General features: G+C 41.2%; 2 protein-coding genes across 3 annotated transcripts in view; one reads left to right on the forward strand and one right to left on the reverse strand.

Annotated features, from left to right (window-relative positions):
* Positions 1–566: 566 nt before the first annotated feature.
* rbpms2a (RNA binding protein, mRNA processing factor 2a) lies at positions 567–11,599 on the reverse strand. 2 transcript variants are annotated; one of them, XM_072672396.1, is made up of 8 exons: positions 11,102–11,599; positions 8,049–8,126; positions 7,859–7,897; positions 7,649–7,711; positions 6,650–6,800; positions 6,114–6,262; positions 1,945–2,017; positions 567–1,836 (listed from the first exon to the last, which is right to left on the reverse strand). In XM_072672396.1, the coding sequence occupies exons 1-7, from the start codon at positions 11,153–11,155 to the stop codon at positions 1,952–1,954; spliced, it is 600 nt and encodes a 199-aa protein (XP_072528497.1). In that variant the 5' UTR covers positions 11,156–11,599; the 3' UTR covers positions 567–1,836; positions 1,945–1,951. The 2 variants fall into 2 exon arrangements, with proteins under 2 accessions (XP_072528497.1, XP_072528496.1); XM_072672395.1 differs by having other exon boundaries at positions 6,099–6,262.
* Positions 11,600–71,535: 59,936 nt separating this feature from the next.
* oaz2a (ornithine decarboxylase antizyme 2a) overlaps positions 71,536–72,089 on the forward strand; it is a 10,234-nt gene continuing 9,680 nt past the window's right edge. The window contains 1 exon segment of the mRNA XM_072672412.1: positions 71,536–71,729. Coding sequence (XP_072528513.1) covers positions 71,620–71,729 — 110 coding nt within the window. The 5' untranslated portion in view covers positions 71,536–71,619.

Consider the following 72,089-nt stretch of genomic DNA (forward strand, 5'->3'; position numbering starts at 1 on the left):
GAGCACTAGAACGATCAGCCCAGCTGGTTTGAGGTAAAGGGATTTCCCCTCTCAGCTCCAATCGCGATGCTATCAATCCTCGAACATTCCTGCACACGACACTTTCCAGCGAAGGCTGCTAAACCCAGGCTGCAAATATCAAACCCACAGCTAGAGGAGAGTCATTAAAAACAAACCAAGCACAAGCGGTTGAGTAGTCAAGCTCATCGGTACGCGTTTAAATCAGGACCATCAAGTCCACTCACTCACACTGCTTGGAAACACATTCACAGACAGATAACGGTTCTTGAAAAGATAAGGTTTATAAACCTCAACCTGAGCTAGACCAAGAATGACTCCTAAAAAGGATGGCTAGGAAAAGCCCTGGAGCAGGGACATATTGATGTCTTACATAAAGACCTCTCAAATTAACCACAATTGCTCACCAGGGAGCAGACAGGGACCATAAATGGAGAGCAAGTTATAAAGATGATTACACCATGTGTTTGTGCGGACTTGCTGAAGCGCAGCGTTTGACCTTAAAGGGCTACAATAACAACCTGCTTCTTAAAGAAATTCAGCCAGACTTCTCAGATTAATCTGTTTATTGTCCAGTTTCACATTCTGGAAAAAACAAAAACAAAAAAAAACATTTTCCACCATTTTATTTTTTTACTTTTATTATTACTTTTTTTTTTTTTTACAGCAATCTCATATTAGCAGTCCATTTACACTAGCAGTTCTGCCACAGTCTGTAGTTCAGTATTCAACACCAAGCCAAAAAACAAACAAAAAAAACTATTAAAAAATAATAATAAAAAACTAAAAAAAAAAAAAACTAAATTGCACTTCTCTACTTTAAAACAGGATAGAGAGAATCAACATCCATCAAAATAATACCAAAATAACACAAGGGAAGACTTAACATCTTATACAGATATACTTATTTAATTGCACAAAAATGCATAAATATCCATTATTACACAAATGTACAAAAATACTTGTACTTTTTTTGTTGTTGTTCAAATATACTCTAAACAAAAACACAGATACCGGTATTTTGGCAGATCGGGTTGGTTGAAGGCGATACGTTCGAGGTCTGGAGGGGAAGGGTCTCAGAAAGACTCGCCCACCTTTGACGAGTTTACAGTCAAGATCAAAAAAGACAAAAGAAGGGAAAACTAAAGAAAACCCAGTGCATGTGGAAATTCACTCTGAACACACAAACAAAACAAGACTCCATAGTAACAAGGATGTAGGTCTCTACCTTGCAAGTAACACCATACATGTAAAAAGCAAGTCAAGCGCAAAGGATCTTCACAGAAGCTAGACTAGTGGATTAGAAACACAAAAAACTAAATAAACAAAAACAGGGGGTTCGAGCAGGTTCTCACAATGGGAACAAAAAAAAAAAACCCAAAAAACTAAAACAAAAAAATAGACACAGAACATTGCATTCTAAATTTCATGCCATATATAATATACTACATGCATAATTATTACCCCCCCCTCCGAACACGCGCATACACACACACAGACACACACATACCCAATAAGAGAGCAGCTAGAATGTTTAAACTTGCACATGATCGGCTCGTCACATGTTTGGCTTTGAAACTGCAGAGACTGTACCGTTAGCCTGTGAGGCCCCAGCTGTAGATAACCGTCCTGTCTTGTCCTGTTTAGAGTCCTTTTAGAGAAGAGTTTTCTCCAGAAAAGTATAAGTCCTTTTTATGCTTCTTGCATCTGTTAAATAAACCTGATTAAATTAAACGCTGAGCCCAGTACGCCTTGCTCCACACGGAGAGAGAGAGGGTGGGAAAACGAAAGAAAAACCCTTCTGGTACTGGTGGGCATCTGAGGAGAGAAAGCAGATTTAAGACTGGAGTGAATCCACAGGTACACAAACACGCGCACACACACACACACACACACAGACAGGCAGCAGATTTAAATGATACTCACTAAATACTTAACAGAACTGGCGGGATTTCCATCCTGGCTGTGAGGTGTCGGATGGCGAGGGGTACCAGCGCATCTACGGAGCAGGAAAGCAGGTTAATAGCACTGAATAGTAGGGCTGGGAAACACTGCAAAAGTTGTGCAAAAGTTTGTGAACACCCCTTCTAATAGCATTCAGCTACTTTACATTGCACCCATTGCTGACACAGGTGTGCAAATGCACACAAACACACAACTTGTCTAGTCTCCGTAGAGACGTAGTATAGAATAGAACACCAATAGAATAGGACACTCTGAACCCATTGGCACCATGCCTAATGCCAGGCTAGAGGGGTATGAAGCCCCCCCCACCCAGCATTGAGCTGTGGAGCAGTGGAACGGTGTTCTGTGGAATAAAGGATGGTGCTGCATCCAATACTTTTGGGAGCAGTTGGGGATGAGGCTGGGTAATCATCCAACATCTTGACCTCACTAACACTTTCCCTGCACAGTAAAAACAGTTCCTCTAACAAAAGCTATACATCTATAGAGGTTTTATTATTTTTATTATTATATTTATTAATTTATTTTTGAATACCCTTGATTTTGTAAGAATCCATGAATGAGCAGATGTCCCGATACTTTTGTCCATGCAGTATAAGCACACAGTAAACAGTAACTGTGCATGGAATTAAAACATGCAGAATAGTGATCTCCAATGAAACAACAAAACATTATCTGATCAGAGGTGTGCAAACCTTTACCCACCACTGAATGGCCTCAATAATTTGTACACTGATCAACTGCTTGATTCATTATAAAAAGAGCAGACTAAGAGCTGGCAGATTTAGTGCAGGATTTTGCGTTTCTACTCAGTTTTAAGACCATAAACACAAATTTAAAAATATTTGATGACATTATGCATCATACATGTGCATGTATTCAAGACTTGTTAAACATATGCACATGAATATTCAGTGTGTTTGAAAAGGATAGTCATTACTAGTTACAATTAGTTAAATATAAGCAATGGTTTCCCCTACAAAATCTTTACACATTGTTGTGGAATTGAATAGCAATAGTAACAGTTGTAGGGGGTTACAGTGGTTTAGAGGCAAGAGAGAAAGTCAGCAACTCAACCCATTATGAAAGAAATTAGCAGGCCACAAAGTAGTACAAACGAGCTTCACCTCATGTGCAGCTTTCTTTATTTAGTTATTTGTATTTACTTATTTACAAAAGGGAGACATTTATTTTCTTTATACTCTCATTAATACATTTGTTTAATTATAATAAATATGTTGTTCAAGCAAGAAAAAAAAAGATGCCTTTATGGGTCAAGGATAAAGACCATGTAGAACAAAGAAGGAAAGAAGGAAAGCTGGGAATTACCAAACTCTGCAACAGCATAATATTTTCTGCAACGTTTATCATACAATTGCAAAGTACATTTTAAATCTTTATTATATATTTTATAGCTTTTACTTTGACTCTCAGATCCATGGGTACTCAATGGGAACAAAATAGATCTTCAGTACCAGGACAAGGAACCTGTGACGTACACTAAGCCATGTGATTGTAGCTCTTACATTTGGAGGATTACACCAAAAATAATCATTACTTTAAAGGAGGATGAAGTAAAATAAATAAATACATTTACGGCATTTAGCAGACGCTCTTATCCAGAGTGACTTACAAAGTGCTTTGCTATTTACCCAAGAAAAGCCTTAGCTAGTTAGAATAGACTAATAATTCAAAAGATACCTCTAAGCTTTAGACATTGCTAAACACAATACAATAAATAAATAAAAACACACCATCATCCCTGATGCTACTTTAAATAGAAAAAATAGATCTTGCGCTTGTCTCTAAGCTAAGCTGCCAGACAGGAAAAGCTGCACCAGTCCGTCTGCAGAAATCTTTCACCAGGTCACCATTAGCGCTCTACTGATACGGCCCTTTCTGAGGGCGAGCGCAATGCTCTGGCCAAGGGCAAGAGAACTCTTAACAATGGGCTTGGCACACTCCTAGTGCTCCTCTGCTGAGGCCCATTCCAGATCAACGGTTGCCACCAAATGGCCCAAACCCCCCACACCACCTCCACTTTTGAAAACAAACCAACAATTAACTGTTTATACAGTGCAGTCAGTGGCCATGGCCATCCAGCACAGTTCATTTAACTGCTATGAGGTGCAGGGTTAAATGCAGGGTTACATAATTATATTTCCACGCTGAATTTCTACTCCAATCCATACACCATTGTACTGCAATCAACAAAGTAGAAAATAAAAATGTATAAATAAATAAAATCAATCTAGCGATTAGCTGCAATTAAAAAAAAAAAAAAAAAAAAAAAAAAACTTTTTGGCACTAAACCTTGCAATGAGGTTTTTGGACCTTGACCACCATAACTGTGCAGTTCTTCAGGTTTTGTTTATAACATGTTTGAGTGCACAGCAGTCAGGTTACTGCAGTCATGTGCACATGCGACCTTGGCCAGGGACTGTCTGTCTTAAATGGATGTGCCGCCATCGCACTAAAGTGTGTCCCCCTGCACCCGGAGGACAAGGCCTTTCACAGGTGTTAACCTGCAGAGACCACAGCACCACACTCTCACTCAAAAAGCCACTTGCCACATTAAAACCATCCCTAGTAGAACGGAAATACTGGGACACACAGTGGGAGCAGCAGAGTGTGTGGATTTATAGACCAGCCAGGCAAGGAGTTCCTTGAAGGTGCGAGCTGCGTGTGATGCTCAGGAGATTTTCAGGTAAACAGCTTAGTGGACCCTTTCATCTGTGACCTTTAACTTGCATTGGGTCGCAGCCATAACAACGGAAGGCACAGTTCAGTTGCTCAATCAATAAACTCACCCTGTCAAGACGGGGTCCTCTCGAACAGTCACATTCGATTAAAAGTGGAAGTGAACGGCATTAAATATTAAAAAGGCCCTAACTGGCATTACCGACAATGGCTTAGACCTGTCTCAAAGTAAAGCCCTTGACTGATTCATACACTTTTAGCAAGACTGGCTAAGAGTAAGAATAAAAAATTTAAAAAACGATTTTGACAATGTATGGAATTACATTTTATTACAGCATTAATATTATATTTACGTGAAAAATTCCAGCGTTCTCACAGCAGTCCACAGTCAATGGCAGAATGTTATGTAGTAATAGATGCAAATAAAAGGGTTAAATGTACGCAAGGAACAAAAGTTGTTATACCCCTCACCTGCACAATTTTATCAGCTTGTAAAAATCCAAACGTAAGCATTTTGGCTAAAGTTTAACTGGCCTTTGCCGGCTACAGATTCACTCAACAACCAATGCATAATCCAAGCAGAGACGCAATTAAAAACAGATTTTCTCTGTTGTGATCTCTTAGCAACGCTGGCAAATAGAGGAATGTTGTTTCGTGAAATGTTGAGGAAGCAGGTTGGTCATTCACTATTGACAGACAACTATTCAAGACAGTTTTGCTGGACGTGCAATAAGAATGTTGTCATTGTTCGACAAAAAAAAACAAAAAACAAAAAAAAGTGTATTTCCCAAAGGCCAGAAGACCACTCTAACTTTCAATGGAAGACAGTTAAAGTAAAGAAAATTAATTACATTTAAAAAAAAAAAAAAAAAAAAGAAAGTCCAAAACAGATCCCTACACCCTCATTAGTATTTGGTATACCAAGTAGTGCTAAACACGCTTTAGTCAAAAGTTGATCAAAGTATTAACTTTATAATCTTTCACTGTTGCTTAGAAACATCAGCCTCCAATTAACAAACTACTTTGGAAAATATCTGAAATTTACAATGTTCAAAGGCTCATAACCATCACTTGCTTATGAGCAAACGTCATTGGCTCTGTTGCTTAGTAACTCAATTCATTTTGGTCCACACGAAGCGGATGTAGTGAGCAAACAGTGCATTGTGTGGCCCCCAAAACCACGTTTTTACAGGTCAGCGACAACATGTAAAGTCATTGACGGATCAGTCTACATGGTAGGATGTCCAGAGCAATGACAACATGCCAAACGCATGAAGAGGAAAATCTCATCTTCACATCTGCTGATGATTATATTCAGTAACAGTGACATTCTGCTAATCTCTCTACTGTACAGCATGAGCAAATGTGTGTGTATAGAGAGTGTGCAGTGTGAAAGGTAAGGAGAGGGAACACACCGGTTGGTCCCTCACCTGGGCGTGCAGGGCAGCGGCAGCTGCAGCGGCTGCAGGGTAGGTGAAGGCTGCGTGAGGCAGGCCAGGGGTCAGCTCAGTGGTGTAGAGAGGATATGGGGCCCATGCCTCTGGGGACGCTGGAATTAGCGCTGCTCCAGTCAGGTCATCTAAATACACATGATGAGAGAGGAAAAAAAAAAAAGTTAATAAATAATAAAAATAAAAAAAAACATTTTACAAACATACAGCATATTAGGAACAGACCTACTTGGATGCAGGGACAAAAACACCGGTCCACCCATTTTATGAGACATACCATGCACCTTAATATATATGAAAACTAAACACCAACCTGATCCTCATTTCCACTATGTGAATATTTACCTTGGGAGGAAGTGATTTTTTCAAAAATGTTTCCTCAAATACTAAACTTTCCCATTAAGCTTTGTTCTAAACAAACATTTTATATGCCATCATAAAAAAATGCATCTGCTAACCAAATGCAGAGAGGCGATGGTCATAATCGGTGTTTCAAGACAGAGCGTTGCACTCACATGGGTCCCGGGCAATGAAGTGAGCCCCGAGAGCCGGGTGCAGGCTTGAGGGGTTCGGTGTAGCCATCAGCTTACTCTTCGCCATCTTGGTGTTGGCCTTAGCAAACTCCAGACGCAGCGTCTGAGGATTCTCCGGGTCAAAGCGAATTCCCTTATGACAGACAGGACCATATGAGAGACTGGCAAGGGGTAATAGTGTCACTTAATAGCATAAGAAAAGGTTAATTATCCTTTCTAAGCAAATCATCATGGTGGAAAATGAGAATGGGTCCGGAGCAGATCCTAGATAAGAACTGGGCAGATACCAGCAGAGGTCCCGTATCTTTCCATTAGTGCTTGGACGTCACAGAAGTAGAACATTAACACCACCAGCATATAGAGTGCAAACTCAGAAAATGCTATAGGAGCATTGTTCTATTGTTTCTAAAGCTGTTAAACTCCAGTCATCTTCAAGCTTAACCCTTAGCCCTAAACCTAATGCTGTTGATTATCAACAGTCTTTCACCGGATAGTTTGTTGTTAATCATTTCAGCACTCTCTCATTGGCTGTAGACAGACATTGTAATTCAGCTGAAGCAGAGCTATATTAAATGTAAGAATCTTTACATCACAGCGGAACAATGCCTCATATTACATATATAAAAGGGTTGTTATCCTAAAAGATACAATTTATGTTAATCCAAAGTCCATTTCATTTGACATTTTCCAATATACTGGATTCATGGTCCATGCATCCATTTTGAAGCGGGCCAACTTTAGCAGGTCCAGCTAACGCCTTTCGTCAGGATGGGGAGCTTCACAGAACTGAGGCAACAGGCCATGACATCATGGAACTTTCCACTCTTAGGGCCTGAGAGCGAGTCAAACTTATTTAGACCCAAGAGCCTGAGATGAAGTCAAACTCTTAGACATGAGCGCTGTGGCGCATAGGGTGGAGACCTTATCAATAATTCAGAGGTGGGCGAACGTTTACTTACAGACGGGCTGAGGTTTACTTACATTTAGCGCATTTTTCGCTGCTTCAGCTCCAGACCTGCTGTCAAAAGTGACAAAGCCTACAGGCTGAAGAGATAGAGAGACAGAGATTTTAGAGACTTCACACAGTGTAGCTTCCTGCCACTTATAATGAAGGGAGAATAAATGCACGTGTGTTGGCCATACTGTGGGACAAGCCTGAAAACAACTGAGGAATCCACATACACACATTACCTGCTTTGAGGTTAGTTTTATGAGTGACCCTTCATATCCCTGCAGCACAATAGAAACAAATGAACAAAATGAGTGTTCAATTTTATGAATTTACCTTTATTAGAATGTAAGATAAGATGTACATCAACTAAAAATGGGGGGTGGGGGTGTTAAAATCTATATATTTCTGGAGTGCTGTTGGTCAGCATACCTTGAATGGCCTGAACAGCAGGTACAGCTCCCGCGGCTTGATGTCTACAGGCAGGCCACTGACAAAAAGTGTTCGTACCTAGAAAACGAAAAGGCCTCAGTAACTAAAGAACAGGGGCTGAAGTGACCCTTGTAACAGTTGCACTATAATATATGTAATGTGAGTAAATCTGATGAGCTAGAGAGTGTAAAATGGTCCCATTTGAATTTTTATTTTTTATTTTTTTAACAGTGGATATGTTTAGTGGAACAGTAATGTGTACCTGGGCTAAAAAGAAGATACTGTGTATATGAATCAAGTTTCAAACTACCTTTAGTGCTGCCAGCGTGCAACTTTTCCCTTCCTATTGTCTCAGAAACTGTGTCCATTGTCTGCAGCTTTTGCTCAGTACTTAAGATTGACTGTACACAAAAATCATGAGAAACTGGTGTTAGTTTAGTGAAGACATTAAGTGTGTGCACGACTACCAGGTGTGAGTGAGCGGACTGAGCGTGGAAAGTGTTTGTGGATGCAAGAATCTCTCTACGGGGAATGAAAAGGATTTCTACTCTGATGCAGTGAGAGGCAGAAACTCTAATCCAACTACACAAATTAATCAGACGAAGCAAATGATACAGAGTGGTGGTAGATAGAGAAACAGTGGTTGGAAAGGCCAAAAAGGTTCATTAAAAAAAATTATGAGGATAAGAAGAGAAATCTGGATTTTACGAGCATTTGAAGCGATGGAAAATTTTCAAATCGTCAAGAAATTTACAGGCCCTGAAAATGACTTTCCTAACCATCTCTCATCATCAAACGCTTACAAGTCCAGTTGTCCAGACGACTGCAGCAACACAATGAGCAAAAAGAACATAGGAAATAGTAACTCTACAGGACTTATAGGAAAGCAGAAAAAAATAACAAAAAATAAATAAATAAATAAATAAATAAAAAGGAACCATGATCGCAAACCAGACACCGTCCTGTCCACATGACTGCGGCAAAGAAAATGAACATTGCCGTCCTACCCCCCCCCCCCCCCCACACACACACACACACTTGGACTAAAATGTCCAACACCACCCAATTCAAGCAGAGTTTCATATTTCTCCAAGCGTCATTTCCACCAATACAGGGTCCGCTGGAAATTAGTCATTGTTTCCTTCATTTCAGGGAGTGTGTGGTTGTGCTGCTGGGGGCTGAACTAAGCCAAGGATACATCTTTTCACAATGTTAACAAGTGCCTTCCACAGCAGGTTAGGAGTGACCCTACCAGCACCTGCCACAAACCTTAAAAGCCTCTGCTTTGAAACTCAACCATTAAAAGCAGAAAACCAGTGGTTAAAGGACACCTTTCCCGGAGATCCCTGAGAATGCATTTAGGAAAGTAGGACTAAAAGGAGGTGAAAAAAAAAAAAAAAAAAAAAGCTTGAAGACAATCACACCACCACCACTACTACTACCACCACATTTCCCAGTCACATTCCCAAGGCAGTTCATGAGGCAATCAAGAAAGCCTCATTTAAATAACCTACAAGCCAAATATGATCAAATTTTCTAGCAACAACTAGATTCAGAAAGTGAACTCTGGCACGTCGCCGAGAGCGCAGTTCCTGGCCTGTTTTCACTGGCGGTTTAGGCCCAAACACAATGGGTCGTCTGAACATGGTGAACCACATGCACTGACCTAGCACTGCAACCCTCCACCAACACAATGGCACCAACAACATGCCACACAAGAAACACCCCATCCTTCTTAACCACCCCCCCCATACACACACACACACACACACACACACACACACACACACACACACACACACACACACACACACACACAAAAAGAAATACACTAAGAATCACTTCCACTCACACAGACATGCCAATGAGGCCAAAACTATTCATCCAGAATCCAACAAGCGATATCGATCATAGCTGCTTACAATTAAGATAACAGGAGCATTACGAATCCAGCAGAGCAAAAACCTTCTCCTGTTTTCAAAAACGTTTTTAATAACACCCCCCGACACAACAAGTGCTGCAGGCTTCGGTCCATATGTTACAATAAGTGGACAGGAGCCCTGGAGAGAGACCAGCGGGTTCAGGTCCTCTACAAGTTAATTGAAAAGCTAAACAGAGCAGACATGCAGCAGGAAATCCCTCCACATCGCAGTCTGGAACAAGTCCAGGGGCCAGAGGTGACCAGCGGACAGGACAACACTCCTCCTGCTAAGACAGGAGGGATTTTTTACTTCACAATTTTAAAAGTTCAACATGACTTTTTTTTCCTTTTTTTTTTTAAACATACAGCAACAACTTGTACAGAAATTGAGACATCAGCGGAATCGCCCCTAAACCAAGCCTGCATAGGCTTCATTACCAGCCTCAAAGCAAAGGAAGACCACCTTTATTCAGCTTTACCAAGACATAGACTGATCAGTAGACACAACAAGAGGCAGTCAGTCAGTCAAGGTCACAGACCGATCTCACATAAATAAATTTAAAAAATAAATCATACACAATATTAAACTCCAAGCTTCAGTTACCTTCTCTGAGACATTGCACGCAGCTTCTGCTCAAAGTTGAAGAGCAGTTCAGTAAACTTAAGGACTGCACAGATCAAATATACTGATGAAGCCACCAGGTGTGTGTGGTAGTTCTGGAGCTTAATCATCAGCCAGACTACATGGTGAACAATAAACTCCTGTTCAGATCACATTCCTCAAACTGTTGCAGAAAGCGAGCAGAGGAAAAAAAAAAAAAAAGAGGACACACACACACACACACACACACACACACACACACACAGTCACTTAAAAGACCCTCAAAAGCCTAAAAGCCAGGATAAGGGGGGGGGAAAGCGAGGTGAACTGAGAGGTGTCCTCCGAGCACAGCACCGAGAGAAGGCGGGTTACAGGTTTAACAGCGGCTCTTCACGAAAAGCTACGAGCGAAGAGGAGAGAAAGGAAGGAAAAGTTCACACACAAAAAGAAAAAGAAAAAAAAATCCCCGCCGTCCGGAGAGACAAAACAAACGTTAACTTCACTAAGTAAAGAGTAGCAGTGTCCCCTTACCTCCTCCTCTAATGATACATTGTTGTTCGGCTCAGAATCTGATTTGAGACTCATTGTGTAACTTTAACGCTTCTTTGTGCGAAAGAAAAAAAAAACGTTTGGTTTGCTTTGGTTTTCCCTGCCGGTGGATTTTCCCTGATGTGCGTTAAAGTTGCAGAAGAAATCTTGGTGCCGTTTTTGGTGAGACTTCAGAAAAGATGTGCCCAGGTGAAGCCGTGCTTTAAGCCAAGTATCCAAGGAGGTACCATTAAAATAAAAATGGAAAAAAAAAAGCAACAAAAAAAGAACAAAAACACAAAACAAAACTAAAGGTGATGTAGTGGAGAGGTGCACTGTGAGGGTGAGAGAAGGGAAAAAAGAAGTGATTGGTTTTTGTTGTAGTTGTTCCTCACATCAAGCTCGTTTTCAGTTAGGTTCAATTAAGAGAGGTAAAGAGGGACCCAGGTCGGATTTAAAGGTGGAGATGAGCGGAGCTCCTCTGCCTCCCCATTCGCTGATCGCTCCTATTAAAAGCACCGAGCGGAAAAGTGCCGCTGCAGATGGAACTCAGCTGGCCGATCTCGAGGCCCCGCCCACTGCTCCGTAGCAGCGCCGTCGCTAGGGAAGCGCTCTTCCTTTAGCTTTTGTTCCCACCCGTACTCCGACGAGCGCCACTGCTCCCCTGCGCTGGGATTGGCTAGCGCGCGATCATTCTCACAAGGGTCCGCCTATCAGAGCAGTCTTAGCGCAGAAGGGCGGGGCCTGTCAGAAAATGGGTGGAGGAGCCCGTTGGTCGACCCTGTAGGCCAATCAGGAACGCCGCCCAAACTGCGCGTGACGTTCCCTTTAGTTCTTGGGCCTTTTTTCTGTTGATATTAAGAAAGCTCGTATTTCCATTCTGATGGTTTTTTTTATCAAAGAATGTCACCGTGTTTTTAGGAGACAGTTTTGTTGGTGTAATGGCATCAATGATGGGAAAACAAAACGGACTGTTACAATTACACCCAGACGGTGTGAGCTGTGTCTAGTCCTGTCTCTTAGGACGCGGTGTGTTGTGTCAAACTCAGGCCTTTAGTCTGCCATGATCTTTCCACATGACACTCTGCTGACTGACTGCACCTTGATTTCAGAGCTCAGGACTGCTGATTTTTACGGCCACGAAGGACACAGAGGCAATAAAGAAAGGCCCGAGTCCGCGATGCTTCACATGATAGTCATCTGTTTACAAAAACGAGCTACCTGGAAACAAAGGCATGTGAATTCAGGGAGACTGCGGATAGCCTAATATTTCTACATTCATGTACTTTCTTTACGTTTGGCTTAAACTCAAACGAAAAACAAATTCATATAAAATGACAAATAAAATAATATGTGAAAACACAAGAATACCTTTAATAAAAATGATATTTTGTTGATATTGATTTTCGAAATTAGTAAAGCTAAATAAATTGTAATAAACCGTTATAATAATAATAATAATAATATAAATAATTATAACAACATAACATAACTGTGAGACTACGTCTATTGCAATTATATTATTATTATTATTATTATTATTATTATTATTATTAATAATACTAATAATATAATTGCAATAGACGTAGTCTCACAGTTATGTTGTTATAATTATTTCTATTAATGATCATAATTATTATTATTATTATACACTGATTAGATAATTATATAATTTCTGTCACCACTATTATTATAATTAATATTTTTATTATTACTGCTTTTTGTTGTTTATACTAATCATAGCAATAATACCAATGTACTATTTCTATCCATACAATGAACACATTCTGCACAATTTTGAAAAATGTGCACAAATTAATTCAGCATTTGTGTGACTGTATTTTTACCCTCTCATGGCCGCTGTCCTCTTCAGTAAAGGATTATACGAAGGCTCTTAGGAATCTCAGAGGGGTGAAGCATTAGCCGCACCTTCAGTGCAGCTAAGATGGGGGAGGAAACCCCAGACCCTCCCTAAGAAAAATGCCATTTCCTGCCATTACACTGTTTCCCTTTTCCGCTGATCATAAACCAGTCTTGCTCTTGTAGTTCTCTTATCTGCAAAGGAATATTTGGGCAACAAGGTCCTAGAACAGGGGGAAACAGCCTTTTACTGAGCCATGCTGCTGCTCTGCCCTTCCCTCAGGTGCTGCTGGTCTCGCCGTTCTCCCTCCATCTACATCTGTGACGCACCCTGGCCTGGCCTGGCCTGGCCTCTGTAAACAGCCTCAGTTCCGCAAATTAGACAAAAATGCCCCAAAATGCCCAAAGGACACTGTTGCATAGCAATGATGTGAGCCCTAAACAAGTTTGGTTCCTGATCAGGCTGAGACATATATGGAGATAAACACACATACCAACCAGGGGAATCGTTACACACACGTGTAAACTTCCACACAGGGTAATCTAACGGAAGTTGACCAATGAAGTATTTCTTTTTTTCCAGAACTGTGTATGTGTATCTATGCTGCTAAAAATCAAAGTCAGGAAGCCGTGTGCATCCAACATCTCCACCATAAACACTGGAGTTAAGGAGCCTACTAGAGGCCAGGCTCCACATTAAGCTGTGTGTTTTCCTCTGTGAGCAGCCAGGACTTAGCTCGCTTAGCTCCCTGTTTGCAGCAACAGCGGCAAGCTGGCTTCCTGACTTTGTGTGAGAACACAATCAGGGAAAGGCAGGGCGCTCCAGAGGGTGGCTCTGGAAATATTTGGCTCTTTTGTAATCATTGACCTGCCGCTGTTTCTTGCTGCCTGGCTAAAAATAGACTAAAGCCTCCACCAATTTACTCCTAGACCTTCCTTTGCATGGCAGGCCGAGGTAAAACACTATCCATCTTAATTAAACAACTGTGGCACTAGTCCTGTTTGTCTTGGTGTTAGAAATGATTAGAAAAGAAACAAGTGGTTGGATTTACTGATATGGGAAAGATTTTGGAGGATCAGATGTTCCCGACTCAAGCTCAGCTGTTCATTCATGCCTTACGGCCCATATTTGGCCAAATGTATGGTTCTTACGTAACGCATTTCCATTTTTCCTCAGTCTGAGTCCAAGATTCTTCGAACAGGAATAACAATCTGGAATTAGTGCTCCATTTCTAATCTTGAACAAATCTTAAGCTTGTCAATTATGGACTTTCATAGCTTTGCGGTTAGTAATTGAAGGGTTTTCATCCAAAAGGCTTTAAAGAACACTGCCATGTACTTCCTTTTTTCATAACATTCATTGTTCAGGGTCGGCTTTACGCATACAAGGCATGTCAATGCCATATTACGATCAATACCACCTTTATTTGAACAATTTACCAGTTATTTTTTAAACCTCTTTCCAGCTGTCCCCATACCGGTACTAATGGACTTGCAGCATTTTGGAACTAAACTCTTCAATTATTCAAAGGCAGGTCTTGCTGTAAGGCTTTCTAGGGGTCACTGGTTAACCTTTCTCGGCTGTTCAATGCAAGCATGTGTTTTAGGGGTTTATTTTCAGTCTATTGGAGTGAAAGAAGAAACAAATGTTTGCTGTGATTTTGGTAAGAGTGGTGAACACACCAGGGCGCGTCTTCTCATTCCCCTCCACTCCCACATAATCTCAAGGCCACTGTTCTCCACTTCAGGCTAATCTGGCATCAGGTTCCAAGGCTCACATATTTATTTTGATTGCTGAGAGAGAAGCCACAAACTGGCCTCAGGTCAGAGGGTCAGGAGAAGAACAACTCTTGGTAAAATGGTCAGATCCCGTTCAGTTTCTAGGTCAATGAAATGAGGATGCAACTGTGCTCAACAAGGCTGGAAGCAGCAATTCATCTTTTTTTTTTTTTATTAGTTAATACCTTATGTTTGTATCCTAGTATTTTAGCCGAGAGGTCCGCAGATAAACAGATGTGAGAAGGTTGATAAGGGGGTTGATAGGTGGGTGGTGATGGTCCCAGCATGAGGAACACACATGCACACACAGAGCACTCCAGTCTCCCCTCTACCCAGTATGTAAACGGAGCTGATGAAGATAAAGATGTCTCCCCTGCTGCCACTTCTCTATCAGCCTCTCAGGGGTATAAATAACAACAATCACATTCTCACATTCCCAGAGCAGACAGAGATAAGAAGAGGGCCTGGGCGAGAGCTTTCACACTGAAACACGGTAAACCCGGTCAGTCATATCTGTGCTGCACTTAAAGGGGGATTCCACTGATTTTTCTACCTTTCGTAGTTAAATAGTTAAGATGTAAACACTGTCATTCTGAGTCGTTTGATGCAGTGTGGTCTATTTTAGAGAAACCTCACCTGTCAGAATTGTTCACAGTGGTGGTGAATGGAACCAGACATCTGTGAAGTTCAATCTGGGATTTAGCTATTAGGTTTTTCATGAAATGATGACAAATATGCCACAGGATGTCTGAGATATGGATTTATGATAGTTATGTGATAAGCTTTTGGACTAAAATGTAGTTTTTTAACTCTATATTCATAACCACATGCTGGGCTTTTAAGAAAAAGAGTACCTGAAGAAAATGTATTATTGTCCGATTTTTACCAATATTTTTCTATCATCAGCAGTGTAAGTGCAGAGGTTTTTATAGGTACATAAGCACATTTTAAAGCACATTTATGGCAATAAGGGAACAATTCTCATAAGATACCAGATATATATATATATATATATATTGATTGATATGATTGTAATGTTTTAAATATATGTATGAGCTTCAGAGGCATAGATAGATAGATAGATAGATAGATAGATGAAATAACAGCTTCAGTATATATATATATATATATATATATATATTAAAAACTATATTATATAAGATTATATAAATAGATCATCTAGATTTTGAGTTTTGAGTGCAGTTGTTCAACAAACAATTGTGCATGATCAAATTTTAAATTACACTCTGATTTGATTGGTATTTCATAAAAAACACTGAATGCACAAATATGTTTATAGCAACAATTTAATATCAGTACGATATTTTGTCTGAAATTTAAATAACACTTCATTAATACTATAATAAAGAATAAGAATCTAATAATATTAGACATTCCAAAACTAATGGCATTAAATCCCCATCTTTGAACCAGTGTATCACACCATATCATTGCACTTTCACACCCCTGCAAGTGAAGCCTAAAGCACACACCCAAAAACCACAAACTCCAGGAAGCTTAAAAATCTGGGAATTAACTATTGGTGACTTTAGTGGTCTGCAATACCAAAATGAGCCAAAGATTTAGAGCTATGTGCCCACCGGAGGCACTCAGTGTACACCATCTTCTCATCTAAATGACAACTGCGTACAGCACGGCCGCTCAGGCATCTTTAGCATGATGGGATACAGATCACAAGTACAGGCGGATCACGGCAAATCAGAGCGCTGTTGTTTGACAGCTGAATGAGGGTTCTTCTCCGCTAGGTTCTGCTGATTTACCCAGCCAGAGGATTAAGAGCATAGCTGAGATGTTCTGGGTCTAACATCAGCAGAAAATGTGGAGAGCTGGACTGTTTCCAGTCGACCAAACAAGACATCCGGTTCTTTTAAGCCAGTGACATGAAAGCTGTCAGATCTACATGAGGCTTAAATATGATTTAGAGAGTAAAGAGTGAAACTGAGAGTCTGGCAAGAGTGAAACGATCACTTTTATCTTATATAAGCTTTGTTACTTATCAGAAGCTCTAAGTATGGAACTGAGTCACTAGTCAAGTCAAGTGGCTTTATTGTCATTCTTCAATATAACTTGTTTACACTGGAACAAGATGTTCTTCAGGCCCATGGTGTAACATAAAACAGCAGCACATTACACAGGACTACACAGAGTGCAGATGCACGGCACAACAGCGTATATACAGGAAATAAACACACACAACAATAAATATACAGAACAATAAATACAACAAATACACAACACTAACTAAGCAGAACAGCTACGACAACAAGACAGAAAATTGATGTATCATGTACACCAATCAGCCATAACATTAGCATGGACACGGTGCTAATGGACCGTGGACACCTCAGGCTCAATGATGCAATCTGTAGATTCCCCACCTCATAACTCACAGTGTTTAAAGTATCTGCTGCCAGACACCACAACAGTCCCCCTTCAGAGGGCTTGTGGAGTCCATCCTCAAATGTTCAAATCTGTTGTGGCAGCACAAGGGGGGCCTGCTCAGGATTAGGCAGGTGGCACTAATGTTTTGTCATGATCTGAACTCGATCTGGACGAACTGAACTGGAGTTGTGGGCTCAGAGACCTCCTCAAACTTTTAACAGCACCTTAGTTGGACAGAGAGTGGGCGCATCCGCTTAGGTGCAACCTCATGTTCCTCTCTACCCTGTTAGCTGTCTCTGATATACTTCAGGCTCTGGATGAAATATTTAGGTGCTCTTATTGCAGTTTCATGTCTGTCTGTGGATGGCAGGGCAGTAAATATTTTAAAGTCCTATATTTGTTCACTGTACAGCCTATACTGACTCATCCATCAAGCAAAACACCTCAGAAGATAGATGCATTTCCTTTTCAAGTATAGCTACAGTGAAAGCCTCACTTTGCAGAAGCACCTCAAACAACCGACAACCAGTACACTCCAGTACAGCATTATATTTACCCTATATATAGCAGTTTATTTAATTTACTGCCATTAAATTCAGGTTACTCATTGTACAAAAGATATTTCAGAGATTCAATAAGATCCATAATTTAGATCATGAGTAAGAAGCTTTCAAAACAGAGATAGACAGAGAAAAAAATCAGATCTGAAAAACCTACAGGTGTTTCTGTACATCGTTCTACTGTGGGAAGATGACGCAATACTGAGGGGAAGTGGAGCTAAACACTAAGCTCTTACTGAAAAAGTGAGTTGTCAGACAAATAGATAAAAAAGAAGAACATTTGATCAAATCAAACTGCTGAAGCTGCTGCCATTCTCAGGATAAAATAATAAGCACCCTGGTGTCCAGACCTCAACATCATTGGTGTTAGGAATTAGTCAGACTGTGATAAGCAAAAAACTCAAATTTCTAAGACTGAACTTTGGAGGTTTTAGAAAAATTTAACTTAACGTGAGGGCAGACAGGCTTTCAAACAAGCAGCTGAAGGAAGCTGCAGTAAAAGCCTAGCATCTTGAGAGAGAGCTTAGCATTTAGTAATTCCAGACTTCAACATGCCATTTATTGCAAATGATTTGCAGACATTTAATTCAAACTACACAGAATGTTGATGAAAAAAATGTTTTAGACAATTAGATTTTTGTTGAATGGCAGAAACCTGACAATAAATGTGTCTCTAGGTTACCTCAAAAACCGTGTATGACCGCTTGGTTGAGTTGCCCAATTAGAGTACACAGAATTGGACGTAAACATTAGCTCAGCATAAACCCTGAACAAGATCATCTTGCCAGTTTTCTTACAAGACTAAATTGTATTTGTTTTGCCTTCAGATTAGCATATATTTAAAGCCAATCTACCATAGCCATCATATCTGAGCAATGTGTAGAACACTGTGCACTGAACAATACTTCAACATTTATATGAGGCTGTAATTGAAGGGATGGACATATTTGTCCATGTTTTATTCAGCACAGTAAACTTGTATTATTGTGACTATTCTGCAATGCTTATTTTGTAATTCATACATAGAATTATTAACTGGGCGAGACTCGCATATGCACTTTCTGAAGGTTCAACTGAAAAAAATAATGAAACGTTGTTAGATGAGATTTTACCAATACATATGTTTTTCTTGAAAGTATTCATGTTTATGTCAGTTTGGCCAATTACTTTTGAGCTTGTGAAACTAGAGGAACTACGTAAAAAAGGGCTGTAATTCTTAAACTGTTAAAGCAACATTTTTTGTCAAACCTCTTGAATTACAGCTACAAACCATCGTGGTGGTGTCCAGTGACAAAATGACAGAAATTGTGTCACTGTCCAAATACTTATGGACCTGACCGTAACCTCTGTTAATGCCTCATCAGCACAGATTCACATGCCTGCCTGTTTTTGTTTTCGGTGTTATAAGCACCACACATGCAAAACCTGAACAGGCCATGAAATCTCAACATTCGCTTGCAGAATGTTTAGCCGAGGGATAAACTGTTTATGACTGGCGTCTATTTTAGAATCAGTACCTGCAGAAGATGCCATTCCAATATGTGTTGTTTCATGATAATGAAATACATAAAGTGTTAGGTACTACAGGAGCCCAATCCAAACAGCCTTCAACAACTGTTTGCTACAGTGATGGTGGCGCAACTAAGCTGTGCAACTCAGAACTCAGCTGTGGAAGGTGGTAATGGGTAACAACCTCCCCCGTCCCCCTACGCCACCCATCCCTCCCTCCATTCTGCACCCAACTTGAACTTACAGCACCAGGCATGTGTCATTCTAATTTCACCCCCCTACCCACACACACACACACACTCACTCTTAGACCTGAGCAAGTCAAACATAAGAAGAGTGGCCATTTGCAAAGCACCGGTGCGTCTGTAAACTCTGGGCTGGAGAGTGTTCTGAGCAGGCATGCACACACACGCGGTCAGAGCACGCTAGCTGGTTTATAGAGTCACTCTGGCTCCTTTTAAGGTGATTTCTCCACTTTCTCTCAGCTCTCTGCTCAGCCGACTCACTGCCAAAAGCCTCTGGGAAACATTTATAGTGACTCCCCCCACCGTCACCACGATGCTCCCCAGCCCACCCTCATTACAGCCATTCTACCATCTCTCTCTCTCTCTCTCTCTCTCTCTCTTTGTCAAATGCTACTTCACATTAACTATTTACTCCCTCTCACAACTGCTTTCTCTCTCTCTCTCTCTCTCTCTCTCACACACACACACACACACACACACACACACACACTCAAGAGTAAACAAACTACATAGCAAAGTTTGACATTGACTCCCACGTATTTAACTCTAATTTTTCTCAGCTTTTGAGAGGACGCACACGACTAGTCTCAGGTCAGGGGGTCAGGGGAAGGCCATGACAGTGAAAAACAGTCTACTCAGTTTTCTACTCAGTCCAAGTTGAAATGAATTAGACATTATAGATGTAGTTGCGTTCAGAGAGCCAACAGATAGGTCTAGGCTTTTTCTTCTTACAGCAGATGCAACTCACCATTCATTTGAAAGTTTTGGAATGCAACACAAAGGGCAGCATTTGTAAGGCTATATAACAACTATGTGAGCCTTTAATGTCAACTGACAGAAACATGTAACATGTAACATTTATAATGGCGTATTCCAGCAAATGCTAGCTGTTATTAAGGGTGCTTTGGTCAATGTTTATGTCATTCCTTCCACAGAATGCTGTGACAGCTGTCATGAAAGTCTCATGTCGGTTAGGGGTGTAAGAAAATAGCGGTATACTAAAGTATCACAACATTATGTTTTCGTAAAAATACGAATTCTCAAATAAGCATCGATTTTTAATAGTTTGCATGTAAAGATTGGTGGCAGTGCTTCATTTTCCTCAGATCCCACTGTTCTGATTGCACAAAAACATTCCTTTTACTCAGATTTTATGGTGTGCTTTTTGTACTATGGCAGTTTTTCTTACATTTGATTTTAAATAACAATATATTAAATCGCAACCCCTGTATTATGATATGCATCGTATCACCTGGTTCATGCCTATACACAGGTCTATTGTAGGTGCCATGTAGCTTTATGAAGACTGCCTCTCAGTTATTGAGCTAATTATGCCTCTCGTATTGTTAGATATCAATGTTTGAGCTTTATAGAAGGTGATATTTTTCTCTGAATCATAACTTTATGCTAACTTCATTATAACTTGAAGGCAAACTAATCCAACAACTGTTGGTAATAACTACATTACAGTATTTGCTGACACTCTTTTGAATCATGTTACACAGGTAGGTGAATGTAGCATTTCGAGTCTTACCCAATGCCTCTTACTGATGTAGTGTGGTGTGCAAGCCCAGCCAAGGAATTGATAGTTTATAACGCCAGGCTACAGCTATAGGCTATAATTACTGTATAAACCACTTTACAAATGAACAGAACAAATGAACAGTAAACTGATGCAGTATTTCACATGGATATGAAACCACATTATCATTGGTGATCTTTAGACTATTTCTTATTGTTATTTCAGAGCAATAGTTAAAGAGTTAAATCATGCTGAACCATGCCTGTAGATAAAGTGTTGAATCGTGCCTGTAGAGGAAAAAACTGGTTCAGACTAATAATGTTTTGAGCGAACTCAGAATGGACGCACATAACGTGAATTTTTTTATTAATGGAAATTTGTGCTATTAGGGGAAATACATCACTCTCCCAGAACAACAATGTAAACAGTGTGAGGTTGAGTGGAGCAGGGCCTTTTATGGAGCGGGAAACTGCTGAGATGAGCTCGACCTGCCCTGTTTATTTTCCAGCCCATCAGAAGATGAAGAGGCCTCAATCACATCTCAATAGCTGCTGCCCTCCAGCTAGACTTTAGCAGAAGGGTTTAAAATGGAGAGAAACAAAACAAAGAGGTCAGGAAACGAGAAAAGTAAATATGGAGGAGGTGGCAGCTGAAATGTATCGAGCCAGTTTGGCTTATCAGCGTGGAAGATCAGGCCGTGGCCCATAAGGCTGTGTGGTCAGCGGAGCTTGTGAGTGGTTTATTAGGTTGATGATTTAAAAAGGTCCTTTTCAGTCGTGTTCAGAAAGAAGCTTGGGCTCTGAGGCCTTTTAGGGAAGAGAGTCGGTCATGAACATCAAAGCGTGAAAGATGGAGACAGATCTCTCTTCCAGCTATTGTTACACTCTCACACTATGTGTGTGTGTGTGTGTAGAGGAACAGACTATCAAATTGGCATACAATGTGTACTCTCTTGTTCTGCGTGTGATCATTCAACCGTCACATACGCCATATCTTAATGTCTGTGTGGTTACTTCATACTGTAATCAGTCATAACACGTCTCTTAACCCCTTAACACAGAAAGGCTTATTATACGCTAAGGTGTATTATTCAGTAACTACAGGGACTTCTGTTCAAACTGGTGAGGCTATTCTTTGGTAATAGATTTGTATTAACACTTTCGGCCCACAGACAGGTCACAGGCTGTTCATAGGCGGGTCATTTAATCTGATAAGATACGTGTGTTTGTGCGTGTATTTAAGTGGATGTGTGAACTAATGCATGTACTGGGTCAATCAAATGTAATTAACTATTTAATTTGAATACAAATTGCTGTGTATTTAAATGAAGACAATAATCAGACTACATGTAACAGAGACTCAGTTTACACCTGGTAACTTCATGCAAGTATCGGGATTATATCTGGATAAGGCCAAGACACTTAAAAAGTGTAAACAGACCCAAGACTTATTTAAAACCAGATACAAATCTGACCACTCAAACCACTTCAGGAGAAGGTCTGAGATGCAATTATAGCACGTTATAGCAGTGTGAACACATTCCCAACCAAAACACCAGTAATAATTACTGCACAACAAGCAGCATTTGGATTTTAGTCTAATTGCAGACTAACTGGAGACTCATTTGACTACCAGATACTAGTAACATAAAGTGAGCAGGTGTAAACAAAGTCAGAGTTATGTCATCAGGGTTACAAAAAAGGCTAACTGTATTCTGTTACAGTTACAGAAAAAAGTAACCAAGTAATCATGTAATCAGAATTACAGTATCAGCAAGATGTGTCTGTGTTGTTGTGTTGGGCTGAAGAGAGGTGATATAAATGATAATTTTATGTGTGCTCAGTTATTTTTTCTAAGGGCTTCTAAGTCATCAAATATGCACAAAGTGCTGCAGCTGTAAGCACTTCACACTTTTTAGCTTACACTATTTAGCCAACACTCAACAGGTTGTATTAATGACCATTGGAAGGGCTATATGGCACTAGATGGAACAAACTGTAACTTGACTCTGAACTGTCTGTTCAAATGAAATAAAAAGTGAAAAGAAATATTTAGTTTTCATTTTTTTCTGTTTGTTTTTCTCATTGTACTGATTTTGTAATGAACTGTAAGGTCAAAACCGCAAACCATGACTTTTGTGTACCATTACACCCAAATTGGGACTGAAAAGTACATACCATATGCCTAAGGCCAGTTCCACAAGGAAGATGTTCACTTAGTAAGTAGACTTGTTTTAAACTTTGCGTTAGCTCCAAGCTAACAATATTGAACATTTACTACACAAACTTATGTCAGCTGTGTTTTTATTTGGATTGCAACCCAACACTTTCTGTGATTGTTTATTAGTATCTCACAATGTCACAGAATTGTTGGTTCACTCATCATTGCCGAATAGCTCAGGGACATTTGTAGGAACAATAACTGTGTGTTTCAGGTTCTCCTACAACAGTTCAGAAGTGTTTAGGCCAACTGTAACCTGGCCATTACAAACATTTAAATTACTTGTTTTGTACACATTGTAAGGTAGACTTGCTAGTAAGGTATAGGATCATTGTCTTGTCGCATGACCCAACTCAGTTGGGCCTTGTTAACCAAAAAGCTCCACTTTATTTTCCTCTGTCTGGAATGCATTGTTTCAGTACTCAGGAGAATCCTATAGGTGTTTCCTTGTGAACTTAAGACAAGACTTAATTCAAGATCTGATTCTGATAAGCACTGACTTTAGCTAAAAGCAAGAGTGGCCAGAAATTCTTTAGAAATAGTTTTTTGTTTTTGTTTTTGTTATTTGTTTTTTACGTCTTACTCTTAGAGAGATTTTGGGAGGACCTCCACTCCTGGGAAGAGTGACTACTGTTCCAGACTTTCTTCTTTTGGACAGTATGGCTCTGATTGTAGTCCGATGGAGCCCTGGAGCCTTAGAAGTGGCTCTTAACCTTTTCCAGACAGAGAGGCATCCAAAACCTTTTTTAAAGTCTTCAGGAATCTCTCTTCTCTGTGGCATCTTTATGTTTGAAATATTTGCAAATGCTGCTCCAATTGCATTCCATTTTGTGAGCCCATTCTGTACATGCTATTGGGGGTCTGCACCTAGTAATAGGTCTGAGAGGAAAGGGGCACAGAGAGAGAGGGACAGAGAGAGGAGAGAGAGAGAGAGAGAGAGAGAGAGAGAGAGAGTCAGCCAGTTTGAGCAGACCAGAGACAGGCGAGAGACAGATAAGCCTGACTTTCTGTTTCTTCCTTAAAAGGGCCAGTCTGTCAGTCGTGTTTTCAGCGAGGGCTAGCAGGTGACCAGGGTCTGTCTCTGGCTGTGTGTGTGCAGTCATGAACCTCAGAGGAGGGTGACTGATAAGAGCACTGAGATCCCACTGCAGCAGAGACACTGTCTGCACCGGGGTCAGAACACAACAAATACACTGATCCAAAGCTTCTTCATCAACCCAGACCAGGCCTAGCATTCTTACCTATTCACAATAAGTTATGGGCCTACATGACGCATGGTTGCAGTAAACAGAGCTTTCTGAAGGACCTGCTGTAGACAGCCTGTGGCGCTTTCCACTGCAAGGTACCTACACTACTGACTGGACAAGGAACTCTTTTAATACATGCTCGCTCATGGTTCCAAGCAAGCCGAGAACAGAGAGAAGAGAGAGAATCGTCACTGCAGACATCCAGCAAAACAGTTACAACACACTCACTTTAACTTTTTTACACAGTATATTTCCTTTATAAGTAACTAGCTAATGCTACAATTATTAAAACATATTTCTAGATTAAGCCTTTAAACAAAGCATAATCTAAACACTAGGACAAAAAAGGCAATATATGTTACTTGTGTTTTGAACAGTTTAACACTTAAAAATAACAAATAGCACCAAAAGTAACCTGACTAACTTGATGTTAAAATAGCTAGCTACTATTTTACCATTTAACTATTTATTTACCACAAATTCTTTACTTTACTCTCTTAACCATTTTTTATCTGTAAGCCTGTTCATATATGTTTAGATACTATCGTTTAGAATCTATAAACTGTAGTGATGGTGTTTTTCGACGTCACCAGCTACATTTCGGGGGGGAGCTTTGGAAGTGGGTAGAATTTTGAAAGTATAGTTGAGTAGAGTCAAATAGTGTAGGTATCATACAGTGAAAAAGTGCCAAAAGAGATCTACATCAAAATAACCCCACTGTCATATCAGAAATAATGACGTCATTACTTTTTTTAAACTGTTGAAAACAGTATGTAATTTTGAATAATTCATATTTAATAGAAAATTGTTTAGGAAGAATTTTAAAAGAACCTTTACATCAAGCAAAAGTTCTTTTCACACTTACACATTTCTTTTGCAAATAAAGTTTTGTATGGAACCAAAAGTCACTCTTTTATTGTATCGCTCAAAGCACCTTTCTTGTGTAGCATCACATGTGGTAGAGGAAGGCTCATCCTGCCCAAAAAAGAAAACAAAAGTACAAAACCCAAGTAGTTATCAGGAGGATTTGTTTGTTTAATACAGTGATGTCCAGATTACAGCTGTCACAATACAGCTGGCAAAGCAAAATGATTGTGCAACGTATCTGATTCCTTCACCTTTTATGCAAAGAGTCGGTAGGGTAAGGTAGAGTGTACACAGTTTACCAACACCACTGTTTACCAAAGTAAGAACATGTGCATGCTGGTACAACACCATTTAACCCTTTTGCATGTATAGTCCCACCAGTGGGATTTGCCAACAATCATCAGTAATGCTACTAGTTCACCTAGTCAATCTGATTCTCCAAGCATACAGCACATCTGTAGACCACTGCCAAAACACATGGAACCCTGGGATCTGTGCAAATCAACATACATGTGCTGCAAAAAAGCCCTGATCTGTTTGTGTCCACATAGTTTAGGCCTGTTCTTTTCTCAGACAGTTCTACACATGACGTACAGCTGAGACGCTGAGTAAATCGTCACAGACAGGGAGAACTCGCTTGTGAAAAGGTTAAATGCTTTTAAGTGTGAAAAGGCCTTCGGACTCCCAACCACAGACGGCTATGGCATCACTAAGGACTGATCTCACAAGCTCTTGATCAGAGGGCCAGAACTTAGATGCTAGCGCTGCTTAGGAACTGTCAAGCTTGAAATGAGATCTCATTACACATGTTTTTAATGTTTTGCTTCACCTTTAAAGTTATCAGATGTGCAACACTATATTTAAGGCAGGTTAAGACCAGCAGTTCAATGAGACATTTCATTTAGATGAGGCGACTCCAGTTCTAGTCCTGGAGGGCTGCTGTGCTGCACAGTTTGGTGATTTCTCTGTTTAAACAGCTCAACTTTACTTAGTAACTAACTAACGAGTTGAACCTAGTGTGTGTCAACAGCAGGGAAATCACTGTATAAGCTGTATTGGAATATGGCCCTCCAGGCCCAGAGCTGGACACTCCTGATTTGGACTTTCTGACGCCGGTAAAAACCTCAAAGAGACAGTTCATTTAGATTACCGAAGAGGAGCCTGAATCACTGTAGCGCTTGTTGTTGGATCTCAGCTGAGTAAGAGAGGGTGTCGTCTGGTGTGTTGAGGCTGTATGAAGACTGTAGATGTTCTTGGTGGCTTTGTGTAGACACCATATAGAACTTGCAGAGCCATTTTTTTTCAGCAGAGAAAGTGGCTGTGAGGCTGTGTGTGCAGGGTTGGTGTGCTGAGCTGTCGGCGAGAGCAGTGCAGGCAGGCTTTTAGCAGTCCTCTGAGGCTCCATCTTCCATCTCACTGCTTCGCCTTCCACACAGTCGATTCTTCCACTTCATTACCTTCCACAAGTTCTGGACCGCCGCACTCTTGCCACCGCCTGCTTTTAGGGGTAGGCAGCCAAATAAATGGAATGCAAATTAAAAATAAATGCCTGCATGGGGGGGTTAAGGAGTGGAGGGGAGTGGTCCAAGAAACTTTAAGCACACATTCTTAATTAATCTATGCTAATTAACTGCACTGTAGTAACATGCACACTCCTGACATAGAACTCTGAGGGAAGGCTAAGGGACATATTCTGAGGGCTTAGAGAAGATGACCCTATTCAGTCAGACAGCATGATAAAAAAAAAGACTGGAAAAACAGCTTAGAGTGTAGCTTTTTGTCATTGTCATTTAATGAAAATATTACATTATATCAACCTTAGAAAATCTGACAATCCATATGAAAGTATATTTTAAATATATATGCAAAAATAGTTGAAATTGGCCTCGTACATACACTACATGGATAAAAATATTGGGACACCTGATCTGTCATTGTTTCTTCCAAAATGTTTAAAGAAGAATTCATCCTGCTTTTGTTGAAATAACTGTCTCTACTGTCCAGGAAAGGCCTTCTACTAGGTTTTGGAGCACTGCTGTGAGGATTTGATTCCATTCAGATACAAGGGTGTCAGTGAGGTGGGGATGATAGAGGGTCATCTCCCCATCTCATCCCTAACTCCCAAAAATGAAGGCACAGCTCCATTGGCCTGGGCTTGTTAGTTTGATCCCCGCTCTGGTCACTGTCTTTGAGGAGTTGGGTGTGTTCTCCTCAGGTCCTGTAAAATCACCCCTAGATGCAGGTATGTGTGAATGGGTGTGTGTGGAACCCTGTGTGCATGGTTCCAGCTTTCCAGTTTTGTTTCATCACACCACAGAAGTATTGGCATCCTGTTCTGTGAAGCAATGACACAAAACTGGATTTTTTTCGGGCCTATAGATCAGCAGTATGTCTGGAGGAGGACAAATGAAGCTGAAAACCTGAAACCCTTCGAAAATCTTTGGTGGGATTTGAAGAAGGTGGTTGCAACACACAAGAGTATTAGTGAACTGGAGGCCACTGTCCATGAGGAATGGGCTAAGATTCCCCAGAAATGCTGCCAGAAGCTGGTGTCAGCAGGTCATAACAGCTGAAGGTTGCACTACTAAGTACTGAAGGGGTACTGAGTGTCATGAAGGGGTTGATTATTTCGGAGACTGCAGTCGTCAATAAAAGTGGTGTGTGAATTTAGAGAAAGCACTTGTTCTACTAGTTCTGCAGAGCTATTTAAATTGCAAGATTTTTGGAACAATTAATTGGGGTTTTTAAACTTTAACAAGGTGACAAAAATGGCTCTCTAAAGAAACATTAACTGAAAGGTTTAAAAGTGGTTCCTCTGTGTCATCATGCAAAGAAGATGATCCACAGGCCTGTAACTGTAGGACTGTTCCACTGCATTAGCTTTTATACATGTATCTGTTTGGATGATGATGGGCGCAAACTCCTTGGATTCGGATTGTCTAGTGGTAGTGGTCTCAAAAGATCCCAGACCAGTGGCCAACCCACTGATGCTTTTCTCATGCAGCTGCTCTCATGCTTTTCTCATGCTGCTCCTGTCACACTGACTAAGGCTCACTGCTCTCAGCCACAACATGCCTACTGTCTGGCCTTCTGCCTGTCTGTCTGTGTATATGTATGTTCTCCTGGGTCTCTGTATGTTCGCTTCAGATTAGCCTCCTGCTAACACCCCCTCAGGCTAATGCAGGCTGACTGGTCCCTCTCCGTGAGAGCTTAAGGCAAAGACCCCAACACTCTATCACCTTCATCATAGCCTCCTCCTACTCCTCCTCCTTCTCCTCAGGCCAAGTTAGTGGAGCACCAGAGGCAGGCCATGCCTTATTCATGGTGCCCAGCTCCAAGTGGCTCTCACTGGGGAGGAGAGGCTGCGGTGAGCCCCTGTTTCCACTGGAGCTCCATAAATCATGAGCCCAGGAGCCGTCGCATCTCTCCGCCTCACAGGAGCAACACCACAGGGACGGTAAATCATTCACAGGGCCGTGAAGAGCTGTACACAGGCAAAGCAAAGTTTCTTCTTCAGTTCTCTTTATTCATACACGGAAAGGTTTGCACGGCCAGGTTTAAGCTGAAGTTTAACTCCTTAAAGTGCAAACTGTGTATTCAGTTATTCACCCTAAGGCTTATTCAGCACCTGCTATATTGTGTGCCAATTATGAAACTAGTATGTAAGTTATGTAGTTAAATGTAAGGAATGATATACAGGTTTCCCAGACATTGATTAACCCTAGTCTTGGACTAAATCACAACTCCATTGGAAAAAAGGTCTGTTCAGTCTAAACTTACCCTTAATCTGGCTCTTGGAATCTGGCCATTTGGGTTCAAGGGGTTAATTCTATGCACGGTGGAAAAGACACAGGACATCATTGCTATTGTTCCATAAGATGACCTGCATTATAGCTACCGTGCTATATGAACTGACCTGCTTGTTGAACACAATGACAAGAAAAAGGAAACACAATAAAGTGAGGATGTGACGCCACTCTTTTGAAAGAACACCTGAAGGTACAGCAGCCTGGATCAAAAAAATCATCCATTGTTTTAGTGAGAATCAGAAAATGCAGATGTTTCATGAATCAAGTCCTTCTTGGCAGACACCTAAACAAAGGCCACATTCACACAGCAGGTAAAGTGGCCCAAATATGATTTTCTAACTTTTTTTAGGCTGTTCACACAATCTTTTTAATGTGACCTACATCCGACATTCATCTGAACAGGATGTTAGGATGTTTTATCAAGGCGTTAGCCATGAGTTGTGGGGGACCAAATCTACCCAGGGATAGAATCTTTTAAATCACAGGAAAAGGTATAAGTTTTCAGAAAAGCCAGAGATTGGACAGAATTGCGTGAGTCTTCTGTCCAATGCAGTAGAGTTTGCAACCCTGAAATAAACAGGTGACCTTGCCACTCTTTCTCTTGCTGATGACCTACCTTAGTGGTATAGTGTTACAATAATATTAATACTGGTGGTATGGTGTTGCAATCAACAACAGATGTGAACACTGACATATCCTAACATTATAACAAACTTAGTGAGTAGAATCTTTTATTTTTTACATCAGTACATGTGTGCATGTGTCCCTCCCAATATATGTTGTGAACAAGGCCGTGGGTTTTATATATTTTTAAAGAAACGAATAAGAAGATGGGTGTTTTTAACTAGCAACAAGGTTAAAGTTGCTAACAAATGCCAGATGTCAATAGTTGCCCAGTTGTTTCTGTAAATATATGCCTAAAATCTTTGCTCATCCTCCTTAAACCATATTCAGGCTTTCAGGTTTCATTATACACTGTGAAGTCATTCTGTGCCCCAAACCACATTAACAGTCAATGCTAGCTAGCTTAATTAGGGCCTGAATGCAGATTGCACATGTTGTATTTTGATAAATGGTGAGAGACTTTTGACCTCCAGTGTCTGTCTAACATGCAGCTTTAGCAGAGAATTGTCAGTTCTGGCTGTGGTCTGCACAGGTCTCCTTCCAGATGACCCCTTTCTCTCAGACTCCCATGAGCAGGGTGGGACTTCACCTTGCCCTCTTCTGTCTGGAAATGACATCACAGCTCCAAACCCTTTCTCATTGCAGATGACTGGAACATGACTGGCACCTCTGATGTTTCTTTGGTGATAAGAGCTAACATATGCAGTATCTGTGGTGAAACCCCATCCTCTTCTCTGAGGAAACAGACCGGTATGGATACTTGCAGAGGCTGGTGGTTTGCTTCATCTTCATCGGTCCCACTGTCCCAAAGCTACTTCAACCTTTCTCCATCTACCCAACTCCTCCTTCTCCCTCCCTTACCTCTCTCTATCTCCCTGCCTCTTCTCTCTCACTCTCTCTCTCTCGCCTCACTGCAGCCGTCCAATCGTGTTAACCTCATCTTGCTGCTAAAACACTCTCTCCTTCACTCTTTTGCTCTCTGCCCTCTCTGCTGCATCTATTTTCACGTCACTGGAACACTTTGAAACTTCCGCAGTATCAGAGAACAGGAAGGATCCCCCACCCCTCTTTCTTGTAAAGTGTTTGTGCTTGATAAGACCAGATTTTCCCTTTATCTCATTAATCACATAAGAGAGGTAACAACATCCCAGTGTCCCAGTGTGGTTAGCTTGTATCAGATTTTTAACCATAATCTGTTTACACTGTTTGTTTCTATGGTATCTCTGAAGATCATACATTTAGAAAGAGCCCAGATTAGTCTTAGGTTAAAGGACATTTTCCCTTGAATGAAGTTCCTTGCTCAAGACATCCAACAGTGGCAGTTTGGTGAAACCAGGTATCAAACCCATAACCTTGTGATCAATAACCCAGCCACCACTGCCCACAAAACAGAACATAGTGATAGAAACCAGACTTCCAAAGCGTTTTATGCCTCTAAAGGTTACATCACAGAACATTATTACATGAAGTGGTTATGAATACACTGCCTAAAGACTGAAACATTGTTTTACCACAGTTCTGATAGAAAATGTTTTTTTTGTTTGTTTTTTTTAATGGTGAGGAGGTACAAGCAGTGTTGTAAGGCAAAATAGTAAGAAACCGTTTTTGGTTTTTATTTGGATTTTCAACTATTTAACTATTATCAACATTACATAGATGATGTGTGTAGGTTGACTGTTGGTTTTGGATATTAAAATAAAACTTTGTGTGCAAGATCTCATAAAATGTGTACATATACGTCTAAGGTGTACCACAAGAATTTCATACCATTTTCAAGATTTACAAGGAGCCCCCATCCATAGTTTACAATTCAAAAGGAGTTCCCGTCCACTGGTGGCGCTGAATTCCATAGTCTACTATTGTTATGTTTAGGGTTTGATTAAGTGTAGGTGATGGTAAAGGTTAGGGTAAGGGTTAGGTTACGTTTAGGTTAAGGTTAGGGTTAAGGTAATAATTAGGTTAAGGCTAGGTTAGGTTAGGTTAGGGTTGGGTTAGGGTCAGGTTATGGTTCGGGTAAGAATTAGATTAAGGTTAGGTGAGGTTAGATTAGGGTTAGCGTTGGGTTAGAGTTAGGTTAGGTTAGGTTAGGTTAGGTTTTGTTAAGGTTAGGTTAGAGTTAGGGTTAGGGTTAGGTTGGATTAGGTTAGGGTTAGGTTAGGGTTAGATTACGTTAGGGTTAGCATGGGTTAGGTTAAGATTGGGTTAGAGATAGGGTTAGGTTAGGTTAGGGTTAGGTTAGGTTAGGGTTAGGTTGGGTTAGGTTAAGATTGGGTTAGAGTTAGGGTTAGGTTAGGGTTAGATTAGGTTAGGGTTAGGTTGGGTTAGGTTAAGATTGGGTTAGAGTTAGGGTTAGGTTAGGTTAGGGTTAGGTTGGGTTAGGTTAAGATTGGGTTAGAATTAGGGTTAGGTTAGGTTAGGGTTAGATTAGGTTAGGGTTAGGTTGGGTTAGGTTAAGATTGGGTTAGAGTTAGGGTTAGGTTAGGTTAAGGTTAGATTAGGTTAGGGTTAGGTTGGGTTAGGTTAAGATTGGGTTAGAGTTAGGGTTAGGTTAGGTTAAGGTTAGATTAGGTTAGGGTTAGGTTGGGTTAGGTTAAGATTGGGTTAGAGTTAGGGTTAGGTTAGGTTAGGTTAAGGTTAGAGTTAAAGTTAGGGTTAGGGTTAGGGTTAGGGTTAGGGTTAGGGTTAGGTTAAGGTTAGAGTTAGGGTTAGGTAAGAGTTAGGTTACAGTTAGGTTAGGTTAGAGTTAGGGTTAGGTTAGAGTTAGGGTTAGGATATGGTTAGATTCCTAAAATAGTAGTGTTGAGTATTTTGGTCTCCATATTGATTTGTGTTTAGTAGTGTCTAGTCTTAGACTATCCTTGGGTAAATAGCAAAGCACTTTTGTAAATCGCTCTGGAAAAGAATGTCTGCTAAATGCGGTAAAGGTAAATGTAAAATGTAAATGTCACATATGTATGAATATGAATTTGCTCATGAGCCCAGTGTGTTAGGTATATGAGTATGTGTTGACATCATAACCCCTGGTTTCTGTTATCACCACTGAACAGAAATCCATCTATTTCTCTACAATAAACCATCTCACACCAAAACCACTCTCACATTGTTTACAACTCAACAAGTAACTGAATTAAAAATGATTAAAAAAGGCTTTTTGAGTGATGCCATAGAAAACAAATATATTTGGTTCCATAAATAACTATTTTTGTAACAGTGAAGAGCCTTTTAAAGGTTTACAGAAGTTAAAGTAAAGGTTCTTTTCCAACTGAACTGTATTTCATGGAACCAAAAATGGTTACTTGATGGTGTCGCTCAAAGATCCTTCTGTAGTATCTTTACCTTTAATAAAGGCTAATGAAGGTGACATAAGTCATTCCTTAAGACATTAAAAAGACAGAACAACCAGTGGATATCACAAAAGAGTCATTATTGTAAATAAGATGTGTGAGTGTGAGCGATGTTTTCAGAGAATCTCCACACACAGCAAAGATTCTGTTCTGGTCCAGTCCTATCGTCCTAAACTATCATCAGAGAGATAGAGAGTCCAGCTAAAGGCGGTTCATCCTTTCTGCTCTTCCCACTGATGTGCAGTTACTGGCTCTCTGGCATCTCTTTCAGTGTAACATTACCCTTATCATTTTAGCGTTAGTCTGCCAGTCTTAATGAATCAGAGTGGCGTCCAATCAGATACAGGCGCTCTGGAGAGGCGCTTTGTTTAGGGGAAAGCTTTGAGGGAGCAGCTAGCTGCTAATCAGTGCAGACAAAGAAGTCTTGTTCTCAATCATACACACTTCAAAGCTGGAGGAATTGTGAAATATCCTGCTCCCCACTGTGTCAGAGTAACCCGGCAGAAGAACCACACACACCTCTGGCAGCTGCTCGCCAACTTTCATACTCAACCGTTCTCTCATTCTTTCTCTCTCTCTCTGATTGAGCTCATGTATTACAATAGAGTGAAGACAACAGTTTAGTAATTGTCATTAATATCAATCATTTATGCTCGCTCTCTCTCTCTCTCTCTCTCTCTCTCTCTCTCTCTCTCTCTCTCTCTCTCTCTCTCTCCGTCTCTGTCTCTCTCTCCACTCTTCGTAAGATTCATAAATCTCCAGAGCACTAAACATCAGAACAGTGTGTCCTAAAGCCTGGTTGTTTACATTTTGTAAAACAGCTCTACTTACTCATCTCCCTCTCTCTCTCTCTCTCTCTCTCGCTCTCTTTTTCCTGTCTCCCCCAGTTTCTTCCACTCCCTCCCTCTCCCCCTCTCTCTCTCTCTCTCTCTCTCTCTCTGAGGAGGAGGACAGTCCTTTGGCACAGTGGAGACACTCAGACTGAGTCCAGCAGTGTAAAGTCAGAGAGAGAAATAGAGAAATGAGAGGTGTGTGTGTGTGTGTGTGTGTGTGTGAGTGTGTGAGTGTGTGTGTGTGTGTGTGTGTGTGTGTGTGCAAGCTAACCAAAATCGACCAGAGCATGTTTGTAATGTCCTTCTGTCATCAGAAGTACAGGACACAATTAATGAGACACATACCTTCACTGTGAAGTGATGCTTCTCAGCAGATTCTCAAGATAGACTGAGAATGAATGCAGGGTGGACTTGGCTGGCAGTGAACTACAGCCCCTTTTACTTGACACGTAAATGCACACACACTCACTTGCAGACATAATCACATGGCACAAGCACAAGGAAAATAGGAAATTCCAGAGGAGCTTGTGTGAAGAGCAGCTCCCACATGACGTCAGAGAGAGAGTGAGATGGGAGGGAGAAAGAGAAAAAAGGAAAAATAGAAAGAGAGAGAGAGAGTTAGTTCCCTGGGCTACTCAACCCTGACCTAATGCGCTGGCTCAGACTTCAGAGTGTGTTTCAGTTTCATACAGGTAAAACAAAAGTTAAAAAATGCTGAAAATTCTTCAGATGGCTACTGAGACGTGCAGAGTGTCTTTTCGGCCTATCAAGTGTTCTATTACTCCTTATCCTATGTGTATTATGATACAGTTGACACATTTTTGAAGTACATGGTAACATTCATGAAAACATAAATGCATTTAGAACATGTTTTCTGTTTGACATTAATAACTTACGGTGCCTATAAAATTCTAATATTCACCCCCTGTTTTTTCCTTGTATAAAAAGAATCATGGTCAAGATTTACAAAACAAATCTTTAATGTCAGATTACAAACAGACTCCTACAAAGTGATGTCAAATCAGTACAATTATATCATATAAAACAAGTGATCACCCCCTTTCAGGTGATGTCCAAGAAATTGGTGCTAGTAGTCTCACAATAAGTCGTATAGAGAGTACCTGAGTGAAGCAGTGAGTGTGTCTCTAGTGACTGTAGCATGAAGTTAATCAGGTTACCTGACTACAAATACACTAGGACAAATGAACACACCACACAAATCAGAGAGAGGCTTATTGAAGAGTATAAGAGTTCTGTTAACTCATCCATCATTAAGAAATGGAGGGAATATGGCACATGTGTAAATCTGCCTAGATTCTGAAGGCCGTCCTCACAAACCAACCCTATGCAAGACATAGACTAGTAAGAGAGAGAGACCACCAAGACACCTATGACTACTCTGAAGAAGTTAAAGGCTTTAGATGAGTTGGAAGATACTACAGTATCAGTATCAGTATAGCAATGACAACTGTTGCCCGGGTTCTTCCCCAGTCAAATATTTATGAGAGAAGTTCAACCTCCACACAGTTCACACAAAGGCATGTGGGACACTCCAAGGTCAACTGGAAGAAGGTTCTTTGGTCTTCTTGATGGCCATCAGACTAGACTCTATGTTTGGCAGACACATCACCACAATCCCACAGTGAAGCATAGTGGTGGCAGCATCATGCTGTGGGGATGCTTCTCAGCAGCAGGTCCTGGAAGGCTTGTGAAGGTAGAGGGTAACATGAATGCAATACAATATAGGGAGATCCTGGAGGACAATCTGATTCAGTCTGCAAGAAAACTATGACATGGGAGAACGTTCATCTTCCAGCAAGACAAGCATATAGCAAAAGCTACACAGAAATGGTTTAAAGACAACAAGGTGAATGTTCTGTAGTGGCCGAGTCAAAGCCCAGATCTAAATCATATAGAGAATTTGTGGCTGGATGTGAAAAGGGCAGTTCACACCTAATCCCCATGCAATCTGACAGAGTTTAAGCACTATGGCAAAGAGGAATGGAGTAAAATTGCAGTGTCCAGATGTGCAAGCCTGACTGAGATCTATCCACACAGACTCAGGCCAAAGGTGCATTTACTAAAAAATTACTTGGGATGAATATTTCAGCAGTCATTTATAATGACAATGGCAATACTTTGTAGACATCTGTTTGCACTTTGACATAAAAAGACAAATTATCTTGCCAATGAGTCCATTTATAAAAGCCATTAAAAGGGGAAAACATCCAAGGTGGTGAACACATTTAATAGGCATTACCTTTATAATGTCTCATAAATAGTTACGGTTACATTCATAATCATACGCTTAGATGCACAAGTCATTCATGTGAATATACTACATACTGAAACACTCTATTAACTTCAATTTTTACATTGAAACATAACACCACACTCTGGATTTAATGTATATTATGGATCATTTTTGAGGGACTAGATCAAAGAAAAAACTTACTCACTATTTCTGTTATTCCAAATGTGGTGCAAGTTTCTTCTTTTGAGTTTCTAGAGTTTTCTACAATTTATTTTACCAACAATGAAATTTGTATAGACTAAATGGTCACAACTGCCTCACACCACTTTAACCCCTTAAACAGCTTATGACCTGCTGAGAGGTCTAAAGTGTTATTACAAACTTCTACTTACAAAGAATAGCCTCACCAGTTTGTCCCTGTAGTTACTGAATAAACCACCTTAGGGTGTAATAAGCCTTGGAGTGTTAAGTGATTAAAGCAACACTATGTAGCATTTTTACCCTAAAATAACAGCTTAAAAATTATGTTGATGCTCCACTGACCTGTAATATGGAGAATAGCGTCTCTATCATTGCCACTCCGAGCTCTGCATGCTGTTAACTGTAGAGAATTGTGAGAATTGTGTAACACTGTATAACCTTTTGTTGTTTTTATTTAAAATCCTATATATAATTACTCTTCTACATCGGTCTACATGGTTCTTTCACTTTGAGTCCCGGTTCTGTATCTCTCAGCTAATCCAGTAATGCATATGTAAGGTGGGTTTTTTTAGGGGTGGCTCAAAACATAGGTTATGCTACCCAACTGTAGAAGGAGCTCAGTAGCAAGAAATGCCAATTCTCCATACTGCTCCTTTAAGTCATGTAAGTAATCTGTATTAGACTTGTTTTCTTTTTTTGAAAATGTCTTCATATTCATCCAAGAAAATTATTGTATATGCAAATATGCTTATAAAGCCTACTATTCCTGCTATATAATGCTTTCTTTATGCATCTTTAACCACCTATATGATTATAAAGGCTTATCCCATGCATTTTACGGCAGTCATGATGACTACTGCCAAGGTGCCCTTGAGAAAGACACATAAACGCATAAGTTCTTCTGCTCTGCTGGTCTGTTGATTGTGATGGAGCTATGTTCAGGCCTCAGAAAGGGCAGAAGGTTCCCAGCACACACATGGAGAGAAACATGTGTATTAGTCCTGCTGTTCCTGCTGCCCACGCCTGGGAACCCACGGAGGGGGAGGACTCTGATAGAACCCGAAGGGGAAAACCAACATTTCCTCAGTGTCTCAGCTGTGCGACCTGTGAGGGTCTGACCCTGTGGGGGGAGAGAGCAAAGAAGCTAAACAAAACTCTCCCCAGTTTAAGATTGGAAACTGAACTAATTTAAGAGGCACTAAAAATAAAGTTCTCTGAGAATCCAGAGAGGAAACATGGGGTTAAAATCTCCCCCCACTCAATCTCCTCTTGGCTCACGCTCTCCCACGTTGTAACGACATGAGAGCTTTTCTGTGATTTACATACATAGAACGGCTTTCCCCTGCGGTCTAAGCACAGCCCTTCTCAATATTCATGTTTCTCATGATAAACCTACTCATTGCAGGAACCCTGATCCAGGATCCGCTTCTCTGCTGGCAACAATCTTAAATTACTATGCACAGGCAATAGAAACTGACCCGGGAGCAACTCTTTTCTTACTCCAGAGTTCCCAGGACAGTTGACAGAAACTGCACTGCATAAAGTCCTGACCTTATGGCCCCCATGTGTCACTTTTAGGGGGAGCCCCTCAGAAGCTCCTGAGAGGACAGATGACATGCATTGCTGCCTTTCCCTCCTGCCTGTTCCACCCAATGTACCACATTTCCTTTCTGTAGTGTCTGGAGACCGGCAGTGTGGGAAGCCTGTGTATCATAAAAACAGAGCCTTGTCGATTAACATACTTAGCAAAGTTTTTAAAACTACATTTACCCATTCTGTATTTTTGCCCAATTTTCTCCAGCATTTATTCATTTTCAACTGCACCCGCTAGCTGGGTATCCCTCCTTCCAATTTGCTACCAGTGCTGGATGGGTGAGGGCTAGGATGAGCTTTATCTGAGTCATGCAATTCAACACACGTATTTTGCTAACACAGCGTCATAGGACCCCTTCAACATGCTTGAAGGAGAATGCTAACTGCCCGTTCTCTTATGTCAGCTAACAGACACCTGCACTGACTAGCATCACGTTGAGCGACGGGAGGGAGCTCAACCTACCCAGAGAGAGAGTGAGGTCAATAATGCTCCATTGGAATCTTGACCACAGATGTTTGTGATTCACTGACGCTAAACTTTTTTAGGCCTACATCAAATCCATAACTGACTGACATCCCTGCTGCACCAACAAATGTGTTCTTTCATAGCTGGACAAGTTTTAGGCTCTCCCGCTGTGAAAACTCGCCAATATTTGCCACACTCCTCCTAACCCCTTTGATTTTCCTCCCATTTCTGTTTTCTCTATTTCTTTCCCATGTTTTGAGATGTCCTGTTCCTACTGTTCTGTCCTGGGGCTGCCTGACCCAGCTCTCTACCACCCTGCTGCCCACTGCGATCTTGCATTGATTCATTCACACCACACTAGATACTGCATAGCTATGAAATGTGACTGGTCAATCCGCATGGACTTCTACAATAACGCTGAGCATGTGTCCTACACTCACTCACATTCTCACAACTCAAATGTGATGACCTGCTGTTGCATTAGCCATAGCTCTTCATTATCTCACTCCTTCTGTCCAGTTTTTCTTGTTCTTCTGCTATTTGTTCAGCTATCCAATGTCAACCAGAGGAGGATGGGTTCCTCTTTTCAGTCCTGGTTCTTCTCAAGATTTCTCTCTCTTGTGTTCTGAGGGAGTTTGATATTCATTTTCTAAAGGCCAGAGCTTGTGTAGTTGTCTGCAATCATGGTAAGACTAGCTTGATGGCAAATGTGTGGCTGTCCTCTCCAAGCTGTTTAGTTTCCAATAGCTTTAACAGTCTGGCTCAGACCAGCAGCACCACAATTTAAACTGGAAACTCAGAATTTAGCAGCTCTAATTTAGCAGTTTCCTCATCCATTGATGGGATTATTATTATTAATGTTCAGTAAAGCTTGTCTGTCTATCCTAGCAACAATTACCAAGAAACAAAAAAACAATTAGTAGGCTGAACATAGATAGGTCAACTGGCACTTCCCAGATCTATAAATATAACCAAGCTAACAAGGGTGACGTTTATATATATATATATATATATATTGGCCTGCTAACTAACCTTGCGAGCAAAACACTAAAAAGATGTCCTGGGAACATCTTTATTATGAATGTTTGTTATTTGTATTAAAATTACATCTCAATTCTGATATTCTGGGGTAAGAATTTCAGTAAGCTGAAATTACTTATATGTAAAAACTATATAATGTTGGGTTGTGCAAAGGTTAAATGTTCTGAAGTAGAATGTATGCTAAAGAGAAGGAAACATCCTGAAATAAAAAATGTAAATAGAAAACTATAACATTCTGTAAACTCTAGTAGCATGAGGATGCCTCTGGAAGGAGTTGTGGGACCCTACAAAATAATGTGCGTATAACTTTAAAGCTATTTTCAGTAGTCTTCTCTTCTTATATTAAAAGAGAATAAAGTTCTAATCAATCTATCTCCGTATCACAACCGTTCTCTGTTGTTTTCTGTACTATGAAGCACTGATCTGGAACTTCACACTGCCTCTGTGTGCCATGTGTGAACACAGTGGATTCCAGATCAAGGCTACATAAGCATAATTAATAAAACCTGCATGTGAGAGAGACTCGGAACAGATTTAACGCACTGGGGAGTCTGAAGTGTCCTTTGACCTCAAACCTCTCTCAAAGAGTCTCAAAGGTCACATAGGTCACATGGTGTCTAGCATTGCCGGAGTAGGTCTGTTAATCATGTCAGTGTGTCTGTGTGGGGGAGAAAAGGAAAGAGAAATAGACAGAAATTCGGGTCCAGTGAACCTTTATCTCACTCTCGAAACGTATGAACGTGACGTTTTACCTCCCAGCAGACTTTAGGCCCAACCATGCCTGATTCATCTAATTACTGCCGTCAGAAGGGCTTGATTAGCTGAATGAAGTGCATTCGATTTGGGTTGGAAGTGAAACCTACAGGAAGGCAGATCTTCAGGAGTAGGTTGATTATCACTGATCTACATACAGTATATAAACATGAATGCATACAGTATATAATATTATTATTACAATTTCTTTATTGTTTTTTTGTAAATACTAGATGCTACCCCACATAATGGAAATAGAAACTAGGCCTCTGTGTGTTATGTTTTGAGTGTGTGTTATGTTTTGAGTGTGTGTTCTTCAAGGATCCAATGAGGAAGGTCAAATACATTTGTGTTGCTATGATCTGCACATTTGCACTTCCAGCAATCATGCTTTTCATCCAATGCAAAAAGACCACTTACTGCTAGAAATGTGAACCTAAAACATACTATCCACAGTAGGTGGAGTTCTCTGGAGTGGAGTCAAAGGTGTGTGGTGAAATGGTAAACAGTTCACGTTCTACTATGGTAAAGTTTAGGGTTAAGGTTAGGGTTAGGTTAAGTTTAAAATTATGTTTAGGTGTAGTAGGTTAAGTGTAGGTTCAAGTATAGGTGCTAAATGGTAGGAAAAAGTTAGGATGAGTCTAAGGGCATGTGACCGCCAGGGACCCTAAAATATTTATACTGAGTTGTCGGCCCAGTGCAATTTTTTTTCATGGGGCCCCAAATCCCTGGCAGCGCCCTGGATTCAGGTAATAAAATTACATGGGTTAGGTTAAGTTAGGTTAGGTTTAAGCATAGTAGGTTAAGTTTAGGTTAGGTCAGAATTAGGTTTAGATGTAGAAGGTTAAGGTTAGGTTTAGGTTGAGATGTATATTCAGGTAATAATATTACATAGGTTAGAATAAGGGTTAGGTTAAGCTTGGGCTTTAGGTTTAGGAAAGACTTTAGGTTTAGGTTTAGATGAAGTAGGTTAGGTTTAGGTTGAGGTGTAGGTTCAGGTATTAAAATTACACAGGTTAGAATAAGGGTTACATTTAGTTTGGGTTAAGGTTAGAATGAGGATTAGATAAAGAAGATTAGAAGGTTAAGTTTAGGTTAGAATTAGGTTCAGGTGAAGGTTATGTTAAGTTTAGGTTATGTTAAGTTTAGGTTAGTTTAAGGTTAGAATGAGGTTTAGGTGTAGTAGGTAAAGTTTAGGTTGGGTTAAGGTTAGATTAGGTTTAGGTATAGTAGTTTAAGTTTAGATTAAGGTTAGAATTAGGTTGAGGTGTAGGTTATGTTAAGTTAGAATAGGTTTAGGTGTAGGTCAAGTTTAGGTTGGGTTGAGGTTAGATTAGGTTTAGGTGTAGTAGTTTAAGTTTAGGTTGAGGTTTAGGTTCAGGTAATAACATTACACTGGTTGCTTTGTAACATTCTCTGTTTAAAGTGTTTGATTTCTACAAATCCTGAAATGGTCTTTTGACCATATTGCACTGCTTGATGAAAAAGCATGAAAAATGCTTCAATCCTTTTCTAAACACTTACTCAAACAAACAAACTGAACCATCATTCTTATTGACTCACCACTTGTGGAGCTGTAGTTGCTAAAACATTTTGGGGGGCGGCCACAGCCTAAGCACTAGAGATGTGGCCTTGCAACCGGCAGCTCACTGCTTTCTTCAACTGAACCAACAAGACATGACTGAAGTGCCCTTCAGCGAGGCATCCAGCCCCCAGCTACTCCCTGGATGCCACAGGGTTGCCCACCACTGCAGGCTCATGTCCTCAATGTCTCCCTAGTTTGAGTGTTCACTGCATGGATGGGTTAAAGCAGAGCTGTGTCACGTCTCTGCAGGGTGGAAAAAAAACCCTTCTCGCTATCACAGAGAATAAAAACACTATCAATCAGAGCACTGAAATCCAAACAATCTAAACACACACCACCTCTGTTTAGATCTATATCTCTCCCTCTCTCTCCTTCTCTGCTACCCCCCTTCATCCTCTCTATCTTCACGACCTGGAGGAACTCCTCACCCCTGCTGTCATCTGGATCACGTCTACGAGCTGTGAGTGAGAGACACCAGGCCTACATACACATCTCTACTCTAAACAGCCGGTCCAAACACTTGCATGGCGCATCATGTCTCCTCCCCCTTACACCCTTCAAACACACCCCTCACGCCGCAAAGCTGGCTATTTAACATTGCTCGGCCACAGGTTCCATCCAGGTACCATTAGGAAGATGTTTTCCTGTGAAATGTAATGGGAGGCCTACAGCACACACTTCACAATAAAGGTGCAAAAAAGGTTCTCGGGACTGATGCCATTAAAGAAGAACCACTGAAGAACCGTTGTCAATGAGATGTTAAGAAGCTTTGAAAAGTTCAGAGAACCTCCACATCATATTAGGGCTCTCTACCAGTGACATATATCCACTAGAACCATGTAGGAACCATTTTGAGGAGCGTATCAGGACAGCTTGCAGTTTATTCCCATAGGTCGGTGAACTCTTTCCCCAACTGAACTTATTTAAGACATACCCAACAACCAACCGTGAAACACACGCATACATTACCATCTATGGCATGGCAGGGTGAAACGAAGAGGAATGCTGATCTAGGATCAAATGTACTTGTACTTTGGCCCACACTGATCTAAGACGCTGAGAAAAACAGCCCATCTTATCCAGATCCATCTCCACTGATCCCAAAAGCAGCATTCAAACTGAAGCAAGTTTAATGAGCATGGCTGATGTTTAAGGCAAAAACAGCACGACAGTTTAAAACCCCTCGGTTCCTCTGCTCCTGATTCTTCAGCTCCTCCGTGTAGGCCTCAGAGCAGCGGCTACTCTAAGAGGACGCAGTGAGCAGAACTAATCCCATTAAATATGAAAGAGGCAGAGAATTAGACAGAGGGAAAGAGAGTGAGAGAGCAGGCCTTGTGAGTCTGCTGATTATCCTCAGACAGGCAGTCCACTAACTCAGTGAGCTTATGTTGCCCTAACAGGTATGACTGGACTAAGTATGTCCATAAATTGCTCATTAACACGTATTCCTGCTGTGTTATTTATGCATTTATTTATCTCAAACTATTGGTAACACCATGGGAAGGAATTTCCTGTTTGGACAGATAGAGGAGATGTGATTTAGCTGACAGACGTCCCGGGCGTCAATTGAGAGCACACAGTCTGATTTATCCTTCAGGACGACAGGAAATGTCCACTGCTCCACTTCTTTTTGTTTACGCGCCGTGCCCTCTCCCGTATCCGCTCACGGATTCTCAACTGAAAGAGCAAGACAGTATAACCAGGACAGTCTTACTGAAGAAACCAGAATAGACAGAACAAACGAAACCAGCACTAAATAATAGCGTCTCCGAACTCGCTCCCCTTCTCTCACCCCTTTTCATCCCACTCTTTCAACAATATGAGAAATCCCATGACCTAGTAAGCCAATTAATGTTTCAGAGAAATTAGAGTTCAGTACTCAGGGGAGCTAAAGAGAGAAACATTGCTCGAGACACACAGGTCAAAATAAACATATCTGATCAGCCAGCACAGTGGTAAACAACTCCTCTACGTCTAAAGGCACTGAATATTACAGCGATGTTCAAAGTAGGCCAAGGGGTTCTTGTTTCAGATTATGTGCATCCTGTTCTCAGTCTGAAGGCACACACCACACTTAAACTGGCAGTTAAAAGCATTTGGGGGGATTACATTCTTTAAAAAAAAAGTCTCAATTAAAGTAAACTTGGTTTTATGTGTCTTTTTCGAAGGTTAAAATTGCATGCCTTATAATGCATGGGACAAAGACACGTTCATAGGCAGTTACAGATGCATAAAGACCGCATTATATAGCAGGAATAGGAGGCCTTATAAAGGCTATATATGCACGATTTTTCATGAATAACTTAAAAACATTTCAGATAATTTACCTTAACTTAAAGCAGCATCATGGGGAATTACTCTTCCTACAGTCAGGAAGAGTAATTCGCACCTTTCACATGCATTTCTGGACAATCTGAGAGATACTGAACCATCTCTGAAAGTGAAAGAAGCATGTGGACTGATGGGACAGAGTAATAGTACAGGATTTTACACTAATATGATTGGTTTACGCAGCGTTACACAGTTCACGCAAGTGTTGTCCTGCCTGCTTCACCATAGTTACAGAGTGTAGGAGGCAGCTTGCTGAGCCCGAAGTGGCAATGATGTAGATGCTACTTTCACAACTACAGTCAGTGGAGCATCACAAAAATTTTGAAGCTGTTATTTTCATGGGTTGTCTTCAATGTTTCAAGTTCAGCCATGTATCTTCTCTGCTGTGTTCTCGTCACTGGCTTCCTGTAGCTGCTGCTAGCATCAGATTCAGAACCCTGACACTGGCCTACAAAGCCAAGGATGGACCAGCCGCTCCGTACTTGATGGCAATGGTCAAAAGCCGATCCGCACCAAGAGCCCTCGGAGCTTCGAGCACGGCTTGGCTTGACCTGTCATCCCTTAAAATCCATGGAAGACAAGCGTCCAGGCTTTTTTCTGTCCTGCACCGAAGTGGTGGAACAAACTTCCCCTAAGTGAAGTGAAGTGCAATGTTGAGTTTTATGGTCTCCATACTGGCTTTTGTGTTTAGTAGTATCTAAGCTTGGAGGTATCTTTAGATTCTAGTCTATATAAACTAGCTAAGTGTATTTTCTGAGTAAACAGTGAAGCATATTTGTAAGTCACTCTGGAAAAGAGTGTCTGCTAAATGCTGTAAATGTAAATGTAAATTCTGTTAGTATGAAGAGCAGGTTTTACCTAATGAATGATTTGACATGTTTCTTTTTCAAAGATGGTTTAAACGACTGGAAGGTTTGAACAGTGTGTGACAGTAAAACAAGGTGAGTGGTTTAGCATTTTTTCTTAGTACTTTTATATGTGATGTCTTTTGCTATATAATAGTGTTCAATGTTGATACAAACTTTTCTAAAAAAACTATACTATACTAAAATACTATAGAAGGTATATGTCTGCTAACATGCCTGGTAGTATGCAGCAACTGAAATTCCCCAATTTATTTTAGAACTAGAACTCTACCTGTTACATAATAATCCTCCAAGTCACATGAAGCAAACCACTACACGTTTTCAAACTGCTGTTAATTGCACAGCTGAATGCGTTTAGAGGGGAATAGGAAATGCTAGTTCAGATAAATCAGCTATTCTATATGCGATTTCACTGCCGCAGGCAAATTGGCAATTCCAGAATGAAATCACGTGAGCCTTGCTGGAGTTGCAGCACACTCTCGTCACCTTCATCATTTGGTGTAAGGTGGTCAGGATAACATGGACATTGTTAATAACCAAAAGGTGAGCCCTTTCCAGCACCAAACAGAAAGCAGCAAAGCGGCTACAGGAACATCTCTGGCAGGTAGGTGAGACTCTGGGTAGACCAAAATCATAGTCTGTCACTAGAAACTCAACTGTGAGTAATGTCAAATTGTCTTGCAAGTGTAAGGTTATCATAACAGGCACTGGCTATCATTATGCTGGGGACCACCAGGGATCGAGCCAGCGATCTTCTGATGATGGGGCCAACGCTTAGATGACTGCAACACCTGGGAGCCCCTGTTCAGTAATTTCAAGATCACACTACAAGTGTAGTTACTGTGATAAACCACTAATACACTTTCACTAATACACGCTTTCCTTTTCTCACAGTTTATCAGCAGGCATATTTTGGATATCGCGTCTCCCTTCGAATTCCAGACCTCTTAGACAGCTACACAATTATTTATGCACATGATAGGCATCATTAGCTGCTACAGAGCAACAACAACAAGGAGGGCAAGGAGATTAATCAGGTGAGTGGAAATTAGCCGAATATGGGTGCTGTGATTAGGACGGGCCTGCGGTGGAGCGGAAATTTGAATACAGGGGTTTACTTTGCTTGGCAAGCAGAGGCCGAGTTATCTAACATTAGAAAAATGCAAACCAAACACGGCCGAAAAAGAGAGCGAGAGAAAGTGAGAGAGAGAGCCAGCGGGATGACAGACTCTACACACACATGCATATGTAGCAGGTAGCTACAGTTTAACAATGTTAGGCCTGTGAAATCAGTGTTTCTCAGAAACTCTGTGATCTTCAACTTAAATAGTTAGAGTCCAGGGTCAGAGTGACTGAATCCAAATCCAAACTGTTTGACGTCTTTTAGCATGTCCTCTCTCCAGAATGTTTGTTTACTTTGAAAAATTTCACATATAAACCTCAAGAAATCAGGAGAATCAGCTCCGGACATTATCCGGAGTTGCCCTTTTACACATGTAGCGTACAGCTGGAGATTCTCTGAGTCAGATGCGTTTTCACTACAGGAAATATTCAGCCTGGTTTAGACAAGGGGAATAGCGGCACGGCAAGACCCATTGTGAATTCTCACTGCTCTGTTCACACATGGGCTCACTCAGACATTACCTTGACTGTGTACTAGTGGGCTGGCAGGATAAAGTCTGAGTGATGTCCATAATGTACAACAGATTCAGATGTTTATGTTCACACATACAGCTCTTCCATGGAAGGCCCAGAAAAGTTCTGGGTTACCGGGCATGTCTGAAAAGGGCTTCAGAAACAAACCAATGCCAACATACATACAAAACTTCTGACTCTGAGATTTCCTTTATAGATAAAGTCCCCCATTCTTAATAGCTGGTGTTCAGTGGATCTCCAAAAACAGACCCTTTTTATAAAACAAGTCCATTAATGCCTCTGTGTGTATTTTTGTGGCTGATGCTGGCAGAGTGTGAGTGTACACTGAGTGTGAGTGGCCTGGTAGTGCAGGTGTGCGTGTTTATGTGTGTGTGTGTGTGTGTGTGTGTGTGTGTGAGTGCAGTGCATATGCCCACTGCCCCGAAGTCGCTGCTTCTCCCAGCAGGCTCTCCCTTTTACAGCGCCGCACTTCACATCACATCAGTGCGCCTGGGCTCCGGACTACTTAACAGGATAAATATTTCAGAGGCACCTTCCCCCCTCATGTTGGCCTGTCGCTTTCTGTTTGGAGCTACAGCTGGGCGCCGTGCAGTCACAGCCTCTCCAAACTCCACAGAGCCTGCATTATTCAGCAGCACCCAACTCACTACACCCCTAATTTCAGCCCCCCCTCACACACACACACCCCATCCCACTTTACCACTCTCTTTGTCTTACTGCGGCTTTCCACTTTTCTGCTCTTTTTTTGCAGCGCCTCCTCTTTTTGGGTACATTTACTTTGTTCTAACCCTCAGTCAAGGCCTGAAGGGAACAGTCTGATGACAAATCACATGTACGCAAACTTTAGTACCTCAGCATTTAGCGATCAGCCAAGATCAGTACCAAAATCCTTGCACACTTTCCTTGCCTAAGTTTCATTCTGTAGTCGGCATTATGCCCATATTAGGAACTCTGTATCTAAGGCGAATTTCTTTATGAGACAATATGTCTTGTGGACATTCTCCCTGTAAATGTCATGGGATCATTTTGGAGGTTGGAGGTTGTTAATAAGTTAAAATACACATTTAATTATAGCTTACATTCCTGTGCATTGAGTTGACATGGCACAAAAGTCAACTAATACACTTCAGCAGCTACTTAAACTGACCTGTACTACTGCCAGAGGCACTTTACAATGCCAGTGGATGCATTTACAGTTTTTTAAGTTTGTTGATGTGTAAGTAATAGTAAGTAATAGTAAGTAGTACAGTAGTAGGTAAATAGTAAGTAAATAGTAATAAATAGCAAAATAAAAGTAAGTAGATATTAAGTATGTGATTTTCAGGTGTGTTTTTTACAAGCCTTTTATTAACCTATTATTTTACAGATACTCTGCTTTTATTGGCTGGTTATTGGAAGCACATATTACAGCATAAAAGCTGCATATCATAGCATAGTTATACTATACACTATAATGAAAACACTGCAAATATTCCCAGACTGTATCTATTTTTACCGGATAGTGTTTTTGTCCTCTCGTTGTGTCCTCTCAGTGTGCTGTTAGCTAGCTAAAGAAACTGTAGTAGGTCAGCTTTTAGCCTAGCACCCACTCACGTTCCCAGCATTCCTCGATTCTTACTGGCAATAAAAAATATATAAAATAAACCAGTGCTTTTCCTTCTGATTTGTGTTTAACTCCCGTTTGGTCAGATGAGGTAGTCTAGTTTGTTTCTGAGGGAGTGGATGACGGTGAGTGAAGATGGTAAAAGCTGGTTGCATAGACTTAGCTTTACGGCCAAATGCAGGTCTTCATTTGCGCCCCTGTTTTCCCAGAACTAGCAGAGTCTGGTGGTGATACGCTGCTCTTCAGTTTTAACAGTATGGTATTCTGCTGTCTGCGTTGTGTTTTACCACTCCACCAGCTTTGACTAGGCCTTTCCGCTAGTAGGCTGGGCTCATGTAAATTTTGGGGGCATAAATGTAATGAGTCAAGACTGTTTCAATACAGTCTGGGGGTTTTGAATTTGGCCTATTTTGGAAACTATGCCAGGGAAAACACATTTAATGTTTGACATTCCAGGACACCTTTTAGTGTTTAGGGGCATTTTGGTGAATTTGCCAGCCTTTAGTTTTAGTGGGCAGCAGGGTTGACTCACATGTAGCAAGTTATAGTTTATGACTTGAGGCCAGAGGATTCAGTGAGATTCAGGAAGAAAATGAACACAGTGCAAAACATTAGTTTTGACTACAGAATGACAACATGACATCATCCTATCGCGTTAAGTAATGTCACGACCATTTGCTGTAACACACTATTTACAATGAAACTGGATAAACCTGGAGGTAAAGTCAAGGCTTAAAGATGATTGACTACATCTGAGATAAGTTCTGTGAAAACTGTGCAAGTCTGATTTTTCACAGAACTGAGTGTTTATTGAGGGGGATGAGAGGAAAGCATACTGATATAGATCACATTCCTGTTTAATCAGTGCTTAGTAAATGAGTGTGAGAGAACATGTAGTCATTATCCATTCAAAAAAAGTAAGTGTAATAGCAAGGCAAGATAAATGTAACACAGGTCTTTTGTTTTGATAGGCCCTGGCCAACTGCAGCAGGGCCTCTGACCTTGAGCCAGCTAAGAAATCAATGCCAGCACCTTTTCAGGGTTGTGCACCGATACTCTGCAGTGCAGAGGGGAGCAGAGGGGGAGTAGCATCATGAGGAATCAGGCTCACATGCTTACATTATGAGGCAATCCAAAATGGCCTCCTGCACTTGGAGACAGGCTCGCGCTCTCACCAGCCGAATTCCAAAGCACACGCCACGTCCCAGTGTGGTGACGTCATCGGCTTGTGACGCTGAGAGGCTCTAGCTGGAAAAGAACGGGAAAAGACCAGTGCATACCACACACCTCATCACTACAGCAGCATGTACAGCACCGCTCAAAAAACGATGGGGCGGATTTTTACTTTCTGGGCCTGAATGTTCTATCTCTACTATTTAAGACCTAGTGTTTTTACAGGTAAACATGCAGTTACTGCTGAGATGAGCTGCTGTAAACAACTTTCTTGACTGTCCAAGACTTTTGTACGGTAGTCTGCATACTGTTTTCCTACTTGTGTGTCTGGAATTCAAAGACTACAGTGATTGGCTCTGACTTTTTAACTATGGTGTTAAACATCCCTCATATTCTGCCAAACATCCTTAAAATCAAATTCTGCCAAAATGCTTTTGACACATCATTCAAAAACATGCATGTTTTGATATGTCTTGATACGTTACCACATAAATAGAGAATAATATTTATATTGAAGGATTGAATTGTGTCCAGTGTTCCCACAGTGTGGCATCTCTCCTCGTCTACTGGTTGATTAACACTGTGGTTTCAGACCAACTAATCTTTCTGGGGTCTTTCTATTTTGGTATATTGTTTACAGTAGAAGTATGTGATTTCAGTCATTGCCATCATCCTTTAAAGGCCTTTGCTGAAGACACAGCTGTACATAACTCCCAAAGGTATCAACATCCAAATGGGAAAGGCCTGCTTTGGATTGGGTTGAATCAAATGTTAAAAGTGAAACAGTAAACAGTAGAGAGAACGAAAGGAAGCACTGCAGGCAAACTCATGGTGAAGTGTTGACAACACTTAAGCCAAAAAAACTGTTTGACTTGGGTCTCTCCTGCTGTTTGGATCAAGGTTTAGTCTGCCACCACTGAGGCAAAGTGCAGCCGCTGTTTGTGTAGACTTCCACCTAGTGGGCATATGGACTAATTACCATATTGCCATGCTAATCTACACCAGTGTTTTCTAAACCTGGTCTCTCTGGTCTCTCTTTCTAAACCATGCTTTGCAAATTGTAGTGGATTCCCTGCTTTTGCACACCCCTGCATCTCTGAAAAGACCTTTTAAATAACTGATTAGTTAAATTGGGTGTGTTGGGAGGAGTATTATTTGTGCAGGTCATGGTGCCACCAGGGCCAGGGTTGAGAAACACTGATCTACACCATCTAGAGAGCTGCTGTCCTGAGGACTAACTCTAACCCTAACCTTCTACACATGATCCAGAAAATCAGTCAGTTCTCATCTTGGGGCAGTGGTTAGAGCACCGGGCTATCGATAACTGGGTTGTGGGTTTGATTCCTGGGCTCGGCAAGCTGCCACTGTTGGACCCTTGAGCAAGGCGCTTTACCCCGGGTGTTGGAGTTGGCTTCCCCCTGCTCTGGCTGTGTGTGTGCTCACTACTCCTAGTTCACTAGTGTGTATGTGTGTTCACTACCACAGATGGGTTAAATGCGGAGGACACATTTCGCTGTACATAGTACAGTGACAAATACGTGTACCTTTACCTTTTGGTCGTGTTGGATTAGATGCTGGTGTGAAAGGTTTAGTGGTTGTCAGGAATGGATTTCTGGCAGTGAAGTACTATTATCTAGTTTCAGCATGTATCCATATTTAGAAAATGATCAGAGCTATTTCAGTGTAGTCTGGAAAAGATAGCTATGCAATGAATTCAGCCGTGGGGTCCTGCGTACTACAGATACACGGGATCTTGCTAGCAATAAGAGCTCGGTCCAATCTTGGATTGGGACCATTCATCAAGATTTGGTGTTCTAAGCTGATCTTGAGTGAAAGCGCTGTTTTGGGTCTGGATCCCTGCTGATCTGCATGTAAGCATAAAAAGCTTAGCCTAGACCAAAGACATGCAAAAAGGAATATAGACTGCAGAAGCTAAATTGGAGGCCTAGCAGGTAGAGGACGCTGCCTTAAGCAGTTTGAGTTTGGTTAAAGCTTCCATATTCTGTACTTTCGTAACCCAGAACTAAAGAGATGGAGAATTCAATACAGTCAGCAGAATGATTCTGATGTCATTCTGACGCAAGCAAACTGATCTTTTAGTGGGACAGTTAAACCCGAGAAAGAGAGTGTGAGAGAGAGAGAGTGTGTATGAGAGAGAGAGAGAGAGAGAGAGAGAGAGAGAGAGAGAGAGAGAGAGAGAGAATGTTCTTTATTGTCTCCAGCTGTGAGCTTTGTGGGGCTTCTGAGTTGTCTCTGCTCTGCTCACCTTTCCTCCCTGACGTATCTCAGTCCCAGGCATGCATCTATACACAACTGTGTGAGTTTGTGTGTAAATGTGCGTGTGTCTGTAAAGTCCAGTCCAGACCTGCAAAAGTGACAGACATTTTATTTATAGCTGACAGTCATGCAGAGTTGCTGTATCATGCTGTTATTTCCAGATCTTTGCTAATGGCAGCTTTAGAGTGGAGCTCCAGCTGATAACCAGCACTGAGGCCTTTTACCCTCAGTTCAAAGCTTTTAGTGCATTTCAGCCATTGTGCTTAACAGAGTCAGTTCCCAATCTCAAGCAGGAAGAAATGCACCTAATTTGCGAGTACTCCAGTATCCTCCCAAAAACATTAATGTTAGGTGAATTGGCCATGCTAAATTGCGCCTGGGTGTAAGTATGGGTGTGAATAAATGTGTGGTACCTTGTGATGGACTGGGGCCCTGTCCAGGGAGTATTCCTGCCTTGTTCCCATCTGTACAAAAATCTGAGATATGAATATATATCAATCAAATGTCTGGCATATAGTAGAATATGTGGAATTTCCTTATTTCCAACACATATTTTAATAGGTGACAAATATGTTGAAATATGTAATTGGCCATTTTCCAATATGGTCTAAATACACTATATGTCCAAATGTTTACGGGCACCCCTACCAATAAATGCGTTCAGCTACTTTCAGTTGCACCCAATGTGCACACACACACACACAGTCTGACTAGTCCCTGTAGAGACATATTACCAACATCATGACCTCACTCTAACACTCTAACACTCTTGTCACTGAATGCAATCAAATCCTCACGGTAATGCTCCAAAATCTAGTAGAAAGCGTAGACTGGACAGAAGGATTTGTATCATATACATATGCTATGTATCAATAATGTATATGACATATGTCCTATAATTAAAATGTATTTTTATATTCAAATATATGTGTGATACCTGTAAGGCATATGTGTCCAGTATATGATACATGTGATATATGGTCATATATGCATTTAGAGTACATATACAGACACTTCAGTTAGGTAGGTAGTTTAGCTGTGTATTAGGATTTATTGACAACAGATTGATTCCTGATCAATAAAAAAACAGTAACTCTTGTCCCAGCAAAAACAATAATATGATGTTAATAAATAACTTGGCTGAACCGTAGTGGCAAGAAAATGTCTCCCTCATTGTAGGAGACCTGTTCCATGCAAGGAGAGACAGCAGGTGGCGCCCTTTGCTGCCAAATCCATGTTGAACATCCCTGGAAATAGCATCAGAGCATCTGTAGGCCACTCTCATTGCCTGCAGCCAATCAGCATATACAGTACACTCACACATTCTCATAATCAATAATATTCAGTCCAGTAATCAATCCCCTCTGTCCGAACACACCACTGTTACAGCAAGCCTGAATAAGTGCTAGGACATCGTTCACATCAGGCTCCATCAATCAGGTTGACAACATGACATCATTGTCTGTGATATTGTGTTCTCTTTCTGTGTGTGTGTGTGTGTGTGTATGTGTGTGTGTGAGAGAGTGCTGTTAGACAGCCACTTCAATACAACACTGCATTAATATGTTTCCCTTCAGCTTGAATCAATGCAGCCATAAATTTGTCTTCCCCTGCTTGTCTGTCTCTGTGCACGTGGGGAGCTGAGAAGGAACACAATTCCTGCATACAGAACAAAGGTTCTTTGTGTGCTGATGTTCATTAATAGCTCAGAAGTGCATGCTCACTGAATACACAAACATAATGAAAGCTGGCATCAGTGCCCGTCTCCTTATAGGGACAAATCAGGCAGCTTCCACTACAAGCTGGGCTCATTACTCACTCAGACTTTTCATTTTGGTGTTCAGTATCATTTAAAGGGAAAATTGCAGAACTGGAAACATCCTCTGATTTATCCATTAAGTTCAGGGTTTAGCTTCGGTTATTTTTATTACACGAAGGTAATTACATATATACTGTAAAACATACCACTCAAAAAGGTCATATTATCAATACATACATACACACTGTCCATATATACAGATCAGCCATAACATTAACATAATCTGCCTAATATTGAGCAGGTCCTCATCATGCCAGCCAGAACAGATCTGACTATTTGAGGAATGGACTCCACAAGACCTGTGGCACCAAGACGTTAGGAGCAGTACTGTACGTTTTGAGTTGAGGTTGCATAAATGACCCTTAGGTGCCCATGACCCTGTTGCCCTTTGCACCGGTTGTCCTTTTTGGACCACTTTTGGTAGGTACAGACCACTGCATACTAGAAAAAGCCCACAAGACCTGTCATCTGGACCTTACAATTTGGCCCTTGTCTTAAGCTACCAGGTTGAATTGACTCAAATTGGATTTTTATCAGGGCTGTAAAATCTTTTCAAAAAGTCTTTTTAAATCAGATTTGAGTTCTAGGACAAATCTAGAACCACTTTCAGATGTGGTCTTAGAAAGGATGTGTATCCGATTTGTGGACATGTGACATAAATATGAACAGTCAGAGTTCTTTTTGAATGTAGGCCTACACTTAGTGCTGTTGGTATCAGCTGGGAATTTGGGGAAACTGACATTTCTGTTGTTGGTGATAAGGGCTGCTGTTTCAGGGACAGATTCATTCACATTACAGACAGAAAATGTCACTTACATTTCTTAAGGTGAACCACAAACCAAATCCGAACTGTGCGAAGTGGCCCAGGTCCTTATGCTTGCCAATTTTTCCTGCTTTTAACACACCACTGCTAGAACTGACTGTTCAGTTGCTGTATATACCCCACTCCTTGACAGATGCCACAGTAGATGAAGATAATCGATGGTTTCTGCCATCACCTGGCTGATCAGTGCACGTATGCATGTGTATATGACATACAGTATGTATATCTGAGCAATTATTGCCAGTGCCAGTGTATAATACATATGGGGCATATCATTACACACATACACACATACACATGCAAAACATGCTATTACATGCCTTATACAACTCATTGTTTCTATTGATCCAGTCACAATGAAACTGTACTATTAATATTATATTATATATATATATATGTATATATATATATATATATATATAGCAACATATATACAGTATATGTATATGTATATGTGCATATATGTGCATGTGATATGTATTGATGTTTAAATCAAACCTGTAATGTGTGTGTGTGTGTGTGTGTGTGTGTTTGTGTGTGTATGCAGTATATACACATGCGCATGCGTGTGTTTTCCTGCAGGAATCAGAGAGATGATCCTCAGAGTACCATTACATCACCCTCCGACTTTGCTGATCTAGCTTTGTCCAGGCGCTCGTGCACTAGGACAGACTGTGTGTTCTGCTGCAGATGCTACACACAGGATGCTTTCAACCTTTTAGCTTCCACGACCAGATGATGAATGTACAAAGCTGGTCAGGCTGATTCTAGGCCAGGATTTTCTCCTGCACATGCCATTTAATCTGTCAGCACAGATATTTGGAGCACAAAGGCCTAATGCAACTCTCTCTGAGGGCGTGAGTGGAGAATGGCTGGCCTGAAGCCAGGCTCAGTCACTGTTTCCCCTCTGCCCATTCATTCAGTCATACACAGCGCACGTGTGGGTTTCTGCACCTTCCACTGAGACCTGCTTGTGCCTTGGTGGGCCGTGAGAATTTCCGTGAGGGTTAAAAAAAAAAAAGGTACTGGCCTTTCGCAACACTAACTATCCTAGCACACTGAATCAGTGTACAGGGAGTGCTCACTTTATTTAGAGTGGAACATCTGACTCAGTCAGCTCACTATTTTTGCTAGCTGGCTGTCTCTTAAAATAATGAGATATCTCAGAATAATGATATAGTGTTGCAAAATGTTGCCCCAAAACAATGACTTAGTATCACACAATAATGAGTATCTCAAAATAATGGCTAAGTGTCTAAAAATAAAGACTTAGTATCTCAAAATAATGTGATGAAATAAGATGGTATCTCTAAATAATGTCTTAGTGTGTTAAAATAATGATTTAGTATCTCATAATAATGACTTGGTATCTCAAAATAATGACATAGTATCTCAAAATAATGACATAGTATCTCAAAATAATGACATAGTATATCAAAAATAATGGCTTAGTATCTCAAAATAATGACATAGTGTCTGAGAATAATGACAGTATCTCAAAGTAGTGACATAGTATTTCAGAATAATGACTTAGTATCTCAAAAATAATAATTTAGTATCTGAAAATAATGACCTGGTATCTCAGAATAATGACATAGGATCTCAAAATAATGATATAGTATATCAAAAATAATGACATAGTATTTCATAATAATGACTTAGTATCTCAGAATAATAACTTAGTATCTCAAAACAATGGCTTAGTATCTCAAAAAATTGATGTTTTCTGACCCAACTGACTGCCACAGAGTATGCGAATGACAAATACAGTCATTTATTTGCATATGTGCAAATGGTGCACCATTGCTACACAGAGTATAAGTGTATCACTTGGAGGCCACTCAACAGTCAGATTGTGGCCTTATCATCTGCAAAGTGATACAGCAGTAAACTTCTGACCTGACTTAAAAAGGCTTGCAGTGGAAGAGAGGTTAAAATAAGGCCAACCTAATACAGAATACCTTATTTAAAGCACACACATAATTATCAATCTGTCTTCCTTCCTTCCCCCTCAGTTTTACACTCTGCCTATCTTTCTTTTAGTTTTTATTTCTCTCTTTCTTTGTCTTTTTCCTCCCCCCTTTCAGTTTCCTTCTTACTATCTCTCTCTCCTAGACTCACTCTCTCTCTTTCTCCCCTTTCTCTCTTTCTCTCTCATTATCTGTCTCTCTTCTAATTTCTCTCTCTTCCTCTTACTCTGTCTCAGTCTGGGACTCAGACTAAGCCAAAGCAGAGGATCAGTCAGTAGCACTGTTGGCTCATCAATGTAACATATGCGACAGGTCACGAGCCTAAACACAGCCGTCCCCGCAGGGATCTCTGGGAGAGGAGTGGAGCTGGAGGCCTGTTTGTGGGATCTTCAATACACATTGTTTGAATAGCTCCGCCACATCTTGAGCCAAGCATCTGTTTACGCACATTCCGTTTTCCAACATGCCCCAAGAAAACTCTGACACCAGTAAACATGGAAAGGAGACACTCACACTCATGAGCTCTGTGGACGTGAGCTGGACTTGTCATCAGAGAGGATTTGCATGTGCGTAGTGTGAGGTGATCTGGGCTGCACGTAGGTGTTTTGCCTCGTATCACTGCTCTCTGAACTTGGCTAGATCCAGAGGAAGAGGCAGAGAGAGAGAGAGACTTAATTCTTTCTCAGCTTGTCTCTCTCTCTCTTTCTCGGTCTCTCTCTCCATTTCTGCTCATTCATTGTTCTGCTTCCTTCTTGTACAGAGGTTTTTGGTGTACATGCTTCCCAGCACGCACTGCCTCGCGCTCTTAGCCTAATCAGTAATATGGCTGTCCTTTATGATAAAGATAAACACACATACACACACACTCACTCCTTTCCAACCAAAACAACAAGCCATTGCTTGAACAGTGGAATTCTGCAGAGACAGCGGGTCAGTTCCAACTTTGCCGTCCAGCTGGTCTGACAGTAATTTATCAGTGAATAAAGTGCACAGAACACTTGCTTTCAGAGCCAATAGGTTTCTGGAGCACCAACCTGCCATCAGCTCACAATTTTGAATGATGTTTACAAATATCTGCAAAACAAATTACCTGAATCTGATAAACAGTCTTTAAAGGAAAGGTTTGATGAAAGAATGAATTCACACAGGTTTCCATTTATCCCAAGTACAACTAATAGCCAAGGCATGTTTGGTGTTCGAATTGTGCTTCTTTTGTTTTAAACTGGCAATATGAGGCTAACATTGCTAGCAAATCCTCAAAGTCAATAGTCACCAAAAACAATTTCCGTAACAACATGTCCTCACACTTCTCTCACTGTTTTTAAACCACATTCAGGTGTTCCTTAACGTTTCACAGGTTTGTCAATGTAATTTAGGACGCAGTAAGAGTTTCTGCAAACTATAAATATAAACTATAATCTTAAACTCTAAAAAGGTGTTGTTCTGAATTTAGAACCTTGCCTTTGTAATCTACAATTCCCATATGCCTGCATGATGCTTGTGCACATGTAGAGAAACTAGAATTCAGTTCAGTGCCTATCATCAAAAATGTCTGCCTCTCTGCTTGCCATCAGCAGCCGGAGTCAGAGAGAGCACAATTGGCCTTTCTCTCTGAGAGGTGGGTTGATAGCACTTCTTCCTCATTTCACTCCTGCTGTGATGTTGGTCAGCACAGGTGTCTGTTAGCTGTTGTATCAGGGCTGGGGAGCTACGCTTTCCTAACCGCACACTGGCTACCTAGCCATGCTGCATCAATTCATGAAGAAGCGGTGGCTGTCATATGTGTCGGAGGAGACATGTGCTAGTCTTCGCCCTCACTAGTTTTGGGGGCATTGCTAGTGATACGGGGAGGTCACATAAATGGGGATTGCATAACTGGCCTTCCATATTGGGTAGAAAATTGGTAGAAGATACATCATTTATAGAAATAAATTATATAAAAACAAATGAAAATATAAACTGTCTGCCTCTAGCATTCAGACCTGGATGTCTACTTATTAACATTAGCCTATTAGCTCTCATTTGAAACTCTTAATATGTCTTGGCTGATTAACAGCATCTGGAGTAAGTGAAAAATGGTGCAATGGCTGTATCTGGACTGTATTATAGACTAAGGCTGTATCTGGACATCCCTATGCATCCTTTGCAATCCAGCAAGATGTTGCACAATCACTGAGCATCATCAGAGCCAGAGCCAGAGCCAGATCCAGTATCTGTTGCCTGGTAAGGCATTGTACGCATAACTTCCAATCATCCACACCAGTCACAGGACTAGCTGGGCTGGACAGGGCCTGCTGAGGAGGAGCTCCTTGTTTTGCCCAGACTCACTCACGCATACACTGCCTCACCAGGGCAAGTATGGCAAGAATTCCCTCTGCTCGGCACAAATCTGCTCCGCTCTAAACCCCCTGTTGTGCGGCTTGGCCTAGTTCAGGCAGGGAGGATTGTGGAGGTCCGGAGTGCTGAAACAGTGTTATTCTACAGTTGTTCGCTCGCGGAGAAGAGTACAACGCTCCGGACATATCTGGAATAGCTGTCTCTCAAGGCTTTGTTTCAGACACATAGAGATTAGGGCCACCCAGGGCAATAACAACATGCTGAAAGGCCTCAGTGCTGTTTTGCTTTAGTACATGTGTTTACCGGAACTTCCACTGACTAAAAAGCAGAACAATGTAATAGTGGACTGTGGCTTTTCAATGAGATTATATGTTCACAATGTGTATTTTATTTTAAGCACAACCTGCATTATAATTGTCTGCAGTATTTTGTCTTTCAGGGGACATGATGATCTTGATGGTGAGCTTTCACCTCAGTTGTCTATTTTAGGCTTCTCTCACAAACAGCAGGCTAGCAGCGGATGCCATCAGTCAAGAGGGCTCAAATGGAATCGGAGAACACATGAAGATAAGGTAAGACAAACACATATACTGTCCAAAATTGGACAAACACACACACACACTGTCCAATAACAGGCCTCGGTCCTGTCCCAGAGGAAATGAATCAACAAACAGAAAAGTAAACAATAAGAGCTGTCATCGTGGGAACATAACGATGGGAAACGGAATCATGGGAAACAGAACCCTTTTTTTTATTTTCAGAGGGTTTCCAGGTCCAGTGAAATGACTGTGTCAGTGAGGCTGGAGTCCCACACCCCGCTCCAGTATTGTGGCTTGCTTGTGCAAATGTTTTGTGTGTGTGTGAGTGTGTGAACCTTCCAGTTCTTGTACATTGTTCTTCAGCTTCCCCACGTCTTTCTTCTAGGCTCTGTGGTGGTTTGTGATGTTTTTGGTGGAAGTGCGCTGAGTCCTGCTCGGAGTGTTGTTCCCACGACCTTCTGCCCTTCCTCCAGCCTTGTGGGCCACAGAGGGTCCGGTCTTCTACTGCTAGACCTTATTGCAGTGCACAAGCACAGGAAACCATACTGCTCCATTCACACACATACACTCCTACACACATTTAAATACACCCACACACACACACACACACAAAAGCTAAATCATGACTAGCCCACAACTGGCCTTCTTGTTTGTCATTTTTGTCAGATTTCTTTTTTTTTCTCAGAAGGAACAGTTCAAATATAAACCAGACTCTTTTGGGAACTGTTAAAATTAGGAATCTCAGGACTTGAAGCAAGGGCAGTGACCCAGTCCACATATAGTAAATTCCTAGCATATTTCACTTTTCCACTTATACTGCATACAGTATATGCATACATTCCATACATACATTCCATACATCATTTGAACTGAACAGATAATACATTCTCATTAGATACAAATACAGCAATGAAAACAAGCCGCACTGTTCTTATTTATTTATTTATTTATTATTTTATATATCTTTTTTACTGCCATTTGTAGGAACTGTAGGACACAACATACTTGTGTTATACATTTCTTACCAGACCTGACCACAATATTCAGCATAAAATCGGATAAAGAGCAGAATTCACAGCTCTGTCTATTATGGAAACTTGGCAAAGGCCCTAAAGCAGCAAAGCATCCCCACACCCCCACACTACCATCTCCATGTATTACTGCAGATATGATGTTCTTATTGTGGAATGCTCTGTTGGCTTCACATCAAATGTAAAACAGGACCCCATCCTTCAAAGAGTTCCACTCTGGACATATCCGTGCACCGAACATTACTCCAAAAGGGTTGGGGATCATCAAGGTGTTTTTGACAAATATGAGACAAGACTTGGTTTCTCTTGATTAGCTCTTGTTGGAGCTCTTGGATGAACTTTCGTAGGCCGGCTACTTCTGGAAAGATTTACCAAGACAAGACAACCATATTGATTATTGGTGTTGGGCCTCTGCCTTTAAACCATTTGTACAGTGAACACACACATACACACTTGTGACAGTGAGCAGGGATCCACTTGGAGATAATGGCTCTCAGTGTGGGTTACAAGAGAGTCTCAGAAATGTCACTGTATCTCTTTCTGGACTGATGTGTTTCAGAAAGTCACTTTTGGAATGCAAACAGCAAGCAGCTTGTTGAGACCCTCTAGACTATAGATGGGTTTCTGTGCAGAACCATCGCAAAAGGTACATGTGCAACCAAGGGGGTAGAAAGCAACAGAAAGCAAAAATGACAAAGCAGTGTTGTGCAGTAAACTGCATCAGAGAAGATGGATGGAAAATCCGAGTGGATCACATCCATTTGCCAGAATGCGTAGCAGGTGAAAAGCAAAGCAAACAGATTCAATTCTGCACTCTGCAAAGTCTGCGTTCATTACAGCAGTTGACCACCGTTACAACCTACTGACCAGCTACATTTTTAAAGTGCTCATGTCCTATTGCCTGCGCACACATCCAATAATGTTTGTTATACTGAAAACTCATCTATTTCACTTTGCTGGAAGGGTTCTAAAGCAGCTTTGTGCGAGAATGGGTATGTCTTGCTGCTGGGTTCCCACTACAGTCAAGAAGTGTTAGATGAGAAATACAGAACCGTCACTGAAAGTGAAGGAAGCATGTGGACTGACGTGGTAGTCAGATATTCCACGATGTTACACAAATATGACTAGGGTTATGCAGCAATATGTAGTTCTCTTGTCTGCTTCTTTTTTTTCCCACTATTTTCGTCCCAATTGCCAATTACCCAACCCATGCGTAGTCCCCCCCTCCCATCACCAATGAGGGTGGACTACACGCCAGTGACAGCCAGCACCTTAATGAATGCGATTTAGGGGGGAGAGCACCATCCATCCTGCCCGCTACTCTAACCTTACATAGTGCAGTTAGCTGTGTGCCGAGGCCAAAGTGGCAATGATAGAGGCAACATTCTCCCTATTACAGTCAGTGGAGCAATACAATGATTTTGAAGCTGCTATTTTAAGCTACAAATGCTACATAGTGTTGCTTTGAGTGATGCTTTGATTCAGCAGGGTTGTTAGCAATCAAGCCAGGATGTGTCTTGGTTAATTATTCATAATTATTAATTACATTTTATGAATTGGTTCCTTGAGTAACTAGTGAGGTCATTCGTTTTTCACACAGGGCCAGGTGCTGTTGGGTAACTCTCGTCTGTCCCATAAATGAATGAGTACTGCAGGAATCTAAATTGTATGCACCCTTGACCAAATTGCACATTTTGTCATGTTTTTTTTTTTCTTTCTGGGAAGTAGTAAACACAGTCTATGTAACTAATCAAACCCCAGCTAGCCATAACAGCTACAAGTGTTTTGTGGATTTAAAGAGTCTATCTTCTGTCATACATATATATTTATCAGGTTATCTTCGAAGGACAAGGACTGTATGAGTACACACACATACACACACACCACTGAAAAAGTGATGACTCCTCCCATTTGTTTTTAAGAGGTTCATATGATCTCCTCGTGTTTGATGCTGGAGAACATTGTGTTCTCCATGTCACCTCTCTCTCTGTCAGCGAAACCCTCCAACTAAATCCGTGAACACCCTGTGACCGATCCTCATGTGGAAAACTGATCCTGCAGCAGTCCAAGCATGCTGGTTGTGGGATCGGATGAATACAGGCAATGTGCAGGTGTACTTTGGGTGAAATCCAACACTTGAGCCAGGTAGCATTGGATGACCAGAATGACCCTGCCGTCCTGCCAGACACACAGAAATGAACGTCAGACTGAACATCTACATAGGCACAGGTTGCATAAGAGGCATTCAGAATATGCATCCTTAATAGCTTGACTCAGCGCTTCAGTTCAGCTCGACTCTGCACTTCTGATGTGTTCTCTCAATGGGACAGGGCTGCGGCACTGGGAGAGCAACAGGCCGAGCTTATGTAACAAAGCCTGAAGCCTTTAGGCCAGACCTCCTTTCCAGAAACCAGGGCAAAGCAAGACCGTGGGCAATGTGGCTGGAGATCAGTGGTGCACAACCTGATCTGCCATGACAGCAAATAGTGGCGTAGAGCATCTCGCCTGCCCTCAGCGAAGTCTCGTTTCACAATTGTGAAGCACACTGATGTACAGTAGCAAGGCAGGACAACACAGCCTTGCTCTTTTGACTTCATCAAAACAACAGTATGTTGATCAATCTCAGTTCGAGAGGCACAGCTGAAGTGTTGGTCAGGAGATTGGTCGCCAGTTCAATCCCCAGTTGGAGGCCCGCCATCACTCAGTGGGATGCTAGCAACTGTGAATGTCTGTTACCTGACATTACATTTAGCAGTTAGTCAATGATGTGTTATCAGCAGTTTAAAAGATACAGAGAAAGCTCTCTCTTTCACTCACACACAATGTCTGTTTGGAGAATGAGTAGAAAATATTTGCATTGCATCCAAAGACATTGAGTTTCAAATCAATAATCAATCAGTTCAGATATGTTTATATTGCGCTTTTCACAATGAATGTTGTCACAAAGCAGCTTTATGCATCCGGATCCGGTTCCAAACCTTCTCTGACCAAGCCAAAGGCAACAAGAACTGAGAAGAAGGAACCTTAAGAGGACCCAAAGACTCAAAAGAAGCATCTCAAAACATGGGAAAGAGAATACAGAAATTAAAGAAAGCAAAGGGGTTTACACAGCAGGAGAGCCTGGACCAGGGGGTAGGCAGGCAGCAGCACCCAATCACAAACAGACTTGCACCTGCATTGAAATGATGAGACAGTGGTTTTTAATAGCCACTGACTATTTTATTTATGTATTTTTATTTTCATATTGGCATAAAAAATGCAAGGAGATTATTTGATATATATACACCATCAAGGCTGTTGATTAGTAAATGAGTTAATGTTTCTGTGATATTATTCATTAACATAGTTGCATGGGTTCAAAGATATTAAGATATTAACTCCTCCCACATACATACACATTGTGACTAACTCATATCTGTACAATTGTCCTAGAACTTGCCACAACATCAAAACCACAACTATCATCCCTGTGTCTCCAGTGTCCTCTTTTTTGAAAGCCAAAATATAGTGACCCTAGTATTTCCCTTATTACTGTTTATGTCTTACCTCCATTGAAACTTCCATTAAAACTGTTTTTGAATCAACATCACATCTGACAGGATTTCATTCAGTGATTCATTTGACAGGATTTATGTGGCATGTATGTGGTAATTTTGTGCGAAGATTTATTCCATAATCACTACCTATGCGCAGATTATAGTACTGAATGTCCTCTGTGCTTTTCTGTTCTCACACATGACTTTGCTTGCGTCATTAGTCATAATGCAAGAAACCTTTCAGCCACCTCTACCATGTCTATGTCTTTTAAATGGGGAACTTGAGTACTTCAGCAATGCGTTATCATTGCATTATTAGATTTAGATTTTATTATACAGGATAATTTGTTGTTTAGATCATAACAACATATATATATATATATATATATATATATATATATATATATATATATATATATATATATATATATGGGCTGTAAAGTAACCTGTTTGAAAAATTCCAGAAGGCCAATTCTGCAAGTACAAAGAAGTCCTAAGTCTTAAGGAGGTCATCTGTGGTGTTTGGTTTGTTGTGGGTTATCCTTTGTGTTTCTTTGTGTTTGTGTGTCCTGTGCGTGGACCTGCCATGGAAACTTTGAGCCACAGGTCTGAATGGTATTACTAACAGACAATCAGCTTAATGCTTTACCTACTTTACTCACGCTACACATTGCCCAGGAATACGCCAAGCAGCTTTAGCCCCTGCCAAACACATTCCAACTGGTCAAGCTTTACAAAATACTCAAGGAGCCAGCTGTGGTGACCTTTATTTTTAAGTCAACCAAACAATCAAGCCTGACCCGCTTTCCCTTGTTAGTTCATGTTCCTGCTCATATTATAGAAAATAAATGTTTTGCTGTGATCATATATATCAACATAATTTTGCTGCCTCTTAAAATAACTTCTGATTCGTCTCCCCCATTTTTCCACCATGCATCTCTGGGAAGAGAATAATATTAAATAGGTCAATATAAGTGCTTGTGCACCTACATTTGGGCATCTGAAGTACCTACTAAGCCACAAAGTATGAGATAACACAATTCTGTTGGATTACGTGGGCTGCTTTTTGCTTCCTTTCATACATAACAGGTGCACACATTAGAATTCTACTGCCATCTATCTTGAGAAGTACTTTAATGAAAACGGTTATGTTTTCCATGGCACAGATACCTCGGACCATTCTGTGGCAGTCTATGGGAAACCTCAGAAGATAAACCAACGGTCTCCTTAGAGGCGTGACACTTCTGGCATCTTTTCAGGCAAGTCATTGTTATTGTAGCCTGTAGCCTGCATATGTGTTATGAACATGTAGCTGCTATTTGTTTAGTTTTTTTATTTCATTACTACTATAAGTGAGTTTTAAGATAATCGTCACTTTTTTCAGTGCGTAAATCGAGTTGCCACTCCCATCTCAGTCATTTTTGCTGAGATTTCTTATCCTGTAGTAAAATTACATTACTCCACCTTCCCATGTAAAACGAATCCCGTCGGAACAGGGCTTAAGTTTGGTAGTTGAATGTCTAACCGGCTGTGGGGAGCTTGACTAAAATTTGTAATGTCTAAAACTTTGTTAGTTTCTGTATTATGAATACAGAACAACTTCAGATTTGAACATGCATGTGTCATTAGTGAAACAGTGAAATGTTGAAAATTGAAATTGTAGTGTAGTGTGAATAATGCATCGCAAGCGGGACAGAGGGCACTCTACCATTACCTGCATACACACATCCTCTCATTTACATCAAACCACAAAAGAGCAAAGAGTGAATGAGGAACTCTTTGAGCTGATGCAGCTGATGAACATGCGCTCTGAACAATTTTCTGCCCTGATTTCCTCTGCGGTAAGTCATGCAGATACGGCCCATGCTGCCATTAACCAAGACCTTGCCAGTCTGGATCAAGACATGCACTGTTGTTAGGACACGAGAGAGGTCTTTTGAATGGACCCTAAGGCTAGCTAAATGGGCTTTAAAAGGGTAGTTTATCAACAAACAAGCTCACCTCAAACTGATCAGCCAAGACGTCTAGTGTCTGAAGTTTGCTAGAATAGTTATCTTATCATTCTATTATACAGAAATCAGTGGTCTCCAACCCTGCTCCTGGAGAACTACCTTCCTGCAGGTTTCAACTCCAACCCAAACCTAATCCAAGACTTTTGAAGTGGTGGTGACGTCACTGGAAAGATACCCACTCTTGCGATTTCGGCACAAGACTTGTGTGCTTTTTCAGTTCTTCATGGAAATGAATACTAATTATAAAAACTAACCATTTTAAACGAACTCTGCTCTGGAGGCTTAGTTTTCTGCCATTTTCATTGTGCTATTTTTTCTCTAAATTCCCACGTTGTATTTGCACACAGAACTGTGGGTAACCGAGGGCTGGGAAGGATATTAATTAGGCTAATCTTGCTCCTGGGGGTCACAACATATAAAAACAATGTATGGTCCATGAATCACGTTCCAGTGATCAACAAATGAAGGGTATTTTTCATCGTACAATCAATTTTACCTTAACTGAGCATTCAGAAGCTTGCCTTCTGAAAGGCATTACCACACAAAAAAGCTGATTAATATAAAATAAAATGGTTTTATTGAGTGATGGAGCAGAGCAGGGCCTAAAACACAGTCTGAATGCTGTGTAGAGCTCCTTTTATTCAGCTTATATCTCTTGCTTTTGCGTTAGTTCTGCTTCAAAGCAGGAGAGAAATGCCAATCAAGAGTGCTGGCTGTAAATATTAGACAGTTAGCGAAGTATTCTCCTTTTATGCAATGCCACCAGCACTGGGAGGGTAAAGGCTGGCATGTGCTTTCTCTGAATCAGACAAAGCCCCAGTGCATCCTTTCAGAATGCTACCTGCTAACTGTGTTTATCAGCTAACAGACGTCTGCGATGGCCAACATTGTGCTGTGAGAGGTGGGAGTAGGGAAAGGATCGTGTTGTCCTCTCAGAGAGAGACCAATTACACTCTCTTGGACTCTGATGACCACTAATGGCTGGGGCATCTCTGGGGATCTTTTGTTTTTCATCATCGACGTTGCTGGGTGTTTGATAGAACACTCCATTTTAGTATCATACAAACATGTTTAACACTTTACACTTCTCTAGGAGTTCAAAAATGTGACATGCACTACATGTCCAAATATTTGTGGACAACCCTTCTAATGAATGCATTCAGCTAATTAAAGTTGCACTTATTGCTGACACTGATGTGCAAATGCAGACACCACTTGTCTAGTCCCATAAGTGGAGTACTGCCAACAAAGTAGGACTTTCTGGAGCAGATAAGCATGAACCTATGGGCACCATGCTGCCTAATGCCAGGTGCGGGCTAGAGGGGTAGAAAGCCCCCCAGCATTGAGCTGTGGAGCAGTAGAACTATGTTCTCTGGAATGATGGGATGATGCTCCATTCAATACTTCTGGGATGAGTTGGGGAGCAGTCACTCTGGTGACTAAAAGCAACCAAGTTGGAGAGACAGTTACCCCAACAAAAGCAGGATAAACTATTTTTAATACTCTTGATTTTAGAAGAAACAATGAATGAGTGGGTGTCCCAATACTATTGTCAATATAGTGTATGTGTGAAGATTTAGGCACGCAGTTTGCAATGACTGCGGTGGCATTAGCTTCCTCTGTTTATTAGTAGTAGCCATTATTTCTGTAGCTGGTGGTAAACTAAAGAAACAAACTTCAATTTTTTTTTTAATTGTTTTTCGAAAGTTTTTAAGAAAGTGAGATTCAGGACAGCACCCCTGACAGTCTACTGCAGTCAGGATCTCTGATCATCGCTGCATACTCTCTGTTTGCTGTGATTACCTGACACTGTAAATATACATTTCCCGGACATGGGAGAGAGCCAAAGGGGAAGAGATACAATGGAGTCTTTAATTAGATCAAGTCCAGGGAATGTAGCGTTCGGGAAGACATGGCCCTTCTGCTGCTGCTGGACCGGGGTTTCATCGGAACTGAGCATCAACACAGGCCTTGTGCATGTGTGTGCGTGTGTCTATGTGGTGGGTGTAAGTCCAAAGGTCCTTGTGACAGCATGTATGGGTGCTAGGAGTGCTTTCACACTGTATATGCGTGAGCAAGGGCAATATGTGCGTATGTAAACATATGGAAATTACGCAGATAGAGGGCACTCCTGGGGAGCACATATTTCCTCGCTCTGTCTCAGCCCTGATTTTTCTGATTAGCCGCCCGTCTCTTATCTTTCTGTTCCGTCTGGGGAGATGTCGCGTCCCCTGCTTGGGTCCAATTTTCCATCCTTTGTTCTCAGCCAAACACTGCTGAATATTTCATCCCCACGGAGCAGGCCTGGGGCCGATGGCAGGCCAGAGATCATCTTTCCGAAGCTGAGGAGCAGGAGCATGACCTCAGTCATGGGTCAGCCATGTCTCTCACGTAGGCTTACAGTGAGCAGGAGAAAGGGTGGGTAAGGTTGGGGGGGGGGGGTCTGTTACGCCGGAAAAGCTGCTTTGTTGTGAGAGTACCTGATGTGCAGACAACGTTTAGCCCACATTCCTCTGGAAATTCATAAAGCATACAAAACAAAGCCATTTTCTGGATGAGCTCTAATTAAACCTGAGCAGATCTATCATTTCAGGATGAGACGATGCCTGATTTCCGAGAACAATGAGTCAAGTTCCTATGGGAAGTTTGTACAAAATTCACAGTAAGTGTACATAAAAACTGTTTTTCCAGATTAGACTAAGATGAAAAGGGGAACGTGGCTTAATTCTGCATTAGCACACGCTGTTCTCAGGGCCCTTTTTCCTCCCTGTGATTCATATTTATGTTAATAGAAAACACTATTAGCAAAGCAGCACCCTCTCATTATGTCTGTGTGTGTCATAAGCTTTAAAGTGTGTTGTCCATTACTCAAGCATAGTGGTTTCCAGTGGCTGTTCTTCAGGCACTAAAAGCCTCTACTGAAGAAACCACAGTTAGGGTGTGACCAGAAGCTGTGGCAACAAGGCATGTTTTCCATGGTTTTCAACCAATGCAGAATTAGGTCGTCAGACTTGTTTATCTGTTGACAAAAGAGAAACAAACTAAGAGTTACCCCAGTGAAAGCATTATCCATTGTTTATACAGTTTGCAACACATTATAATCCTTACGTCTATGACTTCCACAGTATGACAGCTTACTGCCGGTTACAAGCTATCAAATTCTCTTATGCTCTACAAGGGCAACAATGTTAACATATAGAGATGAGATTGAGTATATGTATGTAAAACTCAATAAATATTTGATCACAGAAAAAGAGGAAATGAGACTGTGGACAATGGCCAGCTCTCTTGTTTACACACGCATTGTTGGTGCAATTGCAAAGTATCTAATGTCCATGACCAGAGTGCCAGAGCAATGCCAATCCAGCAGATACAACAAATACTCCAAATTTGTTAGCCAAACTTACAAGTCAACCTCAAAAATGGTAAAATCTCTACACCAGTACCAAGAGGGAGAAACCCAACTGCCAACTGCCATGTTTTCAAACTGCAGTTCACAGCAATGGTACTGAAGAGTTCATTGCACTTGCAGGGAAACAATGCATGCAAAGTCTGTTACATCAGCTAACAGATGCCTAGCTACTATCACACCGAGTAATGGGGGGAGAGGGAGGGCCATCCTACATACTCAGAGAGTGAGGCCAATATACACATATAGCTGTGGCATCATCAGGGATCGAACTAATGAGCTCTCTGTGATAGGGTCAATGCTTCAAACTGGTGGTGAAAACCACTGGCTGACCGTTGTACCACTTAGGACCACAGCTGCACATCTTTTTTGACTTATCTGAGTTGGGTAAATATGGTGGCCTGGTTCTAAGCTAAAATGTAGTCTGTTACAAGCTACAGTGGCCTCTGCCTGGGTCTGTTTAGCTTTATTGTGTTTACTACATTAGGGACTATGTGCAAAAACATTCATCTCAAAAAGCAAAAGATGGTCTGCACCAAGGTCAACTAACTACACCATTTCCATCTAGGTGTGATGATCGCTTTTTACTGTTGAGATATTGGCCATGGAAAGCTGCATCATTGTTGGGATTTAAGCTTATGATGAGCAGGCACTTAGACTGTTGCACCACTCTGAAGCCACGTAGCATTACCATTGAGGAGCATTGTGTGTGCTATGTGTGCTTACAGAAATGTATGTTTTTAAAACATAATTATTTTAATTGTATCCAAACTTTATGGGCCATGATTGGCACAGCTTGGTTTATAAATCCTGGCAAAGGCACATCCTTCCATGGACGAGAGCCTGAGAGCAAAAAGTCCTCACTGTGTCTGGTAGGGTATACTTGGAGGGAAAAATTCAGTTCAGATGATTCAGTAAGGCAGCCCACATTCACTGCTAATTTTACTGTACTCTTTGACCCTGAACGTGCCAATTCCACCCCCCCACCCAGCTTACATAGCTCCTTTTAATGCCAGTAGAGTGGCTAATGTCAGGAAATGGCTATTTACACAGCGTCTATTAAAGGGTTGTGTCTGCCTGACATAATGAAAAGTTCTGAGTCTAAGAGCCTCAAAATGATCCCGGCTGGAGTTCCTTTAATACAGAGCCATCTCTCTGCTGATGCTGTGCATGTCAGGGTCAGCGTGCTGTCCTTTGACTGGATGATCTCTGCTGTGCCAGGATCAGATAACCAGCCTGGTGTCCTGTTACTAATCTGTTAATCCACTTGGCAGAGGGTCTTTTCCATCTCCATCCTTACATAAGCCATTTCCAGGCAGGTTCACTGTACAAACACAAACAAATCCATCCCCACTTTAAAACTTTTAAAACTTGCACACAGAATGTGGAAATAAAGTGCCATTTCAGTTCCTCGTGTGATCCTCATTTCTTTTAATGACAACATTTAATGTCATAATTTAATAAAAAAAAATATTAACCAGTAATTGCATGTTAATTAACAAAACTATATAAAAAAATAAAGTACAAAGTAATCAATAATCAGAGATACAAGTGAAAAAGGTTATCTCACATTAATGGTAGATTCATTAATTAAACTTCAGATATTATTGCATATATCTGTTACCTGTATTTTTATTATGGACTACATTCCTGCATGTTACATATACATATATATATATATAGAGAGAGAGAGAGAGAGAGAGAATATAATCCTAATACTTTGAGCTAAAATGAGTTAAAAATGAAGGCTATCCACATCTTTAGGTCAACGTCTCAGAAGTGAAATGTAAAATCCCCCCCAAGTACAACTAAGCAGCTTGAAAAGCTACAGATCACGTTTAATGGAGGACTAGCCTCAGTCCACCGAGCCTCGGTTAAATTGGGACTGTTTTGACCGTCAGACCAAAGATAAAAACACCTCAGAGACTTTAAATGATCTAAAATATTTGGATATTCGTCACCGTGTCAGAATTTAACCCACGCGAAGATCACTAAAACCTCTTGCAGGAGCTATTTATTCATATATTTTTACAGCCTGTTCCCGTTCGCGTCTTTAAACACTGGCACTACATTTCCCAGACGCCTCCAGTACACTACCCTCTTACCGCATCAAACCTCAACGTTTCTTCTGCTTTTTTAATAGACTAATACATCGTTATATATGCAAGGTGCACATTTATAAATATAACGATTAAGGCCAGTGTGGTGTGTGTTGTGGTTTTAATTTCTTTATCACACAATTTGGCTGTTTTCCGACGTTTGTTGTAGTTTTCCCATGATGCTCTGTGCTGGTGTATAAAAGGCGCTCGGGCTGGCCGCTGTTCATTCACAGCGAGCCGCTCTGAGAGACTTCAGTGAGTGGAAAAACGTCCTGATTTAAAGCGCCGAACAGAGCGATTCTCCTCTGGTCTGCTTCCTTTACGGATGGTGAACTACTCCGTTGAACTTCTGTTGAACAGTCACTGTTTTGGTTGTCAGACAAGAGCTAAAACCCCCTTTTCCTCCGCGGAGATCATGCGTGACACCGAGGAGAGGTAAGGACGCCGCACGACGCAGCGCGGTCCTCGAGGGGTCGAGTTAGTTAGCTAGCGCCAGCTGTGTTAATAACAACAGTGCATTTAATAGCTTTGTACATGCACAAGCAGAGCTGGGGTATAAGGTTATTTCTTGCCGGGCTGGGGGGGGTTGGGGGGCTGTTTGTGTATAAGGTCCAGCAGCCGCGGGCCGTTAAGCAGAGTGTAGCAGCTACGTGCTGCTGGAGAGGACCTCTCCACAGGATGTGCTCCTCACCCTTCACCTCGCTCAGAGGTTTTCAGCGGCTGGCCGATAACATGTACGCTACTTTACCTCGGTTTTACTCAGAAAGGTCCTTTCTCATAAGTTCTGTCTGAGTT

The sequence above is a fragment of the Salminus brasiliensis genome, chromosome 2 (assembly GCF_030463535.1).
Source record: "Salminus brasiliensis chromosome 2, fSalBra1.hap2, whole genome shotgun sequence".
Lineage (NCBI taxonomy): Eukaryota > Metazoa > Chordata > Actinopteri > Characiformes > Bryconidae > Salminus > Salminus brasiliensis.

Bases quoted from the DNA above. Each gene is read 5' to 3' on its own strand.
- rbpms2a (XM_072672395.1), bottom strand. From the start codon at position 11,155: ATGAGTCTCAAATCAGATTCTGAGCCGAACAACAATGTATCATTAGAG. The intron at 7,898-8,048 runs GTATGCTGACCA...ATTGTGCTGCAG, and splicing joins TGCTGTTCAGGCCATTCAAG to GGATATGAAGGGTCACTCAT. The intron at 6,263-6,649 runs GTGAGTGCAACG...ATGTGTATTTAG, and splicing joins CTTCATTGCCCGGGACCCAT to ATGACCTGACTGGAGCAGCG.